This window comes from Abrus precatorius, unplaced genomic scaffold (assembly GCF_003935025.1).
Source record: "Abrus precatorius isolate BTA unplaced genomic scaffold, Abrus_2018 Scaffold5, whole genome shotgun sequence".
Taxonomy (NCBI): Eukaryota; Viridiplantae; Streptophyta; class Magnoliopsida; order Fabales; family Fabaceae; genus Abrus; species Abrus precatorius.
The window spans coordinates 15,982,728-16,053,770 of record NW_020874395.1 but is presented as its reverse complement, the minus strand read 5'-3'; the positions used below and the strand labels follow the sequence as shown (position 1 = coordinate 16,053,770).

The window sequence follows — 71,043 nt, the reverse complement described above, 5'->3', positions numbered from 1 at the left end:
TATAGTTCTTAAATTTCAACTTTTGTCCCAATAAATCATTTTGTTAATTAAGTTTGTGTCAACTTACTATCGGTAAATTATAACTACTGATCGATAATGTTTATTAAATCTAAAATCATTGAATTAAATTTTTAAATCACAATATTTTTTAACAATTTCTTAAAAGAGTGACAGGTCACCTCTTTTTCACCTCTAGAGAGCCTCTTACCATAATTGCTACGACCCTCATGGTTGTGATCTCCTGCAATACTGAAACAAGTCAAGACCCAACAAACAAAGATTATTATATCCTCTCTTAAATGATAGTGTAATTAGCTAAAATTTTGAAGTGATTAACACACTCCATTTAGTGTATGTTAGAAAAAAATTAAATTATGATTCAAGTTTAGTAAAAATGATTAAAGCAATTAAGATTTATTCATCATTAGTAACTAAATACTTAAATTTAATTGAATAATCTATACAATCTTATTTTAATTTATTCTATAACTTTCTATAAAAAGTTATTATTTTAAAAAAATCATATTAAGCAACATTACACATGTTGAAAAAAAAAGTCACAATCTATAAAATTTAGGTTTTATCGATTAAATAAAAAAAAGGATGAAATGTAGAATGATTGTTAGCACTTAGAAAAGGATGGTTCAACTAGCACTAATTTTATAGTGTCTTAGTTTTACACGTGCGGCACCACGTGGGAATGCCGAATCACTCTTTTTTATTCGTCGTGTTGTGCTTTGGAGGGTACCCCTTTGAGCATAAAGTTATAGTTACGGCAGTCAGACACGTGATCTTGCACGTGACTTAACACTGCTTATTATTCTCTCTTTCCTTAAGACACAATGTAAGCAATGTTAATGATAAATACTTTCAAATTCAAATGAAACAATCTTTCCTTCAATTTTATTTATGAAACATAAATCTACTTCTTTACATTATATTTGAGTCTCTATTTTTAATTAATACAATATATTTTTTTTAAAAATATTTTAGTTTAATAATATATGTGTAATGAATAAAAAAAATTATTGGTTATAATATATAGATTAAAACTCTTAACGTGCTTTGTTTCTTCTCATTCTTGATTTGCTTTTTTCTTTCTTTCTTTTGAAAAGGTAAACAGAAGAAGGGGAAAAGACATGAAAATTGATTTTCCTTCAAATATTTTTAATTTTCTGAAAAAAAAAAACACAAGATTTTGCTGCTAAAAATAACACATATATAAAAGTAAGTTGGAATATTGAAATAAAATTATGTAATCAAAATCAATTTCTTTAATTACTCATACAAGAGTCAAACATCTGGATTTGGTCGTGTATTGAGGTTAGGTATGAGAATATGGAATTGAATGTTTAGAAGTGTTAAATGGTACGAATTAGTGCTACACCAAAATTGAATTATGAAACCAATCATGATTTTTGTCAAGTTAACAACTCTTTTTTTCTTCCCCTTTTTCTAATTGATATTTGTTCTTCTGTCATTTGACTTTGTTTATGTTAAACATGTCCACTTTTGACACATTTGATGTGAGGCTAGAAAAAGTTATTGAGAAAACTAGCCCCTTTCAAATATTTTAATTTTAAAAGCATCTAAAATAAGGAGAATGCCATCAACAAGAGAAATATTAAATTAAAAGTTAAAAATGAGATTTATATTATTTTTTAATTTTGAATAAATTTTAGCAAATAATTAAGAATGCATTAAAAATATATTACGATAAATGATAGTCTTTGGTCAGTTGCAATTATAAAAAAAACAAAGTAGCATTAATTTTCAAATTATATATAAAAAGACAAAAATCCCAGAGATTATTATATTCTAAAAAAAAGATGATATATGAAGAGTATAAGGAATTTTATAATAATATATATTAAGAAAAATATTAAAGATTTGACAATCAATTTTCCAGTGAGAGCGATTGTTGGTTTTGTTTATAATTCAGTGAGATTTTGCCTTTTCCTTGTCTGCCAACATTATTCCCTTTTCATATTTTTAAAGAGTCTACATATTAAAATTGATAAATCCTAATAATCTATAGAATGAGAGATATTATATTATCTCTTTTATATAAAATAATTATAACTGTTAATTTTATATTAATAAATAATAAAATTAGTAATTTATTTTAAAAAAAATACAAATACACCTTAATTTTTAAATATTAAAAGAATCATAACTTACCATCTAAAAAGTATATATAATGTTCCTTAAATTTAAAAATACAGTAATGATTATTATTAAAATTTAATAATATCTATATATTCATCTGCAACGAATTTATCAATGATTTAATGAAGATTCTTATTAGCACAATTTTATTGATAAAAATTAAGACATCCTTTTTTTATATGAATAAAATTTTTAACAAAATAGTTTTTTAAAAAATTTAAATATATTATCTACACAATTAATTTAAGTGATATATATACTTTTTCTCTTACATTAGAGTCACATAATTTTTATGATATAAACATAATTTTAAAATGATTTTAAATTTTAAACCTTTATCTAGGATTCAAATTTAAATATTTGTCACCTTTGATGACTAATCGCTCCTCTTAATATTCTCCATAGATTTGAAAGCGAAACTAAAATGTGAATTGATTTGAATGGAATTAATGCATTCTTAAGAATGATTGACACGTAAAATAAAATATAGTACTTGTTTGATACTCCGTATGCAACAAAGTTACATAAAAACAAATATTTTTTATTTTCAACAAACGGATCTTAATAGTGTTTTTATATACTAAATATTATGTAACATCCGTTTGACGTAGAAATAAAATAAGGCAAATGTTATATTCAGATAGGTTTTACTGTTCATAAAAATATTTGGTAGTAACATAGTTTTTCTAGTTAAAGTTTATTAAAAATTATAAAAATATATAAATTTTATTTTTAACTTAATATTTATTAATCTTAACGTTTTTCCTTATGATTTTATATTTTTTTAATAAATTTTAATTAATAATTTAAAATATATTAAAAAAGTGTTTCATTTTCTACATTTATTTTACTATTTTCTGGTTTGGATAAGATTGATTGAAGGCCTTGAAATGCGTGCACGCAAATGCAACTATTGGAAATTTGTCAAAGTGCTTTGTAGCAAAAGTATCATTTTCCTAAACCACCTGTGAGGGACAATTCCTTTTTGATTCTTGGTCTTTTATCATAGATTTATCAAGAGTAATATAATAGTGTATGAGTTATCTCCTAAATTCTTAGAAATTTTGTTAATTTTTGTAATAAATATTATTTTATTTTATATTATTTATCTCTTTGAAGATTTTAATTTACTTTAAAATAATTATTATTAAAAATGTTTTATAATTAAATAATATTCTTATTTATTAATAATAAAATTATAGTTACTCTTTAAAATGGTAGAAAATAGGCATTTTATTTTTTAATATTTAAATTTCATTTATTAGATTTGGCTTCTTAATTAGCTCAGCAAAAGAAAAGATCTAACTTTTTTAAAAATATTTATTTTAATTATGTTATTCATTACCATTTACACTAAAAAGGAAGTTATTTCTCAAGGATATAGAACAATAAATAATTTCAATAAATCAAAATATTTTTTAATTAGTTTAAGTGTATAGTGTGAAAATTAATAATATAAACAGAAAAAATAATGTTAAATAATAAGCATAATGTATATTGTCCTATTTGGTATTTGTCCCGTGGCTGATATTTTATGTTATTAGGTGATTTTGAGTGGCCATCTAAAATTGAAGTATGACGTTACTTTATTTCCCTTAAATTTTGTACCAAAAGTTGGTTCTCTGTTTCGTTACTTTGCGTATACTCGTAATGCCAATCAATCCAACAATTAGTGCTATATGCTTTATCAGGTACTTTTAATCCTAATCATTTTCTCTTTCACTTTCATCAAAGGGATTTAAATAGATTATGCAAATACACCCTTAATCACACACGTACTTCAAATATTTATTTTTATAGAAATCTTAAATTACCACCGATTTCATATATTTTTTTCCTGATAATTTTGTTGTTTAACCTGGGTTATGCTTCAACAGTTTTTTTATTTTTATAATTGATGTAAAATAAGATTTTTTTTCTGGTTCGAAGATCAGTTTATTTTTTTTATAATATATATCATATACTTATAAAATGTTAAGTTAATTCCATTTCATTTTCGACACCATCAATTTATAATAAAACCAACTATTATATAATTTCCAAACAGTTGAAAGTATCCTCTGAGTATACTTACACGTTTATTTTTTCAATATTTACTGTGAAAGATCAACAAGTTTACTAAGCGTAGTTGAATGATGAGATTAAGTTTAAATAGTTTTATAATAATGGTTATTGAGAATTACCTTAGCGTGACACTATTTTCAATAATCCATCTATGGATTTCCTGAATTTAGAAAAGAAATTAAGATAAAAAGGTAGATGGTTTCATTTCATTTAAAAATAATGATATTTCTTTACAATCATATAGTCAAATAATAAGAAAATACGCGTAAAATAGAAAACAAACATACGTGCAAAAAAACTCAATCCAAAGTAAAGAAAAGCAAAACTTTTTAAACTGGTCAACTTTTAATCATCAATGCAAATGACACGGGAACTTTGTTCGGAAATAAAAAGAAAAAGCGTGCATGCACTGATGCACACTTGGGCATGGATAAAGCAAAACATTATAGTATATTATAACTTTCAATTATCAGATAATGGCTCGAAAACTAATTGATATTGTTCTTGTTTAATCTAAGAACCTATGTTGTGCTAAATTAACCTTGGCTAGAACACTACCATAACTAGGAGTAGCAAAATTTGAGCCATACAAAACTTAATGGAGATATCATAGTGGATCTCATATAGGATATCACAAGATAAAATGAAGGGAAAGCAGGCACATACGCGTGCTTTTCTTTTGTTTCTTACCTAAGAAGATGACCAACTTGTTACATTCCCCTTATAGCTTTTCCTTTTGGTGCCCCATGAGAAAGGGGAGGGGTGATTCTAGGGTTGTCCTTTTAATCAAGAAAGGAAAGTAGGAAGAGGGCTACATCTAGCTTTTGTGGATTAATTGCATAAAAAGCCAAGTTTTTTTTAGTTGTTAAATAACCCTTCTTGGGATCATCAAGCGGAATAATAATGAGATTGATTTTCAAGGGCATTCTAATCCATGTGATTAAGAGGAATCCAATGAGGAAAATTTTCTTTCTTTCTTTCTTTGTTTTGCAAATTAAGAAAAAATCGCTTATATTGATTACTATTCTGGAGTTCAAGCAAACTATATCTTAAGTTTGAATACATTGGTTGTTCATCGCTTGTATGTTTAGCTAGCACAACTAAATTGTTGTTTTTAAATCATCAACAGTCCAAGAGTCCTATTTAGTAAGGAAAAACCTTTCATGAATGGTATGCAAATGATGTTACACCAATCAAATAAAAAAAGAAAAATTGAAATAATACATAAAAATTATATAAACTTTGCAGCAATTTTAAAAATAAATTGCTAATTGTAATCTTCAGAGTTGAAATTAATTGCCTAAAAATAAAAACTTAATAAAAAATATTTTATTATTTTAAAGTTACAAAAATGAGACAAATTATTTTTTAATAAATTATTATTATTATTATTAATTGTTAAGAATATGAGCCTAATTTACTCTTAAAAGGTTAACTCATAAGAGAATGATTAACATTTGTATGGGTGGATTTAAAGGACAGGAAGGTCTAAACATCTATGTGGGCAGCTTAACATTCAAATTGAATAGGCTTTGATATTAAAAAATACAAGCTTAACTCACTTCCAAAAGTTAGCTCATAAGAAAAAGACTAATCTAGTTTCTATAAGAAGTATTTTGACTCTATTCTTAATTAAATAGGACATCTTAAAGATAATTATTTAAATTCAACTTTAAAAAACTTATGTTAGTTTTTTTTATTTTTTACGGACGTTTTCTTTTCACAACAGTTTAATTATATTTTTTCCTAATTCAACATGTTTATGATATTATGGAAGAACATGATGTTTATTTCGCAGATTCAAACTATTGTCGGCAGTGGAGGAACCAGTATTGATTCTTCCCTTGATTTTATGATGAGAAAAGGTACACACAGGTTTATTAATATGCGGCAATTAATTACCTCACAGGAGGTCCAATTCGAAAAAGAAATCAAAGTTTTGAAAATAAAATTGTATAATATTTTACATAAAAAGTAAAAATGAATTAAATAATAAAATGATTAACTTAATAAAATATTATACAATAATATGATTCAAATATATATATATATATATATATATATATGTATATATAATTGAAACACACTAACTGCATTATTTAATTACAAAATTGTCATATGATAAAAATATTTTTAATTTTAATTAATTGTGTGCACAATTTTTCTAAGAAAAAACATGGGCAACAGTGTTAAGAGTAAGAGTTCAAGATTAAATTAAACTGGTTAATTGCTTAGTAAAAAATGGTGAATGTTGTGGAAATTTAACTAAGATCACAAATGAATGCTATTGATTTGATGAGGAGAGGCACATGAACCTAGCAACTTTGCAAATAGAAATGAAAATACTAAAACAAGGAACAAGAGAGAAAGGTTGTAAGCTAATGGAGAATATATGAGAAAGAAGGTGTGGACAAGAAGGAAGTGTTGTTCACAGTTGTTTGTTTCTTGGGAAGACAAAGAAGAAAGCCAAAAGAAAATAAAATAAGAAAAGGGTGGCTAAGAAGATGTGGGTGCGTCTGCTATAAGACATAGAGCTTCCGACAAAGATATGGCATTAAGGCCAAGACAATGCCATTCTTAGCCATTGTTGCTATTAGCTATATATATAATTAATGTTCTTTCTTCATTCTTTGATACTTCATGTATTGCCCCATCATCAGAATATGAATGGAGAAAACTATAATTTATAAACTGTTCCTATGGTAACTGGTCACCACAGTCTGAATTAGCTCGAGATTTAAGGGTTTGTTTGTTTTTTAATGACATCAAAATGCGGTATAAGGGAATGTTTGCCTGTGGAGTTGAACTCCATAATAATATTATTGTAATATGCCTTTTGCTAGCCAAATGAATAATTCCTCCATCGGTTTATCTTCGTTACTGTTTTATTTATTTATTCATTTATTGTATCTGAATAGGAATGTTCATAGAAATAAGATGTCATAGCCATGTTTGTTTGCAAATTGTGCTTATTTCTTTTAATATGGATAATTCCATTGGAAGAACAATTATACCCCAAATACCCTATCTATCTATATATATCAACGTGCTAATATCATATTATTCAAAAGTTAGATTAACAAAATTTAATGTCTATAAAAAGTATCAAGCGAAACAACATTAATAATAGCTTCTCAATTTTTATTAATTAAAATTTTTACTTAATTTTGTAAATAAAAATTATTGAGAGAATTTAATATACTAATTTCAAGTTATTAACTGAGTGAGATATCTTTAATGCACATAAAAATACTGGCTACAATTTACTTTTTTTAACTAACTATTTAAAAAATAGCACACTAATAAATAATTATTATTAATATTCTTATTTATTACTTAATATATTATTGGTGTCTTAAAATATATACTTTTTTTAATCATATTTATATGCTTTTACATCAGAGATTAAAAGCACATATTTTTGTTAAATTTAACGAATAAAAATATTTTGTAAAATTAAACAAGAAAGCATTGTATTTTTAATTTCCTAACATGAACTTAACTATTATTTCTTTCGAAGTATAAAATATTTAAAAATAGACAAATAAAAACGATGAGACAAGAAGTACTAACCATTATAAGAATATCATATAATCACGTTTGATGGATTTTACTTCTTAGTTAATTAGGGAAGGAAATTCTAATTGGGTGTGCCAAAAGAGAATATTTAAAAGGAATTTTTTTAAGTAATTCTACAAGGTAAAATAACTCTATCTTGAGTAGATTAACAAAATTTATCTATGAAAAATAATTTATTTTTAATATAAAATTTTAATTTTTATTATTTCAATTAAGATGAAACTATTTATTGGGAACTTAATTTAATCAAATCTTGCCTAAATGTTTTAGTAGGTGATAGTTTTAAATTCGTGGAAGTTGGTAATCAGTTTCTTTGAGAAACTAACAGAGCGATGTCATGCCCTAGATTTTGACCTCTTTGGTAAGTGTGGTGTCGGTTGAAGTTGTTCTTCCTCTATCTCCATTTTCATCAATTGGCATCGATCTTGACGTTACCTTATTATATTATTTGCATCCTGTTCCTGTCAATAGAAAAAGAAAATTCTCTGCCGTTTCAATTTTTTTATAAATAAAAAATGTTAAACTCAACCTTATCACTCAGATAAATAAATAATAATAACAAAATGAGTTATATGGACTCAAAATCTACTGATTAAAGCGTTAGGAGCCCATGGTTATGAAGAAGAATATGTACATTTAATATACTTTTATAAAAACTTAATCAGTCTAACAAGTTGAATTAAAAATTACTGAGTAATTATTTTATCAATTTGCTTAATTTTGAGTCAGCAGAAATTGACAACATGCATATACGCGCATTTGAAGTTACTCGAAGAACCTATTTATCATCATAACCAGTTTGGTCATTTACAGTATTATTAAGTTGCGTTTCATTGGTCAATGATAGAATCGTTAACCAAGTGATTTCATTGACTTATGTGTAGCTTTTCCAATGTTTGCACATAATATCAAACCACAATGTTGAAAAAAAGAAAAAGGAAAGAGAATATATATGTCGAGGAAATTTGGTAGCTTCAGGTAAACGTTATATATATATATATTCGGTATAATAATTGAATATGAACCAAAATACGAAATAATACGTTTAGTTTGTAGACGCAGGTTATACAAAACGACTTATTTTCTTTTTTTGAGAAGAAAACAACATTATTGTTAACATAAAATTCATTGAGAACATATCTCTCGAGTGAGTATGAACAAAATGAGATGAAGTGACACATATAAGCCCTTAAAGTTGAATATTTGTACGTAGTCAACATAAATTTTATGTTTAAGTTTATGTATAAATATTTTTTAGCCAACATTAACTACGAATTACGAGCGTAAATAAATTTTGACCTTGAAAAAATAAAATAAAAATCAGCAATGTAAATGTTTTCCCTCCTAATGTGTATTAAATACATCAAAGCAACTCACATTTCTTAAAACATCAATCTTATTAAAAATATTAAGCATAGACTTAAGGCCTATTTTGTCTATTTTTCACCCACCCCACTACTAAAGTAAAATCACTTTCAATAATTATGTTTTTAAGATCAAAATCTATACCAAAGATATGACAATGCAGTATAGCCTTTATCTCTACCTCATAAACTCAGCAAACACCTATTGCTTTAGCGAAATAACTCAAGACAATACGTTTAGCTTATTCATTTCCTATGTAGCACACGCCAATGCCTGCTGCACCAGAAATGCCTTTCGAACATGTTTCATTTCTTTACCTCTCATAGCATGTTTCTATAATAAATATTGTTTTATATGTTATAACAATATCAGTATAATAATTTTTTTTATTTAAATGTTTTTTAATAACATAACATTTTCAATCGCCCGCACCCCAAATATAGTACACTTTTGCCAATATAATTGCAGTTAGTTTCACTAAAACTTTTGAAATACATATACTCTCATTTTGCACAACTATACTGAAATATAAAAAGGTTTCAGTTGTGGGTTTCTACATGATGTGTTTTCTTGGATTTCATCAAAGATCCTGGAATTGGTTTTTAGTTAAATACATTAACTGTGGAATGATCTTGTTTAGTTCTCCAATCGGAGTTTAAATTCCTTGGTTTGCATGGATAAATTTTCCTAGAACAATTTTCAGATTTGTCTGTAAGATCTGTAGTAGATTAACAAAAGTTTGCTTAAAAGAAAATGGTAATCTCTATAAATAAGTTAAAGATAACAAGAAGAATATAATATAAGATGGATTTTTTTATAAGTAAATAAATTAAAGTGAAGCATAAGGAGTACTTCATCCCGTACACATCATAAAAAAGTAACAAACACATTTGGTACAAAATACTATCTGTGATCTTATTTGTAAGAATCATGAAATGCATGTTACGTTAACTATATAATTAATTTTTGTTCAATTTAATTTTTAAAATTGAATTTAAACACCTACGAATAATATATTGTAATTTTAAAAAATGTAACATTTATTATAATTTTACTCTTGAAATAATCAATCATTTTTTTAATAAAAATTATCACTTTTAATTGTTTATATTCAGCTCTGATCCTTAAATTGATATTTTTTTTCCTTTCAATTTTATTGTTTGAATATTAACTTTATAAAGGTTGCTTAATTATCGATGGATGATTGTGTTGGTTAGAGCCACCAAGTACAACAATGAAATGATATGGATACTTGCAATAACACCAAGAATGTTTAAGTAAGCAATACACAAACAGAGGACATATATATTAGGGTTTTGAACATTATTAGAAGGCTTTCGATTCCATTTATTGGCTTAGATGTGGACTGTTTAGTGGGTATTCATGGGATGGAATTATCCATGCCCTTAAATTATATATCGGATCGGATTAGGAGAGAAAGCTTAGATGACAGTTGAGCTTTGACTGGGGCCTTGCAAATTTTGGAACTATTAACCTCAACCTCAAACATGATCATATAATTAATCTTGTATAATTTTTTATCATACATGTGAACTGATTTTGGCTATACATAATACACAAATTGAATACCAATCTATTTATTTTATAATTGACGAACAAGTAAACAATATCATTTTATCAAATATAGAGTATGCTCTTAAAACACACAATACACTGTAAAATGTGCATGACAGACCATTCATAATAATTTCTGTAACCTTTGGCATTTAATATATAAGAAATGTTAACCTTAATCTTAATTAAGGTTTGAACAATTTAATCAATTAATAATAATAATTTATTATATTTTGTAAATTTGTGTAATATTATACAAAATAGGAGTTATATAATTTTATTGCGAATTACAAATTTCAATGTAACTAAATGCATTGATATTATTAAAATTTATAATTTTTAATAAAATTATATATATATATATATATATATAATTTTTTATCTTAAGCAATATTTTATAGGTTAAAAAAATTAATTCATAAAAATATAAATATTTATTATATTTTTATAATTTTTATATTATATATTTTTTCATAAAAATCTATTATATACTTAAATTTAATTTTAAGAATTAAAATTAAGAAAACTATATATATATATATATATATTAATGCAAGATATACTAACTCAACCATTAAGAACCACTTAATGGAATGAGTAATGATTTGAGTCAATTAAGCACGAAAAAGTCGTGAGTGTTCAGCTTTGGCAAGTCAAATTTCCCAAAATTTAGAGGTTCGTGGATATATATATTGAAATAAATGGCTTTGTGGTGTTTGAAGCCTTGGCAGTGCGCCACGTAGGTAGATATGATAGAAAAATGATGCACCCTAGAGTGATATTTTGGTTATATGCACATATGTTTTGGTTTTTATAATTATGGGAATTGCTACCACCTTTTCTGTCCCACTTTAAGATAAAGCAAAAGCAAGCGGAGGGAAATAGAAAAGCAAAGAAAGAAAAGAAATAACAAGAAAGGAAGAAAGAAAAAAAAAGCAAAGCAATAAAGAAAGGGAAGAAAAGAGAGGAAACAAAGACAAAGGTTCTCAAAACTCCATAATTATTTAAATTCTTTCAAAAACGGTCCAAGCACTGGTGTTCACCTTAAGCTACTTAATCAGTCTCAAGAGGACCTCTCAAAGTTTCTACAAAGACCGTGTTTGGGTTGCAACATCAAGCTGATAAAGTGAAAGAGAATTCATTTTTTCCTTTGTAAGCCAAAAATATCTCAAAGGAGGGAAGAAGAATGAATAGAGGTGTTCTTCAGAGCTCACCGGTGCAACAAATGATGACTGGAAACCCTAACTGGTGGAGCATCAATATCAATACCATGCCTCCTCAAGCTCCTCCTTTCTTATCCACTCCTTCCAACTTTCCTTCCCCTTATGCACCCACCTCTTCTCTTCCCTTTCCTTCTTGGCATGACAATAATCAAGACCTTCCTGAGTCATGGAGCCACCTACTTATGTATCTCTCTCTCTCTCTCTCTCTCTCTCTCACACACACACACACACACACACACACAAATAAGCTAACTAACGTACATGGCTGCATGGATAATTATAATAACTATATATGTTTGCTTATGAAAGAATCGAAATCTAATTGTTTTTGGCTTATTCTTGTGGTTTTGGATACAGGAGTGGGGTGGTAGGTGAAGAAGATAAGGCTGGTATGGGCCAGTTTCAGACTAAGAAGTTGGAGAACTGGGAGGATCAAATGCTAAGTCAAGCTCCAAATGCTTCTCTTGTTGATGTTAAACAAGAAAACTCCGCGAGTAGCTATGTGTATGGGCATGGAAATGAAGAACTTCAGTCATCAAAGCCTTCTTGGTCTCCAAAATCATGTGTGACAAGTTTCAGTAGCAACATGTTGGATTTCTCTAACAATAAGACAGATGCGAGGCATCCACCACCAGATCGATCTTCTGAGGTAACGAAAAGATTAGATTTCATAGCACTCTCGATTAAAGTTCCTTAATTGACTAACTAATTGAGAATCTTCAATTTTCTTACTTCATGACCTTTATTTTTCTTGGTCAATGAGTTACACAAACTCACTTTTTCTGAAACTTTACTAATTAACACCTTTAAATTTGGCCACAGAAAAGCATTCATATTTTAGAATATTGAGAGAAAACATTTTACAATAGATATTCATCCGCTAAAGGCAAGATTGTCCCCTATCTTTTTGATTTTGAATCACCAAGGTACTTTTATAATTCTTTAATTTTCTTATATTGTATATAAAAAACATGATTACTTCGATTATATCATCTTCTTTGAATTAAAATGAGTAATAGAGTACATAAACTTGACCAATATGTATGCATACTACTGAATCTGAAAATTCAAAAATTCCCATTTCTCAGCTTCTATTAATTTCTTTTAAATATGAATTTAACAAAAATTTCTTTCTTTCTCAAAGTGCAACAGCATTGCAGCTGGTGGGGCACTCAAGAAAGCTAGGGTTCAACCTTCCGCTACAGCACAGTCTACATTCAAGGTATGGAAACTACCAGGCAGAAAATTCCAATCTCCAACTCTCTTTCAGGCATGCAAACACGCATATGCACACACAAACACCATGTGGGGGATAATTGTTGTCTTTCTTGGTTGTCCATTTCTCAATCATAGTGATTCTTTATCTCTTCCTTCATCGTCATTTTACTATCTCAGTAAGAAAGAATCAAAATCAGCCAAATGAAACAACAAAATATAACCAACTTTTCAACATGTGTATGTACGACACATTTATATGATTTCCTCTTCTCAATTTCAGGTTAGAAAGGAGAAGTTAGGTGACAGAATCACAGCCCTTCATCAGCTCGTTTCCCCATTTGGGAAGGTAAGAGCTAACCTAGTTAAATAATTCAATTAAAATTTAATGCACATAAATTTAATTAAATTAATATGTCCCTTTAATAAAAAGTAACCATATTTTTTATGTAGAAAATCCAATAATAAAAGTTTACTGATCCACATATGTTTAAAAAAATTGGAAACAGTACTTTTTCTAGTTATAATTTTTCCCCCTCTTTATATATTGGATTCTTTTACATGATATTTTTAGAGAAGAAAAGAGGTTTGTTTATAGCATAGTATAGAAGTGATGACTGGGAATATGACAGTGGTGTGGTATATTTCACTTTTGCAGACTGACACAGCCTCTGTCTTGTTAGAAGCTATTGGGTATATCAGATTCCTTCAGAGTCAAATTGAGGTGATATTTCTTCTCCTCTCTTTAGTTTCCCAAACAACCACGAGCCAGTGATGGCACGCTGTTAAAGGTCCATTTCACATTTGTGTTCTTCCAACATACCCTTTAATTATTAAAGTTCTAAATATGCTCTCTTTTTTCCCTCCTTGAATGTAGGCCCTTAGCTTACCTTACTTGAGCGGTGGATCAGGAAACACTAGGCAGCAACATCCTGTAAGAACACATAACTTACATTTATTGTTTCAAGTACTGCTAGTGTTATTGTCTGTTCAATCAAAATCGGTGTTGTATCTTAATAATTGTTGATTTTGATTACCAAAATTAGAATAGCAATCATATTAGTATATTTAAGTTTTGTTTGAAAAAAAATTAGCACATACTTTTTCTGTCTCGTTGTATTTATTCTTTAAAGTAATATACATGTATCTTAAAAAAATTGTTCGTTATAATAATAATTATTTTACTGAAATACTATTGTTAAAATGCTTTTTTGGTAATTAAAAATAATAAATATTACTCTTAAAATGATAGAGAATTTAAAACGTAAGAAAAATATATATAAACCCATTTTACGCTTCCCAAAGCAAGAAGGAATAATCACTTTCTCCCTCTGGTCCTCTTTCTCTCTCTCTGCCCTTTCTAGCAGCTTCTTTCTTCTTGCATGTGCACCAGCGTACTAATTAATGGGTAATTATGTGATACTAATTGAGTGATGATTGTAATTATTTAATGTTAGGTTCAAGGGGAGAAGAATTGTATATTCCCTGAAGACCCTGGTCAGGTATGCTTTTCATTGGATCCATTAATTAACCCCCTTAAAGGGGTTTGGTGATTTTGCATTTTGAAGGAAACTACAACTTAATCTTACATTCAATTAATTAAATGAAGAAAGCATACAAGTAAAGAGAAATGTCACCAGCTTTATCAGATATAATATTGTTTATAAGTTGAATAATCAAAACAAGTGGCTTGTGTTTCCCATTACTAATTGTAAAGTATGCATATTAAATTTACATTTCATTTTACTTTGTGTATGTAGCTGCTGAATGAAAACTGCTTGAAGAGGAAAGCATCTGGAGAGCAGGTAATAATCTTATTCTCATCAAATTCAATGAAGTTTTATTAACTTTTTCTTCCTCATTTTTTATATATTACAATAAGGGTAAATTATACTCATCTCCTTAATTATTTTGATTTATATTTATATCAATAAATCTTGCTATCAAAGGTAATTAAAGGAATCCTACAAGAGAATTCAATAATCCAAAAAAAAAAAAAGAAATGTAAGGAGGTTTAGTAACATAAAATAACATACAAAGTAAATTAAAGAATAAAAAACAAAACTTTATGGATAAAGTGTCTTTATAATAATAAAAAAATATTTTTTTTTATTACTATTCTTACTCTTCTTGTTCTGAATGTTACTGATAAATAGGATCCTCAAGAAGAACCAAAGAAGTGTCTGAGGAGTAGAGGGTTATGTCTGGTTCCAGTGTCATGCACACTCCAAGTTGGAAGTGACAATGGAGCAGACTATTGGGCTCCAGCCTTAGGAGGGGGCTTCCGTTAGATCAAGTTTACAATTGGGGCAACATATACATATAAAAATGGTAGCATGCAAAGAGGTAAATTCATGGAAATGATATACCATCATGAGCAGTCAATCTGCTAAAAAACTAAGGCTGATTGCTCATGATGCTATACTTCATTCCTGAATAAAATGTGTGCTAACCATGACGAGTGTATGCAGGCCCTTGAAACTTCTTAATTCATGAAAATCAAGCTTTTCTTTATTTTCATTAGCTTAATTAAGATGGTGGTATTAATGCGCTATATTTCAATGTATATGCAATATTTGTATGATTAATCATTTGAATGCTGCTTTTTTAGCAGCATTAATTGAACTGATGACCATTATTATGCTGACTTATAATATTGCTAGTATTATTTCAAGTTAGCAAATCAAGTTTTCTGCTCATTTGGATCATTACGGAAACTTGGGAAAGATAGGAAGTCATGAAAGATATATCAATTATTAAGCAGGTCAAAGCATTTTATACTTCTCGAGCTATAATTTTTTATGTTAATCTAAATAATTATATCCCATTAATTATATTTCTCATGTCTGAGATACGCGGCCATGAACAAAGTTTAGAAATATTATTCCTGGGTACTTAATTCTACAGTCAACTTGTTAAATCTTACGTTTCGGGAACATCATATATCGATAATTACGTACAAATTTCAGGTTATTAATTTGTATATGTAAAGGTGTTGAAACTCTTTATTCAATGTGTGATTGAATACAAATTAAAATTATGTTAAATCATGTTTTAATTTAAAAATAGTGTTAAATGGATTTATATTTAAATAAATTCAAACACTTTGTTAATGGCACGAAGCCACAAACTTTAGCTTGTTCTTGTCAGTATATGGGTTGCCCTCACTCTGTTCCACACGTAACGTGGACGAATAGACGTAAAAGTCTTCACACCTTCTCTTGAAGCAATCCAGATCTTCTCCAGCAGTTCTCTCCCCATTACAAATCCTATCTACATATACATGTAACTTCACTGGTCCAAATAAATCAAGTTAACAAAGCAATAAATTATTAATCTACTTAATTCTTGCATTAATCAATATAAATTAATATGAGTTTGCATGGTCTACTGGCAAAAACGATATTAGAAGACACTGATGCATTCTCAAAACCATGCACTTTATATTTGCACAAGGCTTACCCTTTCTTCCGATACCATAAGTAGTTAGTACATATCATAACTAACTAGTTATAGTTATGATAATTAAACCTTATGTACGATTCACTGTAGTTAGCTTTAGTAGCTCATCTTAATTTAGTTGTGCTGAGAGCCTTTGTAAAAGGGTTAGATCCTGCACTCTTTTAGTAAATCCTCTTAAAGCTTAATAATTAACCCTAGCTTGACTAGGGCAACTGACACTAGCTAGTTTCTTTCTCTTATACGTATTCAATGATTCCTCCTATTTAAAGCAAAGATGACCTTTATACAGTAATTTTCAGATAGCTAGAATGAAAAGAATACTATTCCAACAGGGAGATAATATGCCTAAATTTCATGTTGCATGAAGGAAGAGACTTCCATGAATAAAATCTCACACTCTTTTTAATATATTATTAATTATTAGTTAAAATAGAAACTATAAAAATTATAAGGATCTTACTCTTTATTATTTTTAAATTAATATTTCTTTTCATACTTTTACAGTTTTTAATAATTTTTAGTTAATAGTTAGAAGTATGTTAAAATAATATATTAAAAAGTGTTAGCTAGCATTTCTCAGATAAATTAAACCGAAGTCACAGAAATAGTTCTCTCATATAATAAATAGTACGTCAATAAAGAGAACAGGGTTCAAGCATTCCTTTCCATCTAACCCAAACCAGAGATTTGATATACAATTCAAGGTTTTGACTGATAATCGTTAATTACTTGGATCCAAACTTGCCAATATGACATTTATTGATTAACTAGGAGTCTTAATTACCTCCATATATATATATGTGCTTAGGATATTTCTATATGCTCGTTTATTTTGTGAACATTTTTTTCATGCCTGTATATGTTGTATACATCAACAGATCGACGGAAAAAAAAATGAAAAATTAAATTTTAACAATTAATTTGATAAAACTACAGTAACAATACTATAAAAACTCTAAATACTCTTATTTTTAGATGTTTACGGAAAAACTTTCTTTTGCATAATATACTTTTAATTTTTCCACAACTTACCATTTTATACTCATCAAAACAAAAGGAAAGTGTTAATTATGGAAAATAGAAGAGTTTAAAGACAAAATTGTGTGAGAACAATCGTTATATTTATAACTAAATGCATTACACGAGTGGCACACTGGGAATTATACTTACATAAACCTAAACCATTATATTATAGTTCTACTACATATAAGCTTGTGGATAGGTTTTATAGCCATTACACACTAGCATACGCTACAATATATATCTACATATAGCCATATTTTATAGATGATCATCATCAATAATTCAATCTCAAAACCCTTTTGCACCGAGTTGTGTAGACACAGGTGAATCAACTATCAGGAATGTGACAAAACAGCTACACGTGACTTGGAAATCTGGATCTACACATGAAATTAACTGATATCTAATCTTACACAACAAAATCTTAAAAGGGACACCGACAACGAAATATCAACCTCCCTATCTACATCTAATATTTTCAAAATAGTGTGTACACCATTAGGCTATGTTTTTCTTTTCCTTGAAAACATGCTTTGTTTCTTTGCAAGAATATGTTGACAGAAACTCTAGCTCCATGCTTGGGTTTGCCCATTGGAAATTAAATATTAGGCTCCAACAAGAAAAACATAGAAGCAATGATGGCCGGCACCGGCATGGGGTTGACAAAGCAAAGCATCATTTTGAAGGCAAAGAATTAGACCCAAATATCCCAACCACGCGAGACCTCGTCATTTCCACTGCCTAATTATTCTTCAATTTGATGTTCTAAGATGTGACATGCCTCATCCATCATAGTTTCTTTCTTGTTCCCGTTTGCATCTGCCCTCGATGTGATGTCTATTTCTTGTTTTCTTTTGATCATTAGCTCAAATTTCACTTTCCAATAGCACCTAGTACATGTCAAATAATTGAACATTTTAAATGAAGTATGAAAAGTTAAAAATAAATGCAACACAAAAAATGAAAATGGGCCTGAGTTTTATGTTAAGTCAAGATCAACCCAATTGGTTTGGCCCATATGCTGTCTTGGCCATGGGCTGTAGTATTGTTACATGAGCTGCACCTGAGGGACGCTTGGCCCAAATAGAACATTAAGAAACAATGAAATTTCTTGAGCCATTTTATTGATGTACCCAAGCATGCTTAAGTTGTAGTGGTGCTGTGGCATTGCTTTGTTGATTTTGGGCTTTCCCTTATCTGTAATAGCCCAAAGGCTTTGCTTATGGGGCTAATAACGCATTATCTTATTTGACTAAAGAAAACAATTCAGACAAAAAAATAAAAAAACACACTTAAGAAAAACAACAGAAACAAGTTACAAAGCATTGAAATTGCACCCAGGACGTAATCACTAATAACACTTTTGAACCTAAATCTATGATTCAATTAAGTACTAATAAGTCCAGAATTTAATGGCTCGAACTTAGCTACTTTAGGATCAATAATCTACTAACACGAAAATTCATATTACTTGGCCGAAAAGTAAAATGAATTAGCCTTTCGGTTTAGTGTTTAGAGTTTACAAGTCATAGAATTGTTTCATTTTAGTTTCTTTCAGTTTAATGGATACAAGTCATCTTAGTGATTATTAATTCATAAAATTATTAAGTCATTGACTCCTTGTTTGTGTGATGTTGACTTAGAACTCTCGTGTTAAATGATAATGCTTTCTTATTATAGTACAACTAAAAAATACTGTCGTTGTTGCAAATGATTGAGGTTATAAATATATAAAAATAATAAAAATAATAATAATAATAATTCCACGTGACTGAGAGTCAGGTATTAAAATGCGGAGTGTCGGTCTTATTTATCGATTTAATTATATCTTAATCTCGGTTGGATTTCTCTTGTTCTTGAATATTGACTCTTTAATCAATAGAATTAACATTTTAGTATAGGTTACTTTTTCAATAAAAAAATTTAAAATATAAATTAAAAACTATTTTAAAAAATACACAATTAATTTAAATAATTAAAGAAGAAGAAGACAATTTGAGGTATAATATTAATAATATTTATTTCACACTCCACAAAGATATGAAATAGGTAAAAAGAAGATAGATAAAATAATGAAATAAAAGATGTAATTAATAATATAATAAGAAATTTAAATAAATAAAATAATTAAAATACACATAATATATGCATGGAAATTAATAAAGAGAAGAAATTTAATTACCAAAAAAGAGAGTGTAAGTCGAGATTGGATTCATCTAAGAGTTTTATTATTTGAATTACTCAAAATTAATATTATACTTTTTTTGTTCTTATATATATATAATCATTTTAAAAATAAGTCACATTTTGTTGATTCAAAAAGCATTTATCTAACTAATATCACGTTATACAAAAACAACAAAAAGCACCTTGCTTGCTTAGGTCATCAAAATCCAAATATGATCTCTAAACAATCATGGCTAATTTTCTAAGTAGCCGCCATTAAATTTATGTTAAACGTGGTAGTTAATTAATGGGATCTTTTTACTTTTATATTTTTAATGGCATTATATTTTATCTTTCACGTGGTTGACAACTCTATACTCCATTCCTTTTGTTGTAATCAAATGGATTATAAATCTTCTGAGAACTTGAAAGACAAAACCATTGGAAGAAAATGGAATTACTAGGTTTACTAGTGTTGGTATTGGGCATTAGCATAAGGGCCAATGGTGCAGTTTGTGAACTTTCTTGGAGAGAAATCAGCAATATCAATAGCAAAGGGCCATACATTGGTATAGTGGTGCCAAATGCCTTTGAGCTGAATCCTCTTCTTAATTCACCTAGCTTTGTGCCTCATAGCAAGTTTCCTTACTTTGATTTTGCCGGTAACTTCCACAACAATGTGTTGTTTATTAATTTATTTTATTATGCTCACAAATGTATGTCTTGATAACCATGGACTACAACGAACTACATTGACTCTTGAACCTTTCTAGAATCTTTGCAATCATCATAGTAGTTTATTCATCATGAAGTTTGTCAACTATTAAAACTTCAGAATCTGTCGTTGTAGTTGATTCAGCACCAAGTTTGTCATGAAGATCTAAATGAAATTAATATAGATTTAGACAGTTAATGCACAATTTTCAAAGTGTTATGATATTTCCATGCAATGGTATATATATATATATTTTGTAAAGTTAGAGATTAAGTGTAGATATTGCTTGCTCTTTCTCACTTTTTTGCATGGGTAAACTTGACAATGCAGGAAAACATTTTCGCATTGGTGTATTGGAAAATAAGAGGGTTATAGTTGTTATGACTGGAGAGGGAATGGTAAGCTAAGTTTCTTTTCTACATTCTGCATAAATTGGTTATATTTTTCTGTCTTTTTTTTTAATGTTTTGGTTTCTTTTTGTGTAGCTGAATGCAGGTGTTTCCACCCAATTGTTGCTTACTCTATTTGATGTAGAAGGAGTTCTCCATTATGGTATTGCAGGAAATGCAAATCCTAAACTCCAGATTGGAGATGTGACTATTCCCCAATATTGGGCTCACACAGGACTTTGGCATTGGCAGGTGCACTGTTTTATAATGTTTTTTTTTCTATTTGCTTCTTTTGAAACTTTCATCCTCTTTAATTATAGCAACTTGTGACAATAAAGGAAGTTTAGATTAACTTTGTCTCTCAATGCATATGCTCTTTCAATATATATATATTAATGCATGGATCATGATGTTAAAAGAAATCACTAACTCGCCAAGTCAAGCATTGATGCTTCAGTTAATACAAAGCAAATTGGTCCAAGTCGTATGTTCAATTGCTTCTAATATTTCTTTTTTAGCTAGAAAAATAAACAGATATTGAAACAATTAACCAAAACTTGATTTGTCTTTGTTTATTTAATTGAGCAGAGATTAGGAGAAGAAAATGGAGATTTCAGCAAAAGATTCGGTGATCTTAAGTTCGCCGATTACAATAACTAAACAAAACATTCTAAGTCAGAGACAAATCTTTTGAACACAATCTGGTATCAACCAGAGCAAATTTTTCCTGTGAATGGTATTCCTGAAGCTAAGCAATTTGCTTTCTGGGTTCCAGTTGACAAGAAATACTTCAAAATTGCAAGAAATCTTACGGTAAGTTTAACCCCATTTTGCCATCTATCTATAATTGACTTCTTAAAGGGGGAAAAGAATATTATCAACGACTCATTTCTTTTTTTATTTTGTACAGAATATTAACTTGGGCAGTTGTGTCAACACAACTTGCTTACCAAGAAAGCCTACTGTGGTGAGAGTAGAAAAAGGGGTTAGTGCCAGTGTGTTTGTTGACAATAAGGCATACAGAGAACTTTTGCACTCCCAATTTGGTGCCACTCCCACTGATATGGAAAGCGCTGCAGTTGCTTTAGTATGTCTACAACAAAACAAACCCTTCATTGCTATTAGATCACTATCTGATTTAGCTGGTGGGGGGTCTGCATTGTCCAATGAAGTACCAGTGTTTGCCTCATTAGCATCCCAAAACGCAGTAGATGTTCTTATCAAATTCATCTCCCTGTTAACTTAGTAGCCATAACGTCTTTCTTAAAATTAAAGCAGGGGTTGTCTTGAGAAAAGAGCAAATAAAGTTTTCCAATTTATAAATCCAAAAAAATAAGGTTTAGTTATTGTTGCAATAACTTGCCTTATTGTGCTCGAAAATAAACGCATAACAAAATTGTTAAGATTTTCTAGTAATACAGTTTGTCATTAATTTTTAATTCCTGTTTCTTTCTTTAGTTGTTGTTTTGATAGTTCATCCATATTATATTATGTGTAGTACGTGCATTGGTAATTTTATTTCGTCATTTTTTTCCGAAAAATTAATTATTAATATCATTCTTATTCATGATAAGAAAAATACCAAGGTATTTTTATTTCATGTCATCTCATTCCGTAGTTTCAACTCCTAAAATCATTGGTGATTCCATACTTTGGATGTGCTAGACAAAACTATGATAAATTAAAGCCTCGCAACCCCCACATACTTGGACAAAAAATCCATTCCCCTGATGATAAGACACTATCCAACCCTAAATTGCGTGCAAACAAAGGACTTTAGACGAATTTCTGTTGACCCAAAAAAAAAATGCAAAGGACTTATGACTTGGATCAAGATCTCAAATCTGGTTCTTAGCCCCTACAGAGGGTGATTTGTAATTTTTTTTTTTCTTCTTCATGGGTAAAATTTTATCTATAAAATGTTAAATAAAAACTTGATACATTTTCATTATAAATCTTAACTTCGTTAGTTCACTAAGAATGAGATTATTTGTACCATGAAATAACTTAAACAAACCCAAATGCAATTTATGATTAATTAATAGTTTTTCAAGTTTGCAACTCTCCCAGCTTTTAGCGATAATCAGTTTTAACTTTTTACAGAGTTAGTTTTATTTATAAAATATATCTTCTAAATCACTAGCGACGATGGAAAGGGCATAAAGATTCACTTTCAAGCTAGTTTACAAAGACATATATACATCGTTTGTTTACTTCTACAGCAGTCACTATCCCATGAAATATGAAAGAATGAACCTTAAAAATTGGACCATGATGATTTGTACCCATAAGGTTGAGAGTCTATATGCAAGAAGCAAACAGGGAATGTATTAATCCCCATAGCAGTCATTCTGATGGAGTCTGGCAAAAGACATAATTTGAGCAAAAGGCTTTGAACATATACACAACGAGTACCCATTCCACTTCAACCAATACTATCAATACTCACAAAAATAACTGTTAGGAGTTCATGCCGGCTCACCTCATGATAACACGAAATCTAGCACCTAGGAATTATCAATATTATTTCACCACACATGATCACTCAGAGTCTCAACTTTCAATTGACATACTCCCAATGTGTTACAAACTAGGGGTGGATGAGTTTGGATAAGCAGATTATACCATAAATTTTAACTATGAAACTTATTAACATAAGTTAAAAAAATTAATTTTGATAAGTTATTAAAAAGCTTGTTAAAATACGCCAAAAAGAGCTTAAAAGAATCATAAGTTATTTTCATATGTTCTTCTAAATACACCCTAATTGAATTTGAGATCATATGGGATGGAATTTTGTCTCAATTGACAAGAAAACAATTTTAACCATATTCCAGTGAGGTTTACAACTAAATCACAATGTTAAACTGACAAGTAGGAATTAGAAACAACCCATCAACTTGTACCAGACTCAAACACAAATAAATCCCTGTCAACAACTTACCAAAACAATTCATTGCTCTATGATACAATTTCTGGCTTTATATAATAAACTGAGATTTCCAAATTCCAACAAAAACATGTCACCCATGACACGATCATATAACTTAGATTCAAAGTTTGAACAGTCCCACATTCCAAAATGAAATCATCACACAACAAATCGGTATGTAACATATCTACCAGCAGTCTCACTCGACCGAATAATCTTCACCACCTGTCCACGCTTCAGTCCATAATACCTCGAAACAGGATCCGTCACCTGAATTCTTGGCAACTGAAAACCAATCCATAAAAAAATTAACAACAAAGCACCAACTTAATTGCCAAATTATTTTTTTTTCACAAATTGAAGTCACTGACCCATAAAACTTACAAATAAAGTACCAAATTCACTACGAATTAAAAAAATTTAGAAATTGAAGACCAGACCTATAAAGATATAAATATAGTACCGAAAAAGTTTCAGAATTAAAAAAAAAAATCGCAAATTGAAGAAAGTGACCTATAAAATTATGAATAAAGTACCAACTTAATTTCCGAATTAGACATATTCACAAATTGAAGTCACCAATCAACAAAAACTATGAATAAAGTACCAAATCAATTTCCGAATTAAAAAATTGCGAGAAATTGAACACACTGACCTGAGTCTCTTTCACGGTATATCGTTCGAGCAATGTTTTCTTCTCGGCATCGGTGAGAACCTGATGTTCGGGAACGAGAACGTGCTCTTTGATGTTGACGAGTAATTCGGATTCCTGAAAGACCTCCAAGTGAAATTTGGAGGAGATTTCGCTGATGCAAGTGCGAGCGAAGGGAGTGAGGTTGGTCTGAAGAACGAGGATGGCCCGGAAGACGTTTTCGGAGTTCATTCGATTGGTGTAAGTCTTCATGGTTTTGACGCCGACCTTGACTTCTTCAGGGAAGAAGACGTAGATCTGATCTGTGGAATTGTCCTTTTTGGATTTGTTGATGACGAGATCTTCGCGCTTCATGTTCTCGCCGTACTTTGATTTGAACTCGTGCTTTGACATGTTGATCTCAAAATCACCGACGAGGTAGTTTCTGTCTCTTAGCATCTGCATCACCGTCTTTCTGATTCGGTAGAGTCGATTCATTTCCTCCTCCGATAGAACCATCGTTGCGATTCTCTGCACACACACCCACACTCTCTCTATCTCTCCAGACCCTAAAATTTAAGAGAATTGAATACAGACAATGGTTTTCTCGTACACCCCCAATTTCCTGAAGGCTGCAAAATGGGCCGACAACGTGTTTAAGCCCATTTAATTATGAAATTTAATATTTTTTAATTATACTTAAACTAATTTAATTTATCTAAGAATGTTTTATAAATTTGTGTCTTTAATTTAGAGTTTAAATATTAAATAACGTTTATTCAGAGGTTTTTCCATTTACGATAATTTTGCCAACTCAAAAATATTGTCTTATCCAGTAAATAGTACTTATAATTTAGATTAAAAAAATTATAAAATAACTGCTTTTTAATTTCGTAAAGTCTAAATATTGATTTGCTGTCTATTAATGTTATTAGTTATAAATTTTTTTTTATTAAATCTATACTTTTAATATAAATTTAAAAATAACTTTATGTTATTAAAAATAGTATTATCTCACTCTATTTTAAGTGTCATATTAGAAAATTAATTAAAAATATAAAAATATAAAAATAAGGAAATATACATTTTTTATTATTTAAACTTTTTAATTATTTGTACTGGTATAAATCAATTTTTTAATTGTAAGGGTGTTTGTTGGGTTTGATTAATCTGATAAATTAAATTGAATTACGAATAAAAAATTACAAATGACAAATAATTGTATGAAGTATAATAATCCTAGTGTAATGAAGTGATTATCAAATGAAAATGTTTTAATTTACTTTAAAAGGTAAAATAATTAAAGAAAAAAGCAAGACTGGAAGATAGTCATTAAAAATTCACACATTTGTATTTTAGATCTAAAGCAATTTATATTATAGATTTAAAACAATTTCTTACAATAAGTGGGAATTATGTGGGAATTATGCCGCCTTGTTACTTTCTCGATCCGGACACAAGATCTCAGCTTTTTCTGTATTGGCCAAGATTCTCATACTGGGTTACCAGCCAGTTACCCACAACTCTAAATACACTCACCAATGGTCTCTGTCTTGACCTTAACGTTAGAAAAGCCTGCATTTTCATGATAAGGAGCTAGCTCAAGGATTTCAGTTTGACACGTTCATCGATGGATTATGTAAAATTAGAGAAACAAGAGCTGACATTCGGTTGCTGAGATAGGTTGAAGGACAACTGATTCAGCCGAGTGATAATATACAGTACAATTATTGATAGCCTAGGCAAAGATGAACTTGCAAGCGATGCATGTGATCTTAATTTTTTTGTCAGAATTGGTTATCAAGGGAATTTATTGAGCGTTATCACTTGTAAACGATTAATGCATTGCAAACATATAATTACAGATACAGTAACTTAAACTTCTCTTGTCTTGTTGATGGTTTGTGCAAGAGTGGGTGAAGCCAAATCTCCTTAAAGAAAAAAAATGCATTACAAACGTAGAGTTCCATACACAGTGACTTACAATTCTCTCAATGGTCCGCGCAAATTAGGAAGAATTTCTTATGTTTGGGAGCTTATACATGAGATGCATGACACGGGTCTATAATTACCTTCATTCCACTCTTTATTCAACAACCATGGGTTAGACGGTGCAATTTCATTATACAGTGGCATTCAACCCTAAACCCTAAACTTACACGGTTCTTATTGATGAACTTTGCAAAGATGGAAGCCTTAAGATTGCACAGGAGGTTTTTCAGAATCTTTTGAACAACGGCCATTATCTATTCCAACTTATATTATTATGATCAATGGGATTTGTCAAGGGGGCATGGTTGATGAAGCATTGTCCTTGCCATAAAAAATGGAAGATAATTTTTGCAGTCTTATAACTTTTGAAATAATTATCTATGCTCTCTTAGGAAGAAATGAGAATAAAACAGCTGAGCAACTTGTTGGGAAATGATTGCTACAGCTTTGGCTGTAAGTAATCACTTTAGATCTATGACAGACATTCCGTTTGCACCCTATTGCTATCACACTGTGATGAAGACCCCTAACTTGTGATTATGGAAGTTTTTTATTTTCAGAAGATTGCTGCATTCTAATCCTGGACTTGTATTTACAAGTTTGTTTAATCTAATTTTATATTTAGAAATAGTAGACAATTTGTCTGTAATGTTTCTTGTCTAATGTTTCTTTCCACCTCCCGTGTCACATCACAACATTGAGGTACACCCTTCTGGGCGTAAGTTAGACTGAGAAAATCATCATCTGCGCCATGTTTAGCTTAGCTGTGTAGGTGTTATATAATTTTGTTTCGCCATATTTACAACTTTGTTTACCTATATTGCTCAACGCATTAGTTTTTATAAAAAAAATTCTATTAATAATTTTTGTTGTCATTGTTTTGATTATAGCATAAGATATGACAATCATGTGTACTCTCAAAGCATAAGCATTATTTTATATCCAAGAAAGAAACAGATATCCTGAGACATGTAATGTCTGTTTGGTAGATAACTTTTCTGTATGATAAAGTAATTATTTTCATGCCAATCAATACTAGCCTATTGATAAACATTGCAAGGTGAACTGTTTGATCCTTGACAGATAAATAAACTCTTCCATTTTTATACGGATGGTAATTTTAAAAAAATTACTATCGTTAAATTTATAAATTTTATGAAATTAATTTTAAGGTTGCTTAAATATTTTGAAAAACTATAGTATAATAAAATAAATCAAATAGTATATTGAATGATAGTTTTTTTTTTAATTATGTTTTCATTAAAATCAATTGTCTTTATTTTACACAAATGATATTTATCCATGTATAATTATATTACTTACTTTATTTCCATTCATGTCTACATTCATCGTTGTAACTAGTTTTTATTCATTTTTCAATGTGTGATTAGTATTTCAGACATCAAATTTTTTAACCATCGAAAATACAATAAGAAAATAATGAAATGAAAATATATTTCAAATATTTTTTATATTTATGAATTTTATAATATAAAGTATTCTTTATCTACAATTTCAATTATAACGATATTTATTTAATTTTTTTAACATTAATTTCATCTCATCGACTCAATAAATTTTATTAATATTATTTTTTTAACTTTATGTCTTTATTATAATTTTATTTATTAAACATAAAATGTCTCTACACAAAGGAAACATATTCTTACAAAAAAAAATTAAAAATTTTAATATTTTAAATATTTTGTAAAAATAAATCAATAAAAATAATAATATAAAAAATTATAGCTAATACTTAAATAATATTTTAAAATTATTTAATAATTATAAAAAATACAGATAAAAATTCTAAAAATTTGTAAAGTAATTGATGATAAATAATTATATTTTCATTAATATTATTTGATGACAACAATTATTATAAATATTTAATATTATATAATTTTTATTTTTTTATATATTTTTTAAGTAATTTTATTAGTCTACAATTTAAAATAAAAAATATCATATAGATAAATATTTTTAATAAAAATTCTAAAAATTATCGTAATCCAAGTAAATTCTGTCAAATGTCAATTTTATGAGAACAAATAAAATTTTTTAGCCTGTAACCCTAATTTACATAATTTTGACCCATAGAACCTTTGATATGTTAATTTTTTTTTATTTACAAAACTTTTTATCTCTACCACACATGGACTAGGGCTACAATTTTTATATTCCTAGAACAGAAAGAAGCAGCGTATACATAGTACACGAGTTTCGTTCACCTTTCAATCCACAAAAATAGATCCCTTACAATTTATGTGAGAACTGTAGGTTGCAGTATCTCTTTCTTATGTTTTTATTTTTGCTTAAACAAATTTTGTTGGCTTAAGTGAAAATTACTTTTTGATAAATTTTTTAGACTTAAAAGCTAAAATCACTTTTTGCCAAATTCACTTAAGTGAAAGCACACTGCAAGGCGCAGTTCTTACCAAAACTGCAGAGAATCTGGATCCCTCAATCCACTGAAACATCAAGTCTAAATCCATCTGAATCCCTCAATCCACTAAAACATCAAGTCTAAACTCATTCTTTCACCTATTTCAATTTTGAAAAAACAGAAGAAGAAGATGTCATTCACACAGTTAAGATATGCTTTATTTCTTCGTTCTTACTCTGTAAAGCTTCACACTCATTCTTCGCGGCATCTTCTATTGATTCACAGTGTTCATAATACCAACAATTTTATTTAGATAGTTTCAACTTTCAAGTATTATGTGATGAGCTCACTGTCATATTAATTTGATTAAAAATCATATTACTTTGGTATGTTTATTCTTATTTTTTCAATTTGTTACAATGACAATCATTGATAGATATATTTGAGTCTTGACATAATATCATTTTTTTACTCAATTTACTGTTCATCTGTTGTATTCATTTTAAAGAATTTATTTTTTTCAATCACCACTAAATTATTAGTAGTGAACCTTAACATGATTAATTTGAAAATTGTATCTTTTAGTTGTGAAAGTAAAATGGTGTTTGTTTAACTAGCTAATTCTTGTAAAATAGTATCACATTTTTACTCGGTGAAAATGAAATGATTCCTTTATATTTAGTTTTAAAACTTCAAGTTCAGAGATACAAACATAAAATATCAAAATATAAAGAAGAATGAAACTTATAATACTTTTAATTTTATGATATATTAACATCTATTTATCTACAGATATTGATATTTTAAGTTTAATTAAGTTAAATTATATATGGTTAGTTTTTAATATTTTTTTATATGATTTATTATCAAAATAATTTTTATGAAATGAAAAATTATTATTTAATGATTAAACAAATTATATATTAAGTATTTAATAATATTTGGATGTGCAAATAGACTCTCAATTTTTACTAATCATTCAATGCGAGGATTCGTATTTGAGAGTTAGGATTTAAATATGTTATTTGTAAAATTGACACGCTAGAAATAATTTAAATTTCAAAATAACCTTCACAATTAAATGCAGTAACATTATTAAATGATTTTCAAGAAAAGTATACTATATATAAATTAATACCGTGTACAATATAGTAAAGTTTTAAAAAAATTATATTCATAAACATTGATTAAAAATAATTTATTAAAATTTTAATAATTTAAAAGATATTAAATAATTTTTATAGTTGTATAATAATTTTTCATTTATTCCTTACTCAATATTCATACATACACAGAAGAAAAAAACAAAACAAAAGGTTGTTTTAAGATTTGAGAAATGTTGAAATAATAGTAGTAATAGAAAAAACTGTATTATAACGGTCCAACAAGTATTAATGTGGTCGAACTCTTGGTGGCAGCACTTTATTTTTTATAATTATTTGTTGTCAATAAATTAATGCAATATTCCCCGAGCGAATGCTTCAATGCTCACTCACACACTTTTGGTATCCTTAATACAGTTAGGTTAATCTTGATCCTTAAATTTAAATATTTAAAATATTTTTTTATTTTTAAAATAATTATTTTTAAAAAATTATTATTTTTAAAAGAAATACTGGTAACACATTTTATGAGACATTTTTTTAATACACTCTTACAAGTATTTTTTTTAAATGAATTTTACCCAATAATCAACATTATATTATAAAAATTATATTTTTAATCTTAAAATTTAAAATTAATATTATTACTTAATATATATTTTTAAATTTTTTATACTTTTAAAATAAAATTTTCAGTTATATTAAATTTTAGCTACAATTTTTAATATGTCTTTTTTTTCTTTCATATATATATATATATATATATATATATATATATATATATATCCGAGAAACTTACTTAAATTTGGATAGAATAGATGTTCGAGTTTAGGAAAAATTTCTTGAAGAATGGAGAGGGAGAGAACAAAAAGAATAGAGAAAGAAAGTTATTTGGTTCTAAAATGAAGGTGTGAAGTTCTTTAAATATTTTCATATCTTTAAATATCTTAATATCTCTCAAATTTGTAACTTTCTTGTTACAATGAAAAAATTAGACAATATTTTTCTTTTACTGTAGTGAGAATATTTTTAATTTATCCTTATCCAATTTTTGCTACAACAAAACTCTTTCGCTCGCTCGCTGTAGAGAGAACTCTATAGAACTTAAAATCATCTTTATTTATTTTGTTGCAGCAACGAGCGAGTTCTATAGAATTTGATTTTAGACAACTTGTCTCGCTAAAGCGAAACATTCTATAGTTTACATCAATTAAACTCTTTTTATTTTAAACAATATATACAAATAATTAACATAAATTGTAATAATAATAAATAACAAAATAAAAAATATTACAACTTTTTACCCTTTTAAAATTTTACTCCCAAAATTTACTTACCAACAATGGTCCTCTTGGGCTTTATCTTATCTTTAATCATCTATACTTTGGTCTCTTTTCGATATTGTTCATCTCATTCTTCCCGACACGAAGAATAGTCATTATATTAAATTTTATAACTTTTAATAAAAAATAGTTTTTTACTTTAAACACATCGGCTTGTAAATAATGGTAACAAGAGCCTCTTCTAGATACTTCCATCTAACAAAAGTAAATAAAGAAGGCACTATTTGTGGTATAAATTGGGTTTGTGGTTAGAAGTGGGAACAAACAACAAAACCACAAAGTGATTGACATTGTTGAGTGTTAGCATCGGTGTCTACTATCTATCTATCATCGTTGAGTTGAAGAACCTGAAAATGGCTCCAATTGCAGTGGGAGATGTTATTCCAGACGGAACCTTGTCCTTCTTAGATGACCAAAACAAACCCCAATCTGTCACCATTCACTCTCTCGCCGCCGGCAAAAAAGTCATCATCTTTGGTGTTCCCGGTGCTTTCACTCCTACTTGCAGGTCCCTGATCACACCCCCTTTTTCTTTTTATTATTATCAATCTCAAAATTTCAATCTACAGGATCAAATAATCTGAAACACCTTCGTGGGTACTTCAGATTGACTTTTTATTTCCCTCAAAGTTTCCTTTTAAAAAAAAATGTATTTTTTTAAGGAGTTGTGAAGTATTGCTACATTAATCCAAGAGAATTTTAAACTGGGGTTCTGAAAGTTTTCTTCTTTTTCCCTGCCCAGATATTTTGTTTGCCTTTTTTTTTTTTTCACTTGGAATTATTTTCTGAGTTAAATTCATTGATGTTAAGGTAAGGAAAAAAAGGAAAAAAAAAAAAAAAACCTAGTTTACTAGAGAGAAAAAATTATGGGAGTGATATGATGAAATGGATTGAATGGGATGTGGCTTGAATCCCCAAATTTTGGGGCTACTTTGTTGTTTCAATTATCATGGTTTTGCTTTCATAAAGGGGAGGTGCTAGTTTTTTAAGAGTTTTGGTCTATAAATATGTTTATTTCTCTGGAACAGCTTGAAGCATGTGCCTGGCTTCATTGAGAGAGCAGAAGAGCTGAAAACAAAGGGTGTGGACGAAATAATCTGCATCAGTGGTGAGGGTCTAAACATATGATAATTTTCCCCTTCATATTTGCTTTGTTACATATGGTATTGCTATTTGACATAATACATGCATGCATGTAGTTGCTGATTTTTATAACTTTTATGTGCAATTCAAGAATCAAGATAAATGTACTAAAAAAATGCTGGCATGAAAATTATGTAGGGGCTGCACCGATGTGTTAATTTAAGTTGGGATTGTCGAGTGTTCAATCAACTTAGGGTGTAGCAAGTATTGACTTACGTTTGATTATTCTTTTCAATTCTTAGTGTTTCCTATTTGCATAGTTTAATCTAAGCTTTTGAAGGTACTTGCCATGAATTCCATTAACATTTTTGTACTTGTTGACCCAAATGACACCTCTAAGGCTCCAATACCAGGTTTCTTTCTAATAGTTTCTATACATGGATTCCAAATAGCTTGTTGTTTGATTGTTAATATATTGTTGATTTGCTTTTAATATTTTAACACAGATAGAAATTGATAATCTTTCATGTAATGATTTGGATGTTGAAATTGTTTAATTTACATCTAAGATTGAAGACCTTTTAGTTATTTACTTTTTCTTGCTGTTCATATGGATTCAACTGCAGAATATTTTACCACGAGGACTTAACTACTAACAAGCCTTTTGTGTTGTGTGGTGAATAGAATGTTAGACATATTCAAACTATGATCTACAAAACAAAGTACTCATGATGCTAGTAATCAATTCCTGAAAATAGATCATTTGGTAAGTGGCTAATTTGAAATTGCCTTTGATTTTGTAGTGAATGATCCCTTTGTGATGAATTCATGGGCCAAAACATTCCCAGAGAACAAGCATGTCAAGTTTCTTGCTGATGGTGCAGCCAAGTACACCAATGCCCTTGGGCTCGAGCTTGACCTCACTGATAAAGGGCTTGGAATTCGCTCTAAGAGGTTTGCTCTATTGGTGGAAGACCTCAAGGTGAAGGTTGCAAATGTTGAAAGTGGAGGAGAATTCACCATCTCCAGTGCTGAGGAGATCATCAAGGCTCTTTAAGTTAAACCTTTGTATCCTTATTCAGAGCTGTGTCTTAGGGCTCATTTACTGTCTATGGGCTCATTTACTGTCTATTGTGTGTGTGTGACTCTTTTGATACCAGAGCATGTTAGAATCATTTTGCTTTTATTATCTGGAATTGTGTTGTGTGCTCTAGGAGGGGACATGATATGGTGCATATTTCGGAAATAAATAAATTTCTAGTTTCAAGTGCGACCAAGTATGATTGTTAATTGTTTTTGTTTTGGTGTTTTTATAGAATCAGATCAATTCTTCATTCATAGATAATGGAATAATTTTACTTATATAACCTCAAAAGTCCAAACAAATGTTGGGCTTAATGGACTCCACACAAGACATGGTTCAGTGTGAGTTCTGGGTTAGGTTATGAATAAATTTTTGTAAGAGAAAAAAAGTTAAAAATAACTTATTTCTTTAAATATTAGATAAATTAAGCGAAAGTAACTTTTAAATAATAAAGAAGTATAAGTTAATTTTAACAAATGAGAAGTTTGATTCGTATTATTATTTATTTATTTTTACTTTTATAAGTATTTATAAAGAAATTTATCCAAATGCTCTGTTACATATATTATTTGTATTACGATTACATAGCCGTAGGAAGCAAAAAAATAGCTAGTATTACTAAGCAAGTCTACTCATTCTACTTCATTATGATAAGCATATAAGAAGTTTTGTTGTATGGATCCAAATGTTGTGTCCATTAATGGTTAAATGGTGTTTGAAATTTTGTAACTATGGACTCGGCTTCAATTTTACTCAAACCTCCAATGTGTTGTCTAACAAAAGTTGGAACATTTTAACACTAGAGGCGGAAAGATGAGGCAAGAAACTGTGGATGCACGTTTATGTACTTAATTCTTTTAAGATTCATTCCTGGTAATAGACATCCAGGAAAGTGAAAATTTTTAGCTTTTGAACTCAGTAGAATTGATTCGTTTGGTTTATACTCAAAAAAGTTGGTATTATCAATTGAAAAAAATATTTCTTTTCTGAACTTTGTTTTTAAATTTCAATCTTACATATTAATTTTTGCATTTATAATTTAGATAAAAACCAACTGCATAAAATTTTAAATTTGAGTTTTTTAGAATATTTGTTTTTAACTTAAATATAATTAATTTAGAAAGTTTTGACGTTGAAAGAACTAATATTTAAAATATTATTTGAGTTGTGAGTAATATTAAAAATAAGTTTACAAGAATTTATTTGAATATTAAATCAGTTGGTTGTTTTAGTGTTTACAACTCTTATAAAATTTAACTTAAAGTCGACTGAAAGGTTAGTTCTATTCAAATTTTTAGGTTTTTAAGTTTTATCTTTAGTCTAATTGTTACTTTTTGTTTAATTTTCTTCAAAAATTCAATTGTTAACATCATAATATGAATTATTTATATAAATTTTTTAGTACTTAAAACATTTCATTGAATTTTCTATTTAATTGAATTAACTTATGATTTAAATTCAATGAAATATGTTAAAAAAAATTAATTTTCTAGATGAATTAGTGACTCGTCACAACCCCAAACTTAAATAAAATTAAATATGCTAATAAAATATCACAAATCTATTATTGTGATTTTTGATATTTTAGAAGGAAGAAAGAAAAAGAAAAAAATTTATGTGATGAAAGAGAGAATTTCTAAATTTTTCTAAATTTTATTTTTTATAATTTTAAATCTTTTTTAATTTTAAAGATTTTGTATTAATTTTTCTTTTTTTTGGTCTTTTTCTTCTCTTTTATTCTTCAATTTTTTTCATTAAATAAAGCTTTAAATTTTAGAAGCTTAAACCATAAAAAGACTTCTCATTCTTGTAATAAAATATTATAATTCAAATTTATCGAAGATCAAAAGAATTAAATTTCCCAGAAAGAAAAAGAATCGATTTTATTTAAGGCTTTTAGATTCGTGTTCATCCAATAAAATTTACTTTATAAGACAAAATTTATTATTGAAATTTAAGGCCTTTAGATCTAAAGCAATTCCTTACAATAAGCCTCGAGCAATCATTTCACATATAAACATCTTCACTTGATCATTCATATTATTTTTAAAGAGAGTGCAACAATTATTTCAAAAGTTATTATACCAGGAATATATATATTGTCTTCCATTTTTTCACCAAGACAATGCTTCGTCAATCATGTCATCTTTAACCTTTGAAATAAAATCAATAGATCATAGCATTATATACTGTCACATCCAGATAATAACATTTAATCAATAGATCCTTAAAAATTTCTTGTACATCCTTCGGTCTTTGATATTTGCAAAATCCATCAACAAATGTGGCGTAACTATAGATACTAAAACAAATGTCTTTCTTTCTAAGATTGTCGAATAATATAATTGCTCTACTTGGATCATTGTTTTTCAATAACACATCTATTATAGTGTTTAAAGTAATGACGTTTGCATATAAAACCTGACATGCATTTTACCAAGGAGCTTCCAAACATAGCAAATTTTTCCTGATTTACCAAAACCTTTCATCAGACAATTGTAACTTTGTGTCTCTAGAACAACGCCTTTGCAATGCATTTCTTCAAAGAAATTCATTGCTTCATGAATCATTTCAGCCTTGCATAATCCGTTCATCAAAGTGTTGTAGCTTGTTACATTAGGTTTACATCACTTTGGATCATATAATTGAATACATATTTTGCACTATGTTTTTTATTGACTAAGCAATATCCCTCCATTAAAGAACTACACACCAACATCAAGTTTTATACCTTCTTTTGTCATCACAACAAACATATTTTTAGCTTCTTTCACATTTCTATTCTTACATAAGGCAACAATCCATATGCTAAACGTATAAATACAAACTATCCTTCAACCCGTTTGAGCACCTATATAGCAGCTCTTGTTTCTCCTGATGTATAGAGGCCTTGGCCAGTGTTGCATAGGTGATGATGTCAAAAATAAATCCACGTGTTGTCAGTAGTGAAGATGCAGTGCTCCGATATTTGGTTGAATTTCCATGCCTTGCGATCTTTGAAAAAGCTGAATAACCCTAACAAAATAAAGTGTTGTAACTTGTTACATCATGGATCACAAAATCCGTCGCAAGCAGCTTAGTAAGCAAAAATCGGTTGCAAAATTATGAAATTTTAATAGTGTCTCTAAGTAAGAAATTTAAGAAATTTGATAAGACAGAAAAGTCTTACTATCTTTCAACCAACACAATTAGGAATTTTTTTGTAAGATATTGTGTAGACTCAAGGGGTTCTAAATTTTATTATTCTACTCATACCACTAAAGTTGTTGAGTCTAATTTAATTTTGAAATAATTCAAAATCTATTATAAGTTATCTTGGCTTTAAGAAAAATGTAATTGATCAATGCATTTATCTGAGGAATAGTAGGAGAAAAATTATTGTTATTATTCTTTATATGGTGAAAGAGTAAGTTTAGTCACAAAATCCGTCGCAAGCAAGTTAGTAAGTAAAAATCCGTCGCAAAATTGTGAAATTTTAATAGTATCTCTAAGCAAGAAATTTGATAAGACGAAAAAGTCTTACTATCTTTCATGGTTGACAAAGATAATTAGGAATTTCTTTGTAAGATATTGTGTAGACTCTAGAGGTTTTAGATTTCATTATTCTACAATAACTCTAAAGTTGTTGAGTCTAATTCAATTTTGAAACAATTCAAAATCTATTGTAAGTTATCTTGGTTTTAAAAAAATGCAACTGATCAATGCATTTATCTGCCGAACGGGAGAAAAATTATTGTTATTGTTCTTTATGTTGATGACACTATCTTGGTGATGCATCTGTTATTTCAGGCATTGAGATTCATTGTAATAGATCTCACGATATCCTTGGTTGTCTCAACAAGGATATATTGAAAAAATCTTGAACCAATTTAATGTGCAATTTTGTAAGCCTTGTATTGTACCTATTCAAAAGGGTGAGTAATTTTCCAAAGCCCGAGGTCCTTAGACTAAAAGTAAAACAATAGATATGGAGAAAATTTCTTGTGATTCTGATTACCGTGGTTGTCCAAATGTTTACAAGTCCACATAAGGTCATATATTTGTATTAGTTGATTAGCTATCTCTTGAAAGAGTGTCAAATAAACTCTTACAACCACATCATCGACTATGGAAGCATAGTTATGAGGCTACACATCAGGTAATAAGGTTGAAAAAAAATTTATGGTTGAATTTGATTTTGTTTATATACTGTGATAACTCTGCAGTGGTTAGTAGTTCAAAGCAAACAAAACACTTTGATATATAGTTTATATTTATGAGAGAGAAAATACAAGAGTTTAATACTCGTGTCAAGTATATCCTTACTGAGCTTATGGCTTATGATCCTTTAACAAAAGGGATAGTTGTTAAAGTTTTTGTTGATTATGTAATGTAATAAAGTCCCTTTGATATTTTAGATAAGTGGGAGTTTATCTTTATATTTTGTCATGACCTCATATTTATAATATTTAAGACATTGTTCAAACAATAATTATTGTTGTTGTTTTTGTCATATATATTGTTTTGTCCAATTTAATTGCTATAATTATTATTGTATATGTGCATATACTGTGATGGCAAATTGTGGAGACATTTTAGACTCAGTCTCAATCTTATATTGTAATAAGATTTATTAAATCTTATAAAGAATCTTGGGCAGATGCTTAGGCCATTTTGTTGAAAAAATTGCACGTTGTTTACAGCTTGGCATGCCGTTTTGTTGTGCTTTCCTATTTATCCATATTCTACTTCATTATTGAGTCACCAAACATATGTGTCTTATAATGTATGATATTTCTACTCCTTTGAGTATGATTTTCTGCATTGTTAAGATGCTTATTAGTTCATGTTGGCTTATTTTGGCATTTTATTGTAGCCATATATTGTTGATTAATCTGGAATAATATGATGTTTTGATTTATATTATTCAAGTGGTAGCTTGTTGGATATTTTATATTTTGACTGATATAAATCAATTTTTGTTATAACATTAATTTAATTTCAGATTAATTAGATGCCAAAATATTAAACTATGTTGTTTAGTCCATATTATAAATAATTATTGTTATTAGGCTTATTTGTAATAACTTTACAGTTAGTAGTGAACATGATTTTATGGCTATTGTTATTGGGTTGAGCCATAGTGGATAGGCTTGACTCATCTTGTTATTAATTAGAGAGGCCCTTGCTCCTAACCACTTTAGAGTAAGTGTTGTCCAATTGAGACAGTGTACTAAAAATCTGAAAGGGTAATAAGAAGAGTTATCTATCTTTTTTAGAATCTGAAAGGATAATAAGAAGAGTCATCTCTCTTTTTTTGTTTCTGTTTCGTCAATCAAGGAGTCACTCAGTCATGAACTCATCAACCTCAACTGTTTCGGATAATTCTAACATCTAATCCTAACATAGTGTTTGTTTATCATTTGTCATATTAAGAATTAGATTCCATTTTTCCTACATATTTTGCACTTTGTACTTTATTAACTATGCAATATCCCTCCATTAAAAAATTATAAGCAACAACATTAGGTTTCACACCTTATTTTATCATCACAATAAACATATTTTTAGCTTCTCTCATATTTCTATTCTTATATAAGGCAACAATTCATATGCTAAACGTGTCAATACCTAATTTGATTCTTTTTTATACCATTTCATTGAACAAACCAACTGCTTCCTTCACTTCACCCAAAAGACAAAGGCCATGTAGCAGTGTATATTACGTGATTTTGTCCGTATAAATGTTTTTGGAAATCATTTATGAAGAAAGATCCAATGCCTCTGTCACACATGACATGATTCCTTGCATAAGTTGTTGATAAAACATTGAATCCCTGACAACAATGTCAAAAACTTGATAACTACTCGACAAGTGCACCAAATCATTTTATGTAATAACCATGGCAAGTGAGTATCGTCCCACAAGGATTGACTTACCAAACAATATTTCACTAATCAAATTTTTATTTCGATAACATCAACTAGTTGGATTGAAAAAAGTTCTAAAAGTATAATTAAATCAAAACAAAGATTTATAACAAAATGAATAATAACTCAACAAGTAAATGATGATCTCAAGATTTAAAACACTAGAAGTTAGGATGGTATGAATTCTTTTTAATCCTTATTGACTTTCAATAAACTTGAATTGAAAATCTTAGATTAATGAAAGGATTTCTAGTGAATGGACCCCAATTTCTTGGTGAATTAATTATCCTACTTGTGATAAAATATGACAATTCATTAACTATATTTCAACACAAATATAGATCAAGTGCATATTCAATCCATAAATCACACAAAATTTAAAAAATATTTCTAAACTTTGAAATTCATGTAGTTCATCGTTTGAGCTAATCATACATAATTTTTCCAAATTATGTAAGAATCTTAATCTAATCATGAATAACAACTCATAGTATTTGCATATAAATCAAAAGATGAACAATTAATCCAATAAATTCAATATCAAAACATCATAATCTCAATTTCAATACACCCATTTCAAACTTAATCTTTTCCTCTAGTTATGGAGTTTAGCAACTTATTTTATAAAGAACAAAGAAGATAAATGCAAAAAATTCATAAAGAATTAAGAATTGAAAAGATGAATCTTCAATCTCTCATCTTCCTCTTATTCCCAAGTGATTCCTAGAGTCCCAAGCTTCTTCTCCTCTATTTTTTCTTGAATTTTTCCTTGCTGGAATAGTAAAAGTTGTTCCCTTTCTTTTATTTATATAAAAAATTACTTGACAGTACGTCATGAGCGCCTTAGGTGGTATGAGTCTCGCGCTGAGGCACTAGGTCACCTGAGAGCAAAATAAAATCAATAAACTTTAGTTGGACAGTGAAAGTTTAACACTTCAACTGTCATAAATCCATTAAAATGCTAAGAAGATGTAATAATATAAATAGTTAATAAAAATATAAAAAATACTTCACAAAAGCAAATTTTAAAAAAATTTAGATATCTTTATCCTCTTAAAATTTCAACAAATTGATGTAACATTACTTACAGACCTAACGTTTCGGTACATTGGTTGCTTTTAATTTTTGGGACAGATGCATAGTGCAGATTCAGATAAAACAACAGCTTCCACCCTTCAACGGTTGAATGCATATTTGAATCTGTTGGAATGTGTGAGCTTTTCATCATAAGTGGAAACTTGGTGGGGTTCTAGACATATGGGTCCATCCTTCCCTATGTTATGCACGTTCATCAACAGAGACAATAAAGAATACACATTTTTTTAATCATAATTTATTTAATAGTTTTCTAAACATGTGTTTAAGAGAATATAATAAAAATTTATATATGATATCATATAACTTAATGCATGAATAATATTAAATATTATAGTTTTTTAATACTTTTTATAAAAAAATTTAACCATCTCGTGAATAGTGACTAAATTAATTATCATGGTAGCCAAAGAAATATTTTAAACTTCACTGAGAGTACTATGGTGCTGAGGTGACTTTAGTGACCATTATACGCTGTTAATTATTGGCATGTGTTTGTTTTGTTCGTAGTTAGTACTCTGTCACAACTTTATGCAGATTCTCAAAATTGAAATTCTTCTTCTACAAGTAAAAATAAGTCAAAATGATCACTATAGTCTTTTTCTACATTTTATTTAAACTATCTAAATAATAAGAATTTTAGTTTTCGAAATTATCAAATGGGAACATCATAATAGTTATAAAAAAATTATAACATTTAAAAGAATCAAGAAAAAGATCATAATTTTTAGAATTAAATAAAAATAGAAATTATAGAGGAAATATTTAGTAAAAAAAACATTTTATGAATGATCCGTTCTGAAAAAAATTAAAATGAGAATCATATAAAAACTAAAATTTTCTACAGATAAAAATACTTAATTAAGCTTTCAATACTAATCATGCAATCATGTATAAGAGAACTTTTTTCTATTTTTTTAAATAATTTGCACGACATTCAAATTATTTCAAATATGACATGATATGATTGATTAGCCGAACCAGGATACAGTCGGAATGTCGAAGCCATTGATTTTAATTTGCAGTAAGTACTGTTATCACTGAACAAGTGATGAGCACTTATCAATCACTAATGACGTAGTTGGAAACCAACAAATGAAGAGGTTAGCACTTAGCAATAGGTACCGTTTGAGAGGGCCCCATTTGTGTAATTCAAAAAATTTTCTGTTGGATTTGAAATTTATTGAGTGGGACGAAAAAGTGCTGCAACGAACAACAACACCATTTGACTAATTTTATAGTATTTCTATATTCTAGTTTCTTGAAACTATAAGAAGAGCCTCTCTCTCCTTGTGTTTATCTCATTTCACACCCTTTAATGTAACCCAGAGATCACAGAATCCATACCCTTTTCTTAGTTTCAAACTCAACTTTTCAGGGTCTTTTTCTATATTAGGAACAAACAAGTAACCTTAACCTTAGTCTTTGCTAACTGTTCATATGATGAATGCATCAAAGTTCATTAAATGTGTCACTGTTGGGGATGGAGCTGTTGGGAAGACATGCATGCTCATTTGCTACACCAGCAACAAGTTTCCCACTGTAAGTTTCTTCTTAAACCAAAACTCTGTCTTTTATTCATAAAGTTTCCTTCTTTTATTTTTTTCATTTTTTTATTGTATTTTAACGTGAACGATGCTTTCTATTCTAACTTACAATATGTAAACAAGGTAAAGTTTTGAGCTTTTCCTTTGAAGAATACGGGGTTTTGATGATACTAGTATCGGGGCATTTGTTTCACTGTGTTCTGATGTGTTTCATTATCTGTGTTGATTTGTTCTAAGAATCATGATGAAACCCTCGTCTTTGCAGGATTACATACCCACAGTGTTTGATAATTTTAGTGCTAATGTGGCTGTGGATGGGAACATTGTGAATTTGGGGCTATGGGACACAGCAGGTACTAGGAACACCACTTGAGCTTTTATGGTACAAAACTGTGTTTTTTTTTTTATTTTTGTTCATTATTCTTTATGCATTTTTCACTGTTTTGAAGGTCAGGAAGACTACAGCAGGTTGAGGCCACTGAGTTACAGAGGAGCAGATATTTTTGTGTTAGCATTCTCATTGATTAGTAGAGCTAGCTATGAAAATGTTCTCAAGAAGGTTCATGCCTATCTTTGCTTCCTCCTGTTTTCTTTCTCTCTTTTTTCTATTTTTGGATTCAAGTTTTCAGAAAGTGGGTCTTTTCCTTTAGGCTTCTTGTGGATGTGGGATGAAATGGGTGGAAATCATTTTCTCTAGTTGGACATAAAACTCCGATGAAAGAAAACATTTTCATCTCAGTTATTTGTTAAATATTACAATTTTTGAAGTTTGATTTTTTTTTGTATGTTAAAATTATCATATAAACCATTTTTAATGATAATGAAAATATACCAAATATATTTATATATTTACATGCAATAATATTCTAGTAAGAAGATCGCAGACTAGACAAATCAAGTTGAATAGAGTGTTTGGTTGAAAGGAGCTTCAATGATCACCGATTAATGTTCTAAATTTGGGGTCTTTGATTTTTGCCATGATGCCTATGTTGACTTTTGCCTAATGATGGCTACTTAAAGAGAGGGAAAGAAAATCAAATTAGAGAGGAAAAGAAGGAGCGTTGGAGAGAGGGAGGGGAAGAAAAGGGTTCAATCTGATCTAAAATATTAAAACTGTTGAATTAAATGGTTTCATTATTTTACAACGTAAGTTGTCTAACATTAATTGGACATGCTGATATTCAAACGTTAATTATTTTAAATAAATATTTCCAATGAGAAATTATTTTTCTGGAAATATTATTTTCTCACATTACAATGAGGAAAAATTATAGAAGAAACAAATTGTCTTATTTTATTGTTCTCATTTTCTCTCAGCATTCTAACTAAGCATAATTCTGTAATGTTTATTATTTTTTTTGGCCTGTATATCAATTTACTGTGGAACGTGCATGTTTCATTGTATTAGCCTATTAGGTGTTATCAATAATAGAACGTTTTATAACATAGCATTTATTATGCAGTTTCTCATTTCTTCTTTTCTCTTTTCACTTTCAGTGGATGCCGGAATTGCGTAGATTTGCACCTAATGTTCCAATTGTTCTTGTTGGTACAAAGTTAGGTAAGCAGCAACACATTGCACATACAAAATTTTGTACTTTTATTATGTTGATTTTCTAACTGAATTGAGAGCAGAAGTGAATGACCCAAGTTTGGTATTGAATTATTGACTTTAGATCTTCGTGAAGATAGGGGATATGTTGCTGATCATATGGGATCTAATGTCATAACATCTGCTGAGGTTTATATTCTTTACATTAGCTTCGTTCATTCTTCTTATTTTTGGGATAAGCACGAAGCACTTATATATTATTTATGTATCAATTTTTCTAACGTGGACATAAGAAAACATGCACGTGTGCAAGTTTTAATTGAAAATTGTATAATATATCGATTGAATTCACTAGTAAGTGATTTTCAATAAGAACTTACTATATATAGATTTTAGTTCTGGGTCAATAAACACACGCTAGAAAAACATTTTATGCATATAAAATAAAGGATTCGTTTATATCAATAGTGGTATATTGCTAACAGGGGGAAGAACTGAGGAAACAAATAGGTGCAGCAGCTTACATTGAATGCAGTTCGAAGACTCAACAGGTAATTGATTTGTATTTATTATTGAAATCCAGAGAAATCAAGTCTTCTGTGATATTTTGTACAGAATTTTATAATGCACAGAATGTGATAACATTGTATTTTCATGATTTAGAATGTCAAAGCAGTTTTTGATACTGCTATCAAGGTTGTTCTTCAACCTCCAAGGAGAAAAGAAATGGCAAGGAAGAAAAGGCAAAGAAGGTCTGGCTGCTCAATTGTGTAAGTGCCTTGCTTGCTCCTACACTGTAGATCACACTTGAATTGTTGATTTCTGCAAGGCATTTACTTAAGGAGACTTTCCTAATGAGAAAATTAATTTGCTAGCTAGTGATGTTACTACTTATGCAGTGTGTATTGATGATTGGCAAATTTCAGTAGTTGCTTGTGCCAGAAAAGGAAAAGAAAAACAATGCCCAAATGACCATAGTGCTGAAAGAGCATTGAATAGGAAATTGAATTTTCATGACTGTATAAATTGAGTCTCAGCTGGGAATGTGTCAACGTTTCTAGGATTTAATAGCAGCACATAATTTATCATGAAGTGTCATGTTATTTTTACCTTAGTAAATATAACCACAAATCTTTTTAAAATGCAAATTCCAATCATTCATGCTGAACTTTTACTACACCAATGACATTTAACTATATGTTAACACGAGTCTTTACTGTTTGACAGAGGTATTGTGTGTGGAAGCTGTGCTGCTTAATGCACAACAATTTCACCATCACCTACTTTTGATTTGGATGCTATCTTGCAAAAGCTTCAAGCTTCAAGCTTCAAGGTTTCCACCCTGACACATCTGAACGCACATCTAAATGTATCCTTATGCTTGTATTGTAACTGGTGTAAGATAGCTGTAGTATCTAGTTATTTTTTTCACTTTACAAGACCCTATTAGACATTGGAGGGAATTTTTCATTCTCTCAGTTGTTACTTAGGCATGTTGTGTATTATATATTTTATACTACCAATTCAATTAAGACAAGGGATTTGTTATTTTTCCCTTGAAATGCTTTATGCTCTATAAAATTATGCCCTCTATGCTTAGAAAACTATGAAGAACAATTTTTTAATCATCCATTGACAATTTTTTGAGTTTGCAGTTGCTTGTGCATTTCATGAAGGTTTAGTTGTTATGATATTGAATCTTAGTGCCATTACTGATTGCAATAGTTTGGTGATGTCTACTGAGACAGGCTCTTGAATATCCTGCTGCAAAGCCTGTTTTCACCTTTTAGAGTGATTGGTGGTTCTGTGGGCTTTTGGAAATCACTTTGGGGTTACCCCTTCAAGGAGCCCATGTGATCACTTGTCTTCATGTGCCAATAAGCTCATTAGGACCCCACAGGAACCTCATCAGATTTTGCAATGGTCAGTATTGAATGATGTTGGTGTGTCATAAATAACAATGAGGGGAACATCATTTTAAATAGGCAAAATGGTTTGTTTTCTTGTGGTGAAAAAAAAGGGTAGAGGAAAACGCAAAAAAAGAGCAAAATCTGCATTCTGTAGACTAAGTGAACACTAAGCCATGCTGTGGCATAGTTATTATATAGAAAGGTATTTATATAGCAGATTTTATGAAAATTATAGCATTTAATAATATATCTTTTTATCTTGTATAATATTTTACATATTAAAAAATCGTAAAGGTATTATCAAATTAGATATGCTGGATTGATTGACTAGTATTTGATTACTTTGTGACATATCATTAGAGTACGTAGCATTGATTGCAGAGTGTGGTGGAACGGGGCAGCTTATTAAGAGTGAGAAAGTTGATCATCTATGGTTCCCATTCGGCCATGCAAAAATGCATTCAATTGTGATTAAAGAGCTTTCCAAGGGATGTCATTGCCAACTGCTGTCATGATTAATTGTTATGAAATTATTTTAACGTAATTTGTAATTTGAATTTAAGTTTTAAAAAAAATAAATATGTTATCTCAAACAGAATTATCTTTTAACAAAAAATTCTAGACAAAAATTAAATAAACTAACAACTGTCAACTGTCCATCTTCTACAAATTCGTCTCAACAACAATATTTTAAGAAATTTTTTAAAGTTAGTGTGAATGTTATTTATGCATTTTTTTAATATATTTTTTAAAATTTGTTAAAATTTATTAAAATATATTTTTAATTTAATATGTTTATTCATATTTTAATTTTTTAATAAATAATAATTAATAATAAAATATATTACAAAGAGTGTTAAAGAGTACATTTTTAACGCTCTTAGTATTTTAATTTACTTTTATGGAGTAAATAAGAGTTTTTTAATATAACTTAATATTATTGATCTATATTTTATTTTAAAATTATATGTTTATTTTATTGTTTTTAATTTAAATTTAAAGTCTTTTTCCCTTATTATGCATATCTTTTTTTTATTTAATTCTATTTGATGTAATTTACATATATCTTTAAATTCTTTCAATTTATATTATAAATATTATAAATTCTCATTAAATTCAGTAACAATTGTTAGGATTTGCAGAAGATTTTAAAATATCGACAATTTTTTACGAAAAAACTAATATACTACAATCGAAGTCATTAAATTTCCTATAAAAAGCAGAAACTGCAACAAATTATGCATAACCTAATAATTTGTATTAAATCTAAAAAAATCTAATTACTTTTTTTAATTGAAAAAATTCTTTTTCAAACTCTCTTCTCGTCTATTTATATACTTAAATGTTAACTTGTTATCAAATCAACCATAATTGAATTACTGCATTTACATTTTTTTCTAAAGTGAATGAAATGCACTTTTAAAAAACAAAGCATAATAAGATTGTTACTAAAAAAACTAATATTTAAAATTTCAATTTCATTATTCATTATATGTAGTGTGTATATTTTATCATAGTTTAAATTATTATTTTTATTTATAATTAATAATTATAACTACAATATATATTCTAAATTTAAAGAACTCAAGATGAATCTTCACTCTTCAACAAATTCATAATCCAATGATTCACCACCACAATCTTGCTTCATCTTTCATCAATCTTCATTTCTTTTACATGATCATTCCATTCCTTCTCTCAGCTCAATAATGGCTTCAAAATCAATTGCTGTGGGAGATTCCTACAATGACAGTGAAAACAGTGCTAAGAATTAATGTCTCCATTCACTCCCTCTGTGCTGGTAAAACTAAAGAAAATTGAAAGAGTTGATCCATCCCTCTTGATGCATGCAGTGTCTGTTCTATTGTCACTGTTCATATTTGATGATTTTGAAAGGCTCCATGTGATCTCTTTGGCACCTAATGGGAGGAAAATGATGCTTCTCTATTTTGGGGGAGACATCTTTCATCTCTCTTTTGTTTTTATAGTGTATTTGAGAATTGTGTATATATAGAAAAATAATAATAAGTTGTACATAATATTATATATAAGACGTGTTTGGATAATTTTTATTTATTCATTTTTAAAATAATAATTTATGCCATAAATTTATTTTCATAATTATATTAAAAATGTATTAAAATAAGATAAAAAATAATCTATAAAAGTCATTAATCATTTTTAAAATACTCAATACTAATTTTTAAGTAGTTTAAATAATAAAATTGTTAATGAAACTATGATTCACGTGGTGATGTGCCAGCAAGCTTCTGATTAAGGACCCACAGAAGCTCTTCAGATTGATGCAATTGTCATTATATGTTGTGGGTATGTCATAAATAGCAATGTGAAGAACATCATTTTAACAAGAAATTTGAATTTGTACAATTTTTTGTGGAATGTATGAAATGAACTATAAATGTGATAATGAAAAATAAAGATAAAATAAATATTATATAGATAATATAGCTCTTGAAGACCAGCAAAATTTGCTAGCTACCTAAGATCATAAAGATTTGTCATGATCTCATGCTTTTGATATGGGGTTAATTCTAGTTTCATTATTGCAGAGTGTGATTGAATGATCCAATTTAAGAAGTGTGAACTTGAATTTCACATAAGAAATTTGCAAAAAAGGATAACTATTAGTCAAAACCAAAATCATCATATTGAAATAATCTAAGACGCAAATTCAACACCATAAAAAGAATTAAACATCATTGGCACAACACATTAGACCCAAAATATATATACTAAAATAAAACTATCAATTGCATGACAAAATCGATAACGCCATCAATTTTTGTTTACCCCGTTGAAAAGCTTAAGTAGTAATTTATAATACCATCCGTTATATTTACTCTGTTCTGTTACTTCTGAACTTGAAATACCATTTCTTTTATATATACCTAACAATCATCAAATCAACTATTAATCAATAATATGAATCAATCATTTAATAGAATAGCACGTTTCCAACACAATTTTTAAAAAACCGCCAACTATCATTTTTAAGAAATGTTTGTAATTTTTTTTTAAACACTTTCCTTGACATATGTTTCAGGACAAAGATTTATCTTAATGTTTTCACTATTTCTTTAATTAAAATTAAAACTTTACTTCAATCATCTTTATTATATAAATTATTAACATAAACTATAATTTTAATTAAAACACAAGCAATTAAGTTATAAATGATCAATTAAGATATAACATATATATATTACAAACTCTGTTAAAAAATTAAACTCATGATATTACAAATATTTTTTAAATAAAGTCACTTTCTTTTAAAAAATACATGCAATTTAAATTAAACTAAAAAATAATTTATCTAAATTATATTTTTTTTATTGAAATGATAAAAGTTCCACTTTTTATTTAATGACTCGTTCTTATAATTTTTCAAGTGTTCATATTTTTAACATTTCTATTTTTTTAAAACGTTTATGGAAATGGGAAATAATTCCAAACTAAAAAAACATTTTCCAAAATTCAATAATTTACAAATTTTAAGGAAAAAAAGTGTGAAAACAAAAGCTAAAACCCAAAGACCAAAATAGAAGAAACAGTTATTGTCTTGTGTGTCCACTGGCTCTGGTCATCCATCGTTCAAACTTCACAAACTCAATTGTGTATTTTTGCATTCACAATCATAACAATGGATCCTCCACCCAAGAGTTGGACCATCCACACCCGATCCGAAATTACGACCAAGTACGAGGTTCTCGATCAGGTCGGGTCGGGTTCATACGCCGACGTCTACCGTGGACGGCGCCTTTCCGACGGCGCCACGGTGGCCCTGAAGGAGGTTCACGACGGCCAATCGGCGTTCCGGGAAATCGAGGCGTTGAGGGTTCTGAAAGGGTCCCAAAACGTCGTCGTCATGCACGAGTTCTTCTTGCGCGAGGATGAAGATGCAGTGCTTGTTCTCGAGTTTCTGAGAAGCAACCTCGCCACTGTTATTGAAGAAGCTAAGGGTAAAGGTTTGGGTGTTGGAGAGGTTAAGGGGTGGATGATCCAGGTTTTGAGTGGGGTTGATGCGTGTCACCGGAATATGATTGTTCATAGAGACTTAAAGCCCGCGAATTTTTTGGTTTCAGATGATGGGGTTCTCAAGTTGGCGGATTTTGGACAGGTTTTAAGGATAAACCTTTTTTTTTTTTCAAAATTGAAAATTTGCCCCTTTTTTTTCCATTTTTATGTGTGGTGTTATTGGGGATGCTTGGTTGTTACGTGACTTGAATTATTATTATTTTATTTTATTTTTAAATTTGGATATGTTTTGTGATTTGGGTCAATCATGCGTGGTTTCAATTTTGTGGCATTAGCTTCTACCTGAAGTTGCAAATATAGATCATATTTGTTTTGTTGTTAAATTTGAGATTATTTATTTATTTGTTGATATGTGAATGTTTTAATTTGACTATTTTTCAGGCGAGGATACTTATGGAAGCTGGATTTGATGCTCCCTCGGAAAACCCACCACTATACGAGCATGATGCTTCCAATAGTGAAAGTTCACTTCAACATGCTGAAGCTATTTCTCAATCAGATGACATAAACCAAAGTGGTTATGTAAATCAGGATCAGGGAACCATGAGTCATGAAGAATATTTTAAGGTTTTAGATGAGATGAAAATCAAGAGCTACTCATATGATACTGATAAGGACACAAACATTCATGATGGAAACACCTCGTGTCTTGCTACATGCACAACAAGTGACATAGATGATGATCTTTGTAAGGGTTCTTTTACATACGAAGCTGAGGAAGTAGGACGGAATGAACTTGGTTGTCTCACATCATGTGTCGGAACAAGGTGGTTCCGGGCACCGGAGCTACTTTATGGATCCACAGATTATGGTTTAGAGGTTGATCTCTGGTCATTGGGATGTGTCTTTGCAGAACTATTGACATTGAAGCCATTGTTTCCTGGAACAGCTGATATAGATCAGCTTAGCCGAATTATCAGTGTTTTGGGGAATCTCAATGAGGAAACTTGGCCTGGTTGTTCTAAACTTCCTGATTATGGAACAGTGTCATTTGGTGAAGTGGAAAAGCCTATTGATCTTGAAGCATGCATGCCCAATTGCTCCCCTGATGAAGTTTCCCTTGTCAAAAGATTGGTTTGTTATGATCCAACTAAGAGGGCCACTGCAATGGAGTTACTTCAGGACAAGTACTTTAGTGAAGAACCTCTTCCTGTTCCAGTTTCGGAGTTGTGGGTTCCCTTGAGTAGAAATGGACAAGACCAGGATTGCCCTGGTGAGTTTCATGGTTACGATAAAATTGCTTCTGATTCTGATTTGGAGGACTTCAGCACTATGAATATCAATATCACCAAAACTGAGTCTGGACGACGGATATGATGCACCTTGAATTCTGTTTTATTATTAATATATATTAAAAGAAATGAATTCAAGGTGCATCGTATTTTTGGAACAGAATTTGTCATTTGTGCTGTTCGGTTGGTATTTTATTTGCTGATTATGTCACCTGTGAAATCCGCGGTTGGATTTTTTTTTTTTCAAAAAGATTTTTTGTTTCAAGGATAAATTATTGAAAGAAAGCATTGTAAAATGTGTAGATTTACCATCTTGTCCTTGATGTAAAACTATTGCCAAGTGCCACAATTCTGCTCCTAGTGACGACAAGGACGAGAGATTCTTACTACTGCATGTCCATCAAAGTGCTTTTGTATTCTTCTTTTTTTCCCCTTTTTTAACAGTATTTTTTTCCTTATTATAATTCCATTCAATATTCGAACGAAAATAAATTATGTACCAAGCAATAGTATCTAGTATCATGACTAAATGAATCTATTCCAATGGTCGATATTTTGTCAAGTCTCTGTAGTCTTTAATCTGAAAGTCACAAAGGATGATGTGATAAGATAGAATTATTCTAATCCATTACGAGAAGTATTTTATCAAATAAATTCTTCCCTTAAAAAATTATTGAACATGTTAGCTTCTCAAAATGTAAGTCGGTTGTTCTACTTTTGCCTAAATTATTTTTTGTCATTATTTTTTTTTTGGCGTAAATATGTCGATATTTTTGCATTCTTTTTATATTTACTCAAGAGAAAAGTAAATATCAAGGCCCAAAACCACGTTCAAAAAGCAATATATATGACCATTGGGCCACAGAAGTACACGACAGGCCCAGAATTTTTAATTTATAATCATTAATGTGTCCACATTACAGCCTTTCCGGGACCAACAACGAACCCAAGTTTATAGCTTAGTGCAAGAGAAGGAACCACCAAGTTCTTACAAAAGAAAACCACCAAACAAACTGGTTTTGATTTTCTATTGACCCGTTACCTTATTCCAGCTAATGAACTCAATGCTATTTTGAGAACTACATTATTTTAAGATTTTAGTAAATACCTTTTTCTCTAAGCAGGATTCTTATAATTTAACGGTGGTTTACAAGAAATTACTGATTACCCCTTGAGGCAACTTTCCATTAACATATTCTCATCAGATGAATTACCGAGGGTTTCTTTAGCTCAGGATGTTTCCACCTAATTTCCTCGATATACATCAGAATTTGACATGCAAAATTACTTGGCATTCAAAATGGGACAATAATTCAAGCGATTAAAAATATCGCCACTCGAAGACAGGACAAATATATTACATGCAGTACGTATACGGATATTATGAGATACACATATCCTACACACACCCCTTCTTGGTGAATTAGATTTCCCTTTACGTTGTTGCAAAATCAGCGATTCCCCAAACCTTGAGAATAAGAGTAGTGTCGTAAGCCACAAACAATACCGACTCCATCACAGCTATAGCCTACAGCTATATCAATCCCTAAAGCTCTTCGTATTCGTGTTACAAGCTGAACAACGCATAATCCTTGACTCCTTGCCTTGAGCTTCCCTCTTGTATATTAAGGCGAACCAAAATAGATGAAACAAACTGCTCAGCTGAAACTATGATAGCTCAAACAAAGCAAAATTAGAGCAATGAATGAAGCTTTCATAAGAAGCTCTAGTCTTGGGGTAGAAGTGCTATCTCGATTTCATGAAGTGACTTCCCTTTGGTTTCCACCACGTTTCTTTTTACAAAGATTACTGCCATGATGCAAAAGGTAGAAAACATAGAGTAAAGCAGCTGAGGACCAAGTTTTTCCAGCAAACGCAAGAACAGCAGTCCAACAAAGAAATTAATGACCTGTACAAGACCACGAATCTAATGAGAAAGGAGTTCATAAATAATGAGCTTCCCCCTTCTTCTAAGTCATTATGATAACAGATAATGAAACAGTTTCGGAAGTTTGCTAAGACTGCAGGAAATCGGAAACAGCTGAAGAAAATTACCCAATGCACTGACATGCAGACTGCCATGGCTTTGGCTCTGATTCGACTGGGAAAGATTTCTGGTAGAAGGAGACCTGGAACTGGACCAGCCCCGAGAGCAAATGTAAAGACAAACCTGCACAACAGGAGTAAAAGTTCAGTGTTCATATTCCAGTCTTCCAGTAGTGTCTTCACAAAAGGCACTGCATGAACCCCTAGTCCCCTAGTCTAAAGCAGCTGTTCTGATTGACAATTGTTTACACTTCATAGAGCTGCTAGATCCTGGACAACAAGGACACAACGTAATTGCTCGGGAGAGGTTGCAATTTATTGACATTTCATCTTCAATTTCCATAATATATATATATATATAAGAAAGAGAGAGAAAGGGGCTGCCCACATACAGTCATAATTGATGAATTTGACTAATTGATATTTGATAATTACTACTAAAAGTAGATTATTACAGGCACAGAATCATGATAACTGTGAAGATATCAATACTAAAATATTTACTGCTGAACCAAAGAAAGCATCCACATATTATTGCCTTTAACACTTCCCACTAGTTTCTCATTTGAAACAAGAGTTTGACTGCCTCAATTCTTTTTATTTTTAATAGGAGACATCCTTATTAACTCTCTTTCGAAGGATCACCCATAATCTAACAGTGACTATAACATTATGAGTAGAAGCAACTACTCTTCACCAAAGAAAATGCATGTCACTATTTCAAGAATTATTGTTTAATATTTATTTATAATTTGCATTATAGATGCATCTATTAAAGATCCTCGTATTTATGGAATCATCACAGTCTGATACTTACAGTAACATGCCACCAACAGAAAAGTACTGAGCTCCCAGGTTTGATACAAGTGAACTTGCTCCTGTGGCTTGAAGGATCATCGCTATTGCCTATATAGTACAAAATATAACAAACAACTTCCTGATTAAAAGCCAAGTTTATCTTTTATTCAAAAACAATACAAACACCATAACAAAAGGAATTTCCCCCAATTTTGTTATGTCATGCACTTGCACTAGTTCATATCCCAAACAGCACTCCTCTCTCCTTTACCATTAACAACAAGTCAGGATATAAAAAAGTAGAAAATCTATGCATAATTTACCATGCTATACTTGAGATATAAAAAAAAAAAAAAATAGAAAATCTATGCATAATACCATGCCAAAGAAACTCCAGAAAAGTAGAACTTTCCTTCCAAGCTTATCCATCAAACCCATTGAAATGATAGATCCTGAAGAAAGTAGGAAACAAATAGCATTTGAGAATTGAATTACATAACAACTTTAGAACTATAACCCAGCAGCCAGAAAATAGGAATACCTGCCAAATTAGCTATTCCAATGCAGACATTTGCAAGGTCTGATGGCACTCCAGCACTTTTAAAAACAGTTGAAGAGAAATAAAACACAGCATTTATACCAGATAGCTGTTGTAGAGCAAATAGGGTTGATCCAATAAAAACAACTGCAAAACAAACTCGTAAATAAAAAATAACTTTTGGAAACCTAAGGAAACCAGTGACAACAACAATGGCAAATACACTCAACTGTCCTAGTATAAACCAGGAAAAGTATATATACCTTTAGAATGACGACCATGAAGCAATTCTGACAGCTTCACAGTATCAGTATCATCTCCTCTATCTACCTTGGATAACTCTGACATTGCAAATTTTGCTTCAGATGCACCCAGAAGCCTCTCAAACTCGGCTTCTGCTTCAGCAGTTCTTCCTTGCTATATCACAACAAATAGGAATGATCAGGGACTAAGTAAAGAATCCAGAAATCAACAAGATGTTGGGATGCAAATGAAGAATATAAGAAGAAATTTTCTAAACTACAACACCACTACAATATGAATGATCCTCATTGTCTTTTTTGAGTAATAAGAACCAAAAGTTATTGTAAACTGTTTCGGACAATGATAAAAAGAGACATGAGCAAGGCAATGTTATATGTTAATAATACTCAAAATCTTATAGTTAAATAGGAGAACAAGGACATGCAAAGAAGTGATAATGTTTCCAACAGCTATAAAGACTAGGACATGGATGCTCCTTTTTAGCAGACTAAAGAGAACCAAAACTATACTACAGCACCAAAGGATTAAGTCTGACAAGACTAAAAAAGACGGGGTAGGGGAAAGAAGAAAAATAAAAAATAGGTAGATCAGAGAGTAAACCTAAAAAATAAGCACACAATCCTCTAGGCTCTTCACATTATAGAGTATTCTACTGTAATACTCAATCCTTGCACCTAGTGGCTAATGTAACCAGAAACGGAGGCAGCAAATAAGGACATCTTCAAACTATTAGTTAACATCATTAACATTGAAAAAGGGATTCAAACAAATAAAAAGATAACAATAGAGAAGAATATCTAGGATGAAATAATATTAGGCTAGATGTCAACCTTGTATAACCAATGCGGACTCTCTGCACAGAACAACATACCCAGAGCAAGTAGAGCAGCTGGAATGGTAGATACCCAAAAACAAACCCGCCACCTATGGAAATAATTCAGGGTGTAACTTTAAAACATCATGAATAAATAGTTCATAATGCCATAACATCAATTTAAGATTCACAACATCATACCATCCAGAAATTTCTTTGACAGGAATTCCTATAAATAAAGCTCCCATTAGACCAAGGCATGTTGCAATTTGGATGAAGGCTCCATAGGTGCCCCTCACAAAAGCAGGAGAAACCTTCCATTCAAAAGAGTATTCACATGAATAACCAAGTAAATTTTCAGCCTAGTCCATGAGACAGATGCAACAATTTTCATACCTCAGTTACATACAGAGAGGCAACCGGAGGGCCCAAGCCCAAACCAGTCCCAACAAATAACCTTCCTACAAGCATGCCAAACAAGTTGTTTGTTGCTGCACTGAAAACAGAGAATTTTCCAAATGAGAAAATTAGCCATAAGAATTTATATTTGAAAACATAAAGGTAAAAACACTCACTTCACCAAAGGGGAATACACATAGTTGTCAGATATTTCAGTAAAAGCAACTTGAAAAGAAAACTGAATGTATTGTAATAAGCATAACAGTAAGAATTTCTAAACCTCAGGGCCCTTAAAATCAAAATTAGTCTGCTTACTGCTCACCCTGCCCACCTGTTATCTAAAAATTCATAAAACTGGTTATCTGCTCCGCTATGGCATTCCATTATGGACAGGATATACTTGAAATATATGAAAGAAAAAAAGCTTATATTCTTTTCTAGAACTGACAGACAAGGTAATATTGAAGTATCATAACGGGCAAAGAGACCATATAGATACCATAAGATGGAAATTGGGTACATTAGAGATAAGGAAGAAAATAAGTAAAAAGATGCCATCACATTAGAGGACACAGAAATACACTATCCTGTGTTTCCATCGTAGCCAACAGATAAAAAGCAACTGAAACCTAGGAATGGAATGAACAAAAACTAAATGCTAAAACGTCAATAATTCACATAGCATTCTGTAATCTAACTGGGTATGTAGATGATCAATGATAATTTACGATGATATCTCAAGGAAGATTGGAGATAATAATGGTCTTGGCCATATCACAGTAGCATGAAATCAACAAGGACAAGATTACATTATCTCCATAGAAAGAACCTTAGGACTTATATTTTACAAAAGGTACAGTAGATGAATGTTGAATTAAATCATAGAACATCAACCCCAAATGCAAAAGGGATCAAACCATATATTGCAAAGAAAATTTCCATTTATTCCATGAGCAATTATTGGTACTGGAAGTATAACCTCATAGAGGCACCAATTATCATTGGCAAAGCACACAACTGGAAGGCCTTTCGACGTCCCACCCCATCAGCAATCCAGCCACTCAGTAGACATCCAATCAAGGCACCACCAAGACATATGCTCACCACCAGACCTTCATTTGAAACCAAAAAAAGAAAATCCTATTTATGAGAAATTTACAGCAGGACATCAAATTAAGCACAAGTTTTGGAATCCTCTTTGTCACCTTCTGCCAATGTATTTCCATGGAAGCCAAGATCCACAGAAATGCTCTCAAGTGGTTCATTTACAACTCTGAATAGAACCCAAAAAATCAAAGATAAAAAATCCAAGTCATTAATGGATACGCAAGTAAACTAAAGATATCAAGAGAGCACAAAGAAGGAGAAACTAGGAAAGCACAAACCCAAGATGGTATCCGAATAGGAAGGAAGAAATAGTGGCCACAACTACATGTGGTAAAGAAAGCTTCCATGAAGGATTCACGGTTCCCTTATCCGAGCAGTTGTCTAAAATATCTATCACACATGGAGTAAGACAGCATGGTTAATAGTCACATGATTGAAGTCCTAAAAACCTTTTTACTACATCATAAACTCAGGCCATCTTTTCTACTACCATTTTCAGAACTGCATTCAATTGCAAATTATCAATAATAGAGACAATAGCAACAGCATACCTATTGTCTCCTTGAAGATTAGATAGAATTAATGATTCTTCCGAATAATGAAATCTAGAAAGATTATATTAGAAAGACGGCAGTAGTTTCACAGGAAGGAATTTTCCTTAAGAGGGTTTTAGGTTAGATGCCATATTTCACAACAAAGTGGAATTAACATGTGTTACATAACCTAAGTACATTGTTAAAGGTTCAATAAAGGGGCATACCTGAATTTTCTTCCATGTCTTCTATGTTTGAATATTCCCTCGAAGAAGTGCGCTTATACATGGACGAGTTTTCACGATAGTGTCCCCCCACCCACATGCCAATTTTTGACCTGCCTGCTTCCTGAATCATAATAACTGAAAGCTTTTAGCATGAAACATTTTTTAATATATAAAAAACTTTTAACTAATATATCAAACGAAATTTCAGCACATCAAACCAAAATCTTAATATTTCTATTCTATCCGAGCTTCAACTGAAAATCAAGCAGGCACAAAAACAGCGAAAATGGCTGGAAAAGTTTCAAGCACTCACAACGTAATTCGTCAACAATAATAACCTTGTCACATAAAACCACTTTGCCATTTTAACTTCATAAGACAGATTCAAACATCACTAAGTAGTCACTAGACTCACTACACACAATAAAACTTACAAATCACGGTATCACCAGCTTATCCCTACCGATTCACAGAAAATTACAAAAAAACGAATCACAGTGACGCTAGAAATACGATTGCTCAGTGAATCAGTTTGTTAAAGCACCGCGAACAAAAGCCAAAGCCAATAACACACTCTGTTTCCTTATTTATCAACATACACATAAAATCAACAATTCAGATATGTACTCGGCAAAGAACACTATAATATAATCCTGCAAATCCTAAGCAGCAAACAAGTTCCTAACGAAAACAAAAAACGAGCAACAGAATGAGTCTACGATAAGTTTATATTAAAAAAAATGAAAAAACGAAGTAGAAAAAAAAACTGAAAAAATCGAGATCAAACAAACAGAAAATTCAACTAAGAGAAAAAAGAACAAACGAAAATGAAATCTCAGCTGAATGAAGAAATGATCGAATACGCACCAGTGAAGTGAGAGCCTCAATCCCAGAGCTCTCTCTCGCTGAGATGAGAAATTCTCCGTTCGGTTGACAGAGAGAGAAACAGAAAGAGCAGTGAAGAATCTGAGAGAGGTTGTTGAGTTAGGAAACGAAATAAAAACGGTTACCAACCGCGAAACGAAAGCGATGGTGCTATCGTGCGCCGGGGGTGGGGGGTGGGGGGTTGTTGCTGGTTTCCGAAGGAAACAGAAGTGAAAAGGAATCCAATCAATAGTGGCCGTTTTCTTCGTGGAAGGAAAAAGAAGGAAGGCTCTAGCACAACACACTGCTAATTAAATGTTGAAAATTATATTTTAGAGAGAATATGAATAAAGAAAATGAAATAATGGAAGGTTGAAGGAACACGATTCTGTGTGGGGGCTACGATGAGGAAATGTGTCATGATATGGGGACCCACCCGCGACTCTTCGTCCAGATCTTGTCCTTTTCTTCTTTATTTTTTTTCACCGCTTACACCCTCACGCTCGTGCCTCGTCACTCGTGAGTCGTGCCTCATTTCCCACCACGTTTGTCTTGTACCATCCTCTTTCCGTTGTCTTTTACTACTATCATTTTCTAATTCAATTTTATTTGTTACTTTAATCTTTTCTTAAAAAAAAACTTAATATTATTAAATTTAATGAATCTTGAAAATTGAATTTAAGCACACAATATAAGTAATATTTTATTAAAATATTTATTATATTTTATAATTTTAATATAATAAATATATTCCTTAATTAATATTAAAAATAATAATTTATTGATATTTAAAAGGTTGTTAACACATAATTTAATTGAGAATTGACCAATGACCATTAAACTAAATCTTGAGGTGCCTTGCATTTTAGAAAACTACCTTCATCACCGTGTCGGGATTTACGAGCTTCGAGAATGAAAATAATATATTGGGAGGTGTCTCGTTTGTTTTCTTTGGGTGCATTTTCTTTTTCTCGTGTCACCCCTTTTCAATTTGCTTTGTCTTTTTCTCAGATGCAAGTGAAGCACGGGACCTCCCCATTTTGCCGCATTTTTCGAAGTGTTTTCAGGCTATAAATTTTAAAATATAAAGTCATTAGCAACGTATAAAAAATAAATAGTATATCAAATAATTTAATAAAATTATACGATTTATATATTTAATAAAATAACCTAGTCATTAGCAACATATATGGACTTTTTCTAGTCCATGATTCCATGGACTTTTGTTGACCAGAAATATTGCATTTTTTTATTATAAATTATTGATTCACCGTGGCTTTTTTACTCAAAAAATTATTAAATTTGAAACAACTTATTGAAGTGATATTTTTTAAAACCCTTTACAGTTGCACCGTGTTCTCTTGTAGAAGTATTTAAAACTTATCTAATTAGTAAAAAGAAGTGATTAAAGGAATTACTCTAAACTAAAATATTGTTAATTGGCAGCACATGTTTAGCTACATGTCACTTTTATGGGCGTAGCACTCGTACGAAGGACCTCACATGTTATTTATTATACAGTATCATGGGACGGCAAAATATATTTTTTTTTCACCTTTTTTTAACGTGACACGTGTTATGTTTCAAAGGCAATCATAATTTGGTAAATAAATTTAAAATGATATTATTTTAGTAAATCATTTTAAAATTTATATTTTCAAAGTGAAAAACTAACCTAAATATTCTATCCGTTTGTATTCATCAGTGTAAAATAGTTAAAAATAAAACGGTGGAATTATTTTTAAAAACGCCTTTGAAATTTTATTTAAATTTTTGATATTTTGACTTCAAGCGAGTTTGAGCACTGCAAGACTCATTTTTTCGTCTAAATTACTCTTACAATTAAATTTGTATTTAAATTAAGAACATTACCTATTGCTGTAAGTATTTCCTTTAGCTTTATCAATTAAAAAATGAATATAGATTATTTTAAAATAACAAATAGTTGTTTAACAGTAAAATAAAATATATAATATTAAGATTAATATATAAAAATTTATCAATCCAACCCTTTTTTTGCATTAATGAGTTGAGATAATTAAATCCGAAATTCTCAGAAAAAAAAATACGAAAAAAAGAGGTGCAAAACGAATTTAGAGAAAACCTTGTCCTTTTGGGTAATTTCCAAGGAAAACAAAACAGCAATCCTTGAATCTAATATAGGGTTTATATGCACGACGCTGTGATCGAAACCAGAAGCAGGTGAATCAGAATCGAGAAAATCGATAACAATCTTCTTCTTCACAAAGAGTTATTATGGGTTCGTCGAGAGAAAAAGAACAAGCGCCGCCACATCATCACCAACCTCTCTTGAGCAGCCTCGTCGTTCGCCCATCCCATAGCGAGGCCGCCGCCGCCGCCGGTGGTCGCTCCTCCGATTACGAGCCGGGCGAACTCCACCGCGATCTTCCTCCCCCTTATTCCCGCTCCGATCGATATCCCGACGAACCTGGTTTGTGCCCTATCTCAGGTTTCTCAGTTGTTTAATTCGAAATTTCGATGTAGAAAATTGGCTTGGTTGATTTGTATGGCCTGCTTCAATTTAGTTAGTTTTTGAAAAAATTTCGGTGTAAAATGGAGTAATGATTACAAATTTGGAAAAATTACGGCTTGTTTGATTCTGTTTTTGTTGTTACCGTTTTCAAGTTATAGATTCCTTTTTGTTGTTATTGTTTTCAACTTTGTTGGAATTTTTGGTGTATTTAGCATTGGATTTGATTTAGGCGCTAAATTTGACCGCCGATAGCACCAATAGTTTAACCAATTTGTTCATTGTTAACGACAAAACGTGAGAACAATTGAGAATGCTTTCGCTGCCCATAGTTGCGTAAAATTTTATACATGACCTAACTTTTTAAGTGCGTATTTGGTTCAGGTTATTTTGGAGAAATAGTTGCTTATATTGAATGCTTTCTCATAGTGATTTTGAAAAATACGTGATTACTTTCCTGGAATTAATCTCAACCGAACTTGGCGAAGTGTAAATTGGTGAAGGCATGATTTTCAATTTTAAGTGATTACTTGGATTTGTTGTATATAATTTATATGGGGTTAGGCGAGATGAAAACTGCCATTACTTGATTTATTTTTCTTTTTCATTTTTGACCGATTGTATCTATACAGATGTGGGTTTTATTAGACCTGCTGTATATTCATTATGTGCATGCCACACATGGATCTCCTATCGTTTATGGAGTGTCAACAGTGAATAAACTTTGCATTTATGTGTTACAGCTCTGATGTTGCCTCCAAGATCTTGGGCCTTGAGGAAGGCATGTTGCCGTGAACTCAGCTTTGGATCATTATCTGGGAATTTATTTTTACTTAAAAGGGTTAATAAGTGTGTTGGCTGATGGAAATAGTCCATTCTGCATGATCTTGTGGGGGGTTTTGCAGCTTGCATGGGTTCTCATTTTGCAGAGTCATGGTATATGTTTTTTGGTTTGGGATATTTGTGATGATAAAGACAGTGTCAAGTTTAATGGAATCTGGGATACAACTTGAAGTTATTATCATACATGGTACAGTGTGGACAATGCACTAGAACATCAATATGGTTACCGGTTTTGTAGAGGAAAGAAACTGATCATTACAAACTTTTTTTGGTGAATAACCTTAAGTTATAACCAATGTTTGGCTGATATATCTAGGTTCTGCCTCAAGAGGTTTTTGGGGGTGGGTGAATTGCTAATTTGCTACCTTTGGGCAAGCTGACCTGAATTTTGGAAAGATAGTGTTTACTGATGATAAACTTGTGTTATTGGTTATATGTGGTTTTTTGTCATTGAACTCCTGGTTATTTCGATTCCAGCTACATGTTTGCCGGTTTACTTTTGGAATTGTCCTTGCAATGGTTATTTTGGCTGGTTGTTGTCATTTTAGTTTCTATGGCTTTTCTTCTTTGGTTGGTTCATTAGGGGCGATTCAGATGGTTATTTATTTACAACAGGGAAGGCTGCTTTCCAGAATAGTGATTCCTTTCCACAATGGAAATTTAGAAACTTCTGTTATCATGTGATTGTATAGCTTCTGCTGAATTCTTAATATTTTCATGTTGATGAATTGGCTGGGGGTATTGATATGGTACAGAAAAGGGATGCATATCTTCTTACAATGAAGGAATGCACTTCTCCATGTCCAATTTCTTTCGCCTGTTGTTTTGAAGTTAATTGAGGGCATAGTAAAAGAGGAGTGAATTGGCTGCTGGCAATGTTTCTCTTGTACAATGCACATGGATTCAATATGTCTCATCTGTTTGGGCCATTAATTTGTATGGTTTTCGGTAATTTGGTGAACTATGTTGCTTGCTTCTACCTTTGGCTGTTCACAGAAGACTTATAGAGATGGTTCCAAAGAGAGTCCAACAACTGGTTGATTGGGGCAAATTATTGAAGTTTGGGATTCTTTGCTCAATGATGATGTTTGTGGATGGTTGTTTCCTTTTGGCGTACATTCCGATCTTGTGCCTTTCTAAAGAGTGAAATGACATTGGTCTATTGTTTGTCATGTTGGATTAGCTTTTTGTAGGGGTTAGCTCGTACACTTTACCAGGTTTTGAACTTGGTTCTTATTTTATGCTGCTGCACCTAGGCTGTTACTCTGAAATTTGAATTTGGATTTGATATGTCAGATTGTTAGGTTTAATGATTTGCAAATTTAACTATGTCATGGTATATGATATAGCATTCAGAGATTGAAAGAATTGGAATCAAGGATATAAAGGAGATATCGTATGTGTTAGTGGAAGCTTGCTCATAGAACCTGTTTACTTTATGGTAACATGGATCAGGTGTTTGGGAAGTGATGTTGAAGGTGTTATCATGTAAACTTTCTTGCACTCATAAACTTTAATTTCCATGTCCATGAGGAGGAGGAGCCCTATGTGGTGGTAACCTTCCCTATGAAATATCTAACTGATTAAATGGCAGTTGCATGATCACAATTTTTTGTTGGTTTGTAATGTAGATACCAGTGCTAAATTTTCCTCACTGCCTGTAAGTTGCTTATTTTCAGACTTCACTGTCTTTGTTTTCCCAGGATATAGAATTCGTGCAGGTTCGTCGTCTCCTGTTCACCGCAGAGATGCAGATCACCGTTTTGGTTCTGATTATAATCACTTGTCACGGAGCCGTGGATATGGTGGTGGGAGAGATCCTGGAAGATATAGAGAGCTTTCACCCCCATATGGTCGAGGTAGAGTAGGTGGCAGGCCAATTGGGAGAACTTTTGATGGACCTGGCTTTGCTCCTGGACTTGCTAGAGGGGAAGGCAACAATAGAAATAATCCCAACGTGCGTCCCAGGGAGGGAGATTGGATTTGTCCTGATCCCTTGTAAGTTCATGTCCTGATTATGATGAGTCCAGATCACCACCATTTTCATTGAAATTACTCATTGCTCTCGTGTATCTTCTAAGTAGCTTGAAGTTTAAAAATTTAGGATTCTGGTTGTTAAACATCCAAGCGGCTAGATCATTTTGTGAGGATCTTATCTTGTATCTTTACTATATTGCAGATGTGGCAATCTTAACTTTGCAAGACGGGACTACTGTAACAGCTGTAACAGGTCTCGTCATGCACCTGCTAGAAGTCCCCGGAGGGCCTACCCTGCTCCTCCCCCACTTCACGCTCCTCCTAGACGCTTTCCTGGGCCTCCAATTGACCGCTCCCCAGAAAGGGCTCTGAATGGCTACAGATCTCCTCCTCGTGGGTTAGCAAGGGATGGCCCTAGAGAGTATGGATCTACTGCTGTGCCACCTCTCAGGCATGAAGGAAGGTTTTTGGATCCCCATGTGCGTAGAGAGCGTGTGGATTACATAGAAGATGCCTATAGGGGTAGAAGCAAGTTTGATAGGCCACCCCCACTGGACTGGGATAATAGAGATCGTGGAAGAGATGGTTTCAATGACGAACGGAAAGGATTTGAGAGGAGGCCACTATCACCCCCTGCACCTCTTTTGCCATCACTTCCTCACCACCGTGGTGGTCGGTGGGCTCGTGATGCGAGGGAGAGAAGCCGCTCTCCAGTGAGAGGCGGCCCACCACCAAAAGACTATCGCCGAGCTATGTTGATGAATCGTGCAAGAGATGATAGGCGCGGCTTGGGACGAGATAGAATTGGAGGAATGTATTAGCTATGGGTGTTTAATGTATTTTGTACTGTAATGTTTAGCTTCATTGGATGTTTGAGATAAGGAGTTGGAGACGTTAGTTCCTAAATCTTCACAATGGGTTAATGCATTGGAAAACTTTTTGACATTGTGTACTGTAATGTTTAGCTTCATTGGATGTTTGAGACAAGGAGTTGGAGACGTTAGTTCCTAAATCTTCACAATGGGTTAATGCATTTGAAAACTTTTTGACATTGTGTACTTAATTGTTTGGTTTATCGGTCTGTTTTGTTCCTCAATATTTTTTTTCAGACTTGTCAAACTGTTTGATGATGGAGAATACGCCTTTCTTAATTTTATTGAATAGCATCGATATTTTCGTAATGTTATTGAAATTGATTTTAGACTTTTGTCACAAGTAGGTTTTTTTCTTTCTTTCGGCTCTACATCTACTGACCCTCAGGAACGTGCAAGTATGGTTTATCCAAGTACGTGTACCAAATAAAAAATAAAAATTGTTATCTACTCTTGCAAATCCAGAGGATGGTAAATAATAGAAGATGTTATATTCTTTCAATACAAAACCAGATATGCATTATTATTAATTAATTTTTATTATTATTATTATTATTATTATTATCAACATATAATATAATCATGGCATTTAACTTAAAATTTGTCTAATTTAATTTTTTGTGACTTTATGCAATATTATTACATAATATTAAAAAAGTATTTAATTATCATTAATTCAGTTACATTTCAATCATATCATTCTCTAGTTGAATGATCGGTTTAACTTCTGTAAAAAAGAAAGCATGAGTCGAGTCAAGAGAGAACCGGAAACAACAAATGGTAAGTAGTAGGAAGGGGAAATCGAGTCTAATTTTCATTTATCATGTCCCCAAAGCTTTTTTACTTACTAAAACTTCTACAACATTAACTCTTTAGTTGTAATTCTTTCAACCCTTTATCTGTCTCAAGGAAAATCTCAAGCCTGTTGAATGAATTGAAATAACACACAAAAAACTGGTTATTGCTAGGGAAAAAACCACTCAAACGTATGTACATGCTTTCTCTTTAAGTTTGATGGGTCGGTTGTTGTGGGAATCAATAGCCACTGAGCAAGACACATGTTGTCTATGTTTGGACTTCACCAACTTCCCAACAACATTCCCTCTTGATTTAACTTCAAACACAAGAGTCATTGGTATTTTTCCATTGTCCACCAAGCCAGCTAAGCTTGCACCAGCACCATATAAAGGAACCTTGCTTCCTTGCATGTTTACGGACACCATCCCGCGACTCTTTCTCTGTTGATAATGCTTCTTTACCTGCAGCAACACGGTGATCATTATCAAAGCATTACCCTCAAACCAATCCTTTTAAATCAAAGAGTAGTGGTCAGTGTTACAAATTGGAATCAATTCTTACCTCACCAGTTGCAACTGTAATCTCAGAATACATAAGATTCACAGCCTTGGAGCTAACATGAATGCCAAAAAATGTTGCAGGGTTATGTATTGTCATTCTCATTGTGCAATTCACTGTCAGCATCTTGGTTGGGACTCCTGTCATGTCTGACCCTTCTCCAAAGTAGAAGTTGTGTACTGTCAAACTCTGCAAGAAGCGAATCATTAGGTTTGCTGGAAAGTTCACTAATAATGTATAGTAGAGAAATCAAGATGAATAATAAAAGCATGATATCTTAAGTTCCAAAGAAAAATTGAATTTGTTTCTCTTCACATCGATAACATGTAGCCTGTTAGATAGATAAACAAAATTTTCAGGACACCTATAATTATTAGTGAGGAACAACGGGAAAAGAATAAATAAAATCAATAAGGAGACACAATTTGCATGATTGAGAACTCAAACAATGTCCTTGTGTACATATGGTCCCAGGATCTCAAGTTCCATTCTATCTAATCCCCAATGCCTATTGTTATATATAATAAAAAATGTGTGCTTATTAATCAGTTGTGCAAAGTGCATAAAAATTCCCCCGTGTAAACAGACACCATCAATTCAATCTAAGACTTTGCGCACCAGAACAAGGAATCTACAACAAAATGTAGATTCTAGCTCTGAGGACAGAAGTTCAAAAAATGCTATGATATGCAATTTTTTGTTCAAGCTGCATATGGTATACGGCGCTAGTATCCATTAAACAAGTAACACCACTGAAACCGAATGATGATATAAAATCTAGACACGTTTCTTTCAAATAACTTACAATTCCCATTACTAAATTGTGATTAGTCTTTAACTATCTAGTCTTGCCTCAAAAATCACACCACATGAACATGAGGGCCTGATTTATATTCCTTCCTGTCTCAGACATCATCCTCAATCCAATATAATAATAGATTCCATTTAACTATAATAAAAAAAACATTAAAAGATTTGTTATTTGATTAACAAAACAACTACACAATATGTTATTATAAACCTTGGTAAGTCAAACATTTGTTTATAAAATGAAAAAAATGCAAAGCATGTGGCAATTCCTTAGTATAAAAGAAGCAACAATAATCTCACTGTACCTTGACACTAAGCTGAGGTTTGTAAGGCCTGCTAGCACCCCAAATGATCAAACAAAACAAACTAAAAATCAAGACAAACCCAATGATACCAATGAAGATCTGAGTCCTCCTTGACAACCCCTCACTATCACGGTAAAAATCACCATAACCACCCTCTTCGTCAATCACCTTGCATTCAGGCCACCCTTTATCATTGCGTTTTCGGTTCCCCTTCCTTCCCCAAGAAGAGTTGTAGGAACCAGAAACTCTGCTGGAAGAGGAAGCCCTAGAATGGTGACCATAGGAATGGTGTGAAGGTGACTCCATAGGGCTATTACATGCTGGAGTAGCATGCATAGTGGAAGATTTATCCCCATCATGAGAGTCCCTAGAGGGGCTTTGCACATAGTAAGCGGCTCGTTTTGGTGATCTTGGTGATGAAGGATCGAAGCTCGTGACATCAGAATCGGTCTTGGCGTGCATCCTGTCAATAAATTGAATCTCACAACAAAGATGCCAAAATTAATGATGCCCAGATGAGAAAAATCCAATCTTTTGCTTCAATTGCTTGTGGGCAGGAGAGAAAATTGAGTATCTGATGCAATAAATGCAGAATTCAGCAATTCGAAATCCACAAAAAGAGATCCAGAATTCAGAGTGGAGAGGGGGAAAAGGTGGTGAATTTGAAAGAAAATTGTGAGAAAATGGAAAGGGGAAAGGTGGGAGAGTGAAGAATTGAGATAATGGGAAAGTGAAACAGACACAAAAGGGTGAGTCAGGAGTGACACTGATTAAAAGGTTTAAGTTAAACGCAGCATAATCCACAGCTGGAGCTTACTAGCTTTGAACACCCTGTGTTTGTGCCGCGTCGGTTACGAACACTTACAACTAAATACGACGTCGATTTGTTGTCAGACTATCAATCAGTTGTCAGATACACTTGTCGTTCAGTATCGGTTAACGCAGGTTGTCAGTTCTCTTGCATCAGCTTTTTTTTCTTTCCTTTTTTTATAATAATGTTTCGAATTTCAGATTTTATTTGTGATTGTAGTTGCAATTATGGGAATTTTTAAAAGATTAAATATTACAAACAACTCGTATATCATTCATAATATACTTTTTTTTTACTCATTTGATATCTAAAAATAGAAAATAAAAATATTTTTTATTACAAAAAAGTTGTAGGGTATAAGATAATAAGTATTTAAAGCTTAGAATTTAGCTTAAAAATGATAAGTGAATAAATAAGGCCAGAGCCTACAACTCTTTGTAGCAATTTAATTACCAATAATAAAAAAATATTGTTTTCATATAAAATTATTATTATGCATGCAAACAATACATGAACTTTAATATCAATGTTGTAATAGTACCCTGATTTAATTGAATAATAAAAATTAAAATCTAACAAACTATTTAATTGGTTAAAATAAAAGAATTTAATAACATTTAACAAAAACCTTGAACGCCTAATTCATTTACAACTCGTGACAGAGGGTGATTAACAACTGCTGTTACCCCTTGAGTCACATAACACTGAACTCTCAGTGATTTCACGTGACTTTTTTTATATTTGATCATGATGCAATAGGTACCAAACATTGCCCATCGTTTGGTCTATGTCCAAATAAAAATCCAACACTAGTGTAATATTAATCACATATTTTATTATTTTACACATAACAGTTTATAAATAATAATTTTTTGTCTTTATGTGTTTACCGTAATTTATTTATAAAAATTCAAACTTGAAACCATAGTTACTATTTTTCTTAATAACACGAAGTTTTTAATTTTTTCTTTAATTGTACTCACAATTGTATAACTATTGTAATTGGGCGGTCGTAATAATATGCTAAAAATATTTTTAAAAAATATTAGAGGAATCGTCACCAAAATTTATTTTAAGAAATTTTTTTAAAATAATATGATTTTTAAAACAAAAAATATGTCTAAGAGTTATTTATATATAGGAAGGTATTAGTAACCTACAATGTCTTCTTTTTTGTGAAAATTTATTTTAATCTTAAAAAATATTTATTTCACCCCTAAATAACAATTATTATTATTTTATTATTTTAAAAGAAGACAAATTATTTATTTAAAATGTTAATGAATACCTTAAAAAATTATTTTAAAAATTATTTTGACTTGATGGGTCCGATTCTCGCTCCTATGTATCTCCGGGTGCAATGAAAAACTTAAAGTCATGTAATTCTATCTAAAAATTACGAAGTTGGTTTATTAAAATTAAGTTTAGTAAAATAAAATTATTTTAAGATTAATTTATAAAATAATATTTAGGATATGAGATAACGTGGTTATACACGTATCCTACGAGAAATAATACGGAAGATGAAGAAATATCACATAACCACATGGCAAATCGTTAAAAAAATATTTTTATTTGTAAATAAAATATTAGAATTTATATTTTTAAATTATAATTAACATTGAAAGAGAATTTAAGATAACTTAAGCTATACATAAATCTCTTATAATTTATTGAACAATCAAAGGTAATGTAAATTATACATCGATGTTGTAGAAAATTGTATAAATAAATAAAAAAATACTTAATTATTTAATTTATCAAAATTATAAGTATGACTTAAGAAATTTTAAAATATGAAATTAATTTTATTTTAACAAAAGAAATAAATTTATTTAAATTGATTAAAAAATATACTTATTTAATAAAAAGATTAAGAATTTCATTTGATAGATTTATATTATATAAAACCTAAGGTAACGTTAGTACACATAAGTTTTTAACAATTTATAACACATAAAAGTAGAGTCGCTACACATTAGTATTATAAAATATTTTGTTAATAAAATAATTTAAATTTAAATTATTTAATTTATTCATAAGTTAGTAATTAGAAAGGAAGTATATTTTGATTATTATTAAGGTGGTTAACTAATTAATTAAAGACAATATATGATAAATTAATATTGCATAAAGTCTTAGTAACGTAGGTACATATAGACTTTATCAATTTATAATACATAACGATAGAGAAACTATATGTTAGTATTATAAATTGATGCAATTATATTATTATTTATTAATTAATTATATAAAAAACAAGTAATTTACTATTCATAATATAAGATGAATTATTAATTGATTATATAAAAAACAAGTAATTTACTATTCATAATATAAGATGAAGTAATCATAGATATAAAATTAAATCACATCGATATTTTATAAATATATAATAAATGAAATAAAATATATCAATCCTAAAGAATAAATAATCAATACGATAATTAAGATATAAATAATGAAATATCAAAAAAATGAAAAAAAATTGTTGTTAATGTTAGAATGAGATAAATTAAAAAAAATAACTCAAATATAATATTTTAAAATAAATAGTATAAAGAGAATTAAAACAAATAAATAAGTTAAAATTAAAACTTTATTTAAAAAATTAACAAAAATAAAAATAAATAATAAGAACCCATTTACTAAACAAATTAATAATTATCATAACAATGAAAAACAATGTTACTAAAATAATAACAACGATAAATAAATAAATAAAATAAGAAATTATATGCTGAGTTAAATAAAAAAATCAGACTAAAAAAATTATAAAAAAAAGAGTAAAAAGGTTCAATATTTAAATTTTAAAATTTTTAGATTTGAATAGAAGAACTTGAGGGTTAGGGATGAGCTTTCCAAGAAAAATAAAGAGACTATGAAAGAGTAGAGATGAGGTTAATAGAAGTTATGATTTTGAATAGTGGAAGTTAGTGTAAAATAGAGAGAGAAAGAAAAAAGGATTTGAGAAGAGCTTCTATGGTAAGTTAATAGTGTATCTTGGTTGTTTGAAAGTGGTAGTTTATATAGAAGAATGTTGAATGGACAAGAGGGATGGTTGAAAGTAGTATGGTTTAGGAAAGAGAAAAAGAGAAAAAATGGTGTAGGAAAGAACTTTCATGGAATATGTATAAAAAATTTGTAATTTTTTTTTTTTTATTTTTGATATCATGAGATTTATGTG

The 71,043-nt window shown here is 30.3% G+C and overlaps 9 protein-coding genes across 16 annotated transcripts; 6 read left to right on the top strand and 3 right to left on the bottom strand.

Annotated features, from left to right (window-relative positions):
• Positions 1-11,674: 11,674 nt before the first annotated feature.
• Positions 11,675-15,835, top strand: LOC113867110 (transcription factor bHLH68). The gene is made up of 9 exons (XM_027502132.1): positions 11,675-12,159; positions 12,333-12,624; positions 13,120-13,197; positions 13,474-13,539; positions 13,849-13,914; positions 14,068-14,124; positions 14,648-14,692; positions 14,951-14,995; positions 15,347-15,835. The coding sequence occupies exons 1-9, from the start codon at positions 11,939-11,941 to the stop codon at positions 15,479-15,481; spliced, it is 1,005 nt and encodes a 334-aa protein (XP_027357933.1). The 5' UTR covers positions 11,675-11,938; the 3' UTR covers positions 15,482-15,835.
• A 4,457-nt stretch (positions 15,836-20,292) lies between these two features.
• LOC113868019 (bark storage protein A) lies at positions 20,293-22,191 on the top strand. Its single transcript, XM_027503570.1, is given in 5 exon segments — positions 20,293-20,503; positions 20,887-20,954; positions 21,042-21,197; positions 21,534-21,758; positions 21,856-22,191. Coding segments are annotated over 5 exon segments (996 nt in total).
• Positions 22,192-23,730: 1,539 nt separating this feature from the next.
• On the bottom strand, positions 23,731-25,105 carry LOC113867861 (DNA-directed RNA polymerases II and IV subunit 5A-like). Its single transcript, XM_027503360.1, has 2 exons — positions 24,533-25,105; positions 23,731-24,162 (listed from the first exon to the last, which is right to left on the bottom strand). Exons 1-2 carry the CDS (start codon positions 25,025-25,027, stop codon positions 24,037-24,039), a joined length of 621 nt encoding a protein of 206 aa, XP_027359161.1. The 5' UTR covers positions 25,028-25,105; the 3' UTR covers positions 23,731-24,036.
• Positions 25,106-31,569: 6,464 nt separating this feature from the next.
• LOC113867341 (peroxiredoxin-2B-like) lies at positions 31,570-33,688 on the top strand. Its single transcript, XM_027502607.1, has 3 exons — positions 31,570-31,840; positions 32,361-32,440; positions 33,219-33,688. The coding sequence occupies exons 1-3, from the start codon at positions 31,686-31,688 to the stop codon at positions 33,470-33,472; spliced, it is 489 nt and encodes a 162-aa protein (XP_027358408.1). The 5' UTR covers positions 31,570-31,685; the 3' UTR covers positions 33,473-33,688.
• An 8,144-nt stretch (positions 33,689-41,832) lies between these two features.
• On the top strand, positions 41,833-44,966 carry LOC113866997 (rac-like GTP-binding protein ARAC7). Its single transcript, XM_027501884.1, has 8 exons — positions 41,833-42,046; positions 42,317-42,404; positions 42,501-42,610; positions 43,549-43,612; positions 43,728-43,792; positions 44,089-44,154; positions 44,267-44,373; positions 44,831-44,966. Exons 1-8 carry the CDS (start codon positions 41,945-41,947, stop codon positions 44,859-44,861), a joined length of 633 nt encoding a protein of 210 aa, XP_027357685.1. The 5' UTR covers positions 41,833-41,944; the 3' UTR covers positions 44,862-44,966.
• A 4,095-nt stretch (positions 44,967-49,061) lies between these two features.
• On the top strand, positions 49,062-52,036 carry LOC113867055 (cyclin-dependent kinase F-1-like). Its single transcript, XM_027502009.1, has 2 exons — positions 49,062-49,651; positions 49,951-52,036. Exons 1-2 carry the CDS (start codon positions 49,175-49,177, stop codon positions 50,884-50,886), a joined length of 1,413 nt encoding a protein of 470 aa, XP_027357810.1. The 5' UTR covers positions 49,062-49,174; the 3' UTR covers positions 50,887-52,036.
• LOC113867054 (probable plastidic glucose transporter 2) lies at positions 51,918-58,711 on the bottom strand. Of its 5 annotated transcripts, none has more exons than XM_027502007.1 (14): positions 58,395-58,711; positions 57,528-57,648; positions 57,046-57,157; positions 56,866-56,933; positions 56,640-56,772; positions 55,658-55,757; positions 55,463-55,575; positions 55,278-55,371; positions 54,447-54,600; positions 54,187-54,330; positions 54,024-54,097; positions 53,665-53,753; positions 52,857-52,971; positions 51,918-52,710 (listed from the first exon to the last, which is right to left on the bottom strand). In XM_027502007.1, the coding sequence occupies exons 2-14, from the start codon at positions 57,622-57,624 to the stop codon at positions 52,528-52,530; spliced, it is 1,476 nt and encodes a 491-aa protein (XP_027357808.1). In that variant the 5' UTR covers positions 57,625-57,648; positions 58,395-58,711; the 3' UTR covers positions 51,918-52,527. The 5 variants fall into 5 exon arrangements, 4 of the variants coding, with proteins under 4 accessions (XP_027357808.1, XP_027357806.1, XP_027357807.1 ...); XR_003505129.1 differs by having other exon boundaries at positions 52,076-52,710; positions 52,857-53,117; positions 58,395-58,675; XM_027502005.1 differs by having other exon boundaries at positions 52,077-52,710; positions 57,528-57,662; positions 58,395-58,660.
• A 1,762-nt stretch (positions 58,712-60,473) lies between these two features.
• LOC113867104 (RNA-binding protein EWS) lies at positions 60,474-64,913 on the top strand. 4 transcript variants are annotated; one of them, XR_003505135.1, is made up of 4 exons: positions 60,474-60,843; positions 61,626-63,213; positions 63,429-63,723; positions 63,905-64,913. XR_003505135.1 is itself a non-coding variant. In XM_027502117.1 (4 exons), the coding sequence occupies exons 2-4, from the start codon at positions 63,195-63,197 to the stop codon at positions 64,521-64,523; spliced, it is 1,005 nt and encodes a 334-aa protein (XP_027357918.1). In that variant the 5' UTR covers positions 60,474-60,843; positions 61,626-63,194; the 3' UTR covers positions 64,524-64,749. The 4 variants fall into 4 exon arrangements, 3 of the variants coding, with proteins under 3 accessions (XP_027357918.1, XP_027357916.1, XP_027357917.1); XM_027502117.1 differs by having other exon boundaries at positions 63,357-63,723; positions 63,905-64,749; XM_027502115.1 differs by lacking the exon at positions 61,626-63,213 and having other exon boundaries at positions 63,905-64,912.
• Positions 64,914-65,217: 304 nt separating this feature from the next.
• On the bottom strand, positions 65,218-67,889 carry LOC113867758. Its single transcript, XM_027503210.1, has 3 exons — positions 67,046-67,889; positions 65,934-66,119; positions 65,218-65,833 (listed from the first exon to the last, which is right to left on the bottom strand). Exons 1-3 carry the CDS (start codon positions 67,505-67,507, stop codon positions 65,555-65,557), a joined length of 927 nt encoding a protein of 308 aa, XP_027359011.1. The 5' UTR covers positions 67,508-67,889; the 3' UTR covers positions 65,218-65,554.
• Positions 67,890-71,043: the final 3,154 nt, after the last annotated feature.

Coding starts and splice junctions, on each gene's coding strand:
- LOC113867341 (XM_027502607.1), top strand. CDS start 31,686: ATGGCTCCAATTGCAGTGGGAGATGTTATTCCAGACGGAACCTTGTCC. Junction 31,841..32,360: donor GCTTTCACTCCTACTTGCAG/GTCCCTGATCAC, acceptor TCTCTGGAACAG/CTTGAAGCATGTGCCTGGCT. Junction 32,441..33,218: donor CGAAATAATCTGCATCAGTG/GTGAGGGTCTAA, acceptor TTGATTTTGTAG/TGAATGATCCCTTTGTGATG.
- LOC113867110 (XM_027502132.1), top strand. CDS start 11,939: ATGAATAGAGGTGTTCTTCAGAGCTCACCGGTGCAACAAATGATGACT. Junction 12,160..12,332: donor TCATGGAGCCACCTACTTAT/GTATCTCTCTCT, acceptor TTTTGGATACAG/GAGTGGGGTGGTAGGTGAAG. Junction 13,915..14,067: donor TCCTTCAGAGTCAAATTGAG/GTGATATTTCTT, acceptor CCTTGAATGTAG/GCCCTTAGCTTACCTTACTT.
- LOC113867758 (XM_027503210.1), bottom strand. CDS start 67,507: ATGCACGCCAAGACCGATTCTGATGTCACGAGCTTCGATCCTTCATCA. Junction 66,120..67,045: donor AACCTCAGCTTAGTGTCAAG/GTACAGTGAGAT, acceptor CGCTTCTTGCAG/AGTTTGACAGTACACAACTT. Junction 65,834..65,933: donor TTACAGTTGCAACTGGTGAG/GTAAGAATTGAT, acceptor GTGTTGCTGCAG/GTAAAGAAGCATTATCAACA.
- LOC113867861 (XM_027503360.1), bottom strand. CDS start 25,027: ATGGTTCTATCGGAGGAGGAAATGAATCGACTCTACCGAATCAGAAAG. Junction 24,163..24,532: donor ATACCGTGAAAGAGACTCAG/GTCAGTGTGTTC, acceptor ATTGGTTTTCAG/TTGCCAAGAATTCAGGTGAC.
- LOC113867104 (XM_027502115.1), top strand. CDS start 60,648: ATGGGTTCGTCGAGAGAAAAAGAACAAGCGCCGCCACATCATCACCAA. Junction 60,844..63,428: donor TCGATATCCCGACGAACCTG/GTTTGTGCCCTA, acceptor TTGTTTTCCCAG/GATATAGAATTCGTGCAGGT. Junction 63,724..63,904: donor TGGATTTGTCCTGATCCCTT/GTAAGTTCATGT, acceptor ACTATATTGCAG/ATGTGGCAATCTTAACTTTG.
- LOC113866997 (XM_027501884.1), top strand. CDS start 41,945: ATGATGAATGCATCAAAGTTCATTAAATGTGTCACTGTTGGGGATGGA. Junction 42,405..42,500: donor GGGGCTATGGGACACAGCAG/GTACTAGGAACA, acceptor ACTGTTTTGAAG/GTCAGGAAGACTACAGCAGG. Junction 44,155..44,266: donor GCAGTTCGAAGACTCAACAG/GTAATTGATTTG, acceptor TTCATGATTTAG/AATGTCAAAGCAGTTTTTGA.
- LOC113867054 (XM_027502005.1), bottom strand. CDS start 57,657: ATGATTCAGGAAGCAGGCAGGTCAAAAATTGGCATGTGGGTGGGGGGA. Junction 57,158..57,527: donor AGACATGGAAGAAAATTCAG/GTATGCCCCTTT, acceptor CATGTGTGATAG/ATATTTTAGACAACTGCTCG. Junction 52,711..52,856: donor TCTGCATGTCAGTGCATTGG/GTAATTTTCTTC, acceptor GGTCTTGTACAG/GTCATTAATTTCTTTGTTGG.
- LOC113867055 (XM_027502009.1), top strand. CDS start 49,175: ATGGATCCTCCACCCAAGAGTTGGACCATCCACACCCGATCCGAAATT. Junction 49,652..49,950: donor AGTTGGCGGATTTTGGACAG/GTTTTAAGGATA, acceptor ACTATTTTTCAG/GCGAGGATACTTATGGAAGC.